This window comes from Diceros bicornis (assembly GCF_020826845.1).
Source record: "Diceros bicornis minor isolate mBicDic1 chromosome 22 unlocalized genomic scaffold, mDicBic1.mat.cur SUPER_22_unloc_1, whole genome shotgun sequence".
Classification (NCBI taxonomy): domain Eukaryota; kingdom Metazoa; phylum Chordata; class Mammalia; order Perissodactyla; family Rhinocerotidae; genus Diceros; species Diceros bicornis.
Genome location: NW_026690886.1, coordinates 442,139 through 512,937, shown reverse-complemented (window position 1 = coordinate 512,937; position 70,799 = coordinate 442,139). Strand labels below are relative to the sequence as shown.

The 70,799-nt window shown below is 47.3% G+C and overlaps 2 protein-coding genes across 11 annotated transcripts; both read left to right on the top strand.

Annotated features, from left to right (window-relative positions):
- Positions 1-27,664: 27,664 nt before the first annotated feature.
- LOC131401903 (ral guanine nucleotide dissociation stimulator-like) lies at positions 27,665-51,997 on the top strand. Of its 8 annotated transcripts, XR_009218105.1 has the most exons (6): positions 27,665-28,506; positions 43,438-43,557; positions 50,320-50,392; positions 50,508-50,821; positions 50,922-51,052; positions 51,591-51,997. XR_009218105.1 is itself a non-coding variant. In XM_058536969.1 (3 exons), exons 2-3 carry the CDS (start codon positions 50,810-50,812, stop codon positions 51,840-51,842), a joined length of 264 nt encoding a protein of 87 aa, XP_058392952.1. In that variant the 5' UTR covers positions 50,138-50,392; positions 50,508-50,809; the 3' UTR covers positions 51,843-51,997. The 8 variants fall into 8 exon arrangements, 3 of the variants coding, with proteins under 3 accessions (XP_058392951.1, XP_058392952.1, XP_058392953.1); XR_009218104.1 differs by lacking the exons at positions 50,922-51,052; positions 51,591-51,997 and having other exon boundaries at positions 50,508-50,915; XR_009218106.1 differs by lacking the exons at positions 27,665-28,506; positions 50,922-51,052; positions 51,591-51,997 and adding an exon at positions 43,071-43,189 and having other exon boundaries at positions 50,508-50,915.
- A 2,283-nt stretch (positions 51,998-54,280) lies between these two features.
- Positions 54,281-56,203, top strand: LOC131401908 (ral guanine nucleotide dissociation stimulator-like 3). Of its 3 annotated transcripts, none has more exons than XR_009218110.1 (3): positions 54,281-54,687; positions 55,096-55,170; positions 55,772-56,077. XR_009218110.1 is itself a non-coding variant. In XM_058536974.1 (3 exons), the coding sequence occupies exons 1-3, from the start codon at positions 55,087-55,089 to the stop codon at positions 56,176-56,178; spliced, it is 282 nt and encodes a 93-aa protein (XP_058392957.1). In that variant the 5' UTR covers positions 55,027-55,086; the 3' UTR covers positions 56,179-56,203. The 3 variants fall into 3 exon arrangements, 1 of the variants encoding a protein (XP_058392957.1); XM_058536974.1 differs by lacking the exon at positions 54,281-54,687 and adding an exon at positions 56,163-56,203 and having other exon boundaries at positions 55,027-55,170; positions 55,772-55,953; XR_009218109.1 differs by lacking the exon at positions 55,096-55,170 and having other exon boundaries at positions 55,772-56,156.
- Positions 56,204-70,799: the final 14,596 nt, after the last annotated feature.

Sequence of the window (70,799 nt, the reverse complement as noted above, 5' to 3'; positions counted from 1 at the left end):
GGAGACAGATCTGAGACAGACACATGCCCCCTGTCTCCTTGCAGATCAACCTCACAAAATAAAGCTACACTTCATTTCCCAAAAGCTGAAGCCAGAATACTTGGCTTTTTTAATGTGCATTGGGCAAGAGAACCCCAATATTGTGCAGTAACATCAATACATATATATACACTTACTGGTTGTTTTCTCTTTTTTATTTTCTTTGCTGAGGAGGATTCACCCTGAGCTAACATCTGTTGCCAATCTTCTTCTGTTTGTTGAGGAAGATTCACCCTGAGCTAACATCTGTGCCAGCCTTCCTCCATTTTGTATGTGGGTTGCCACCACAGCCTGGCCACTGATGAGTGGTGTAGGTCCACGCCCAGGAACTGCACCTGGACCACTGAAGTGGAGTTCTCTGAACTTAACCACTAAGCCATGGGACTGGCCCATCTCTAATTGTTTTGAAGATGTTACTAGATATGCAGTTGAAGTTTCACTATGATCTCTAGATTTCCTTGCTGCTCCTTTAGTCCCTCACTTCAGTGTATGTGTTTTTTGCTCCATCTTTCATGCTAGAGGAATTCCTCAAATATCAAGTGGTCCTTGGCTACCTGTTCATATGTCTGTGACAGGAAGAAAACAGCTGAGTAGGATCTCTGTGGGCCTGTGAATGTCCGGACTCAATGTTTCTTCAGAGGTGTTGAGTGTTGAACTAGTAACAGGCAAACAATGTTGGTGCCCACACTGATCTCTAACAACATACTTATTCCACACATTCCCACAATGACAGACATCCTCTAAACATGTGGAAATGCTGACAACACACACCCACACCCACATACACACTATTTGCAAATGACCAGCAGCATTCAGACTGTAAACTACACGATAATGCGCACTGATACTCAGAAGATACACACAAACACAGACACATACAGACCACTCACTGTCTCAGAGACTACAGTGACTTGAACTCTCTAAACACACACACATCAACAAAATACACCTTCACATAGATGCCATAATAGCCATGCAACCTGTGACCATACAGAATTGCTAAACACACACACATCCACAAAACAAGGAAGGTGGTGGTGCACGAGTGGGCTTGATCAAGAGGTTTTTCACACCTCAGCATCAACATGGACACCCCGGGGCAAGAGGGAGAGGCAGAGGGCACAGGGAAAAAATGTGGGGAGCAGTCACGAGGCACTTGCATAAAGCAAATATGATACCTGCAAAGCTGGTTGCTAAATGACATATGACTCAAGGGTATGAGGACCCAAGAGAATCTGAAATGGTACAAAGGAGGTGACTGATACAAACCCATCACAAGATATTTAAATGTAAAGAACAGTGATATTTTAAAAGGCACTGAAGAGAGTGCAGCAAAGCTTAGATATAATTCTAAACAATGAATGACATGGAATTCTGGCCAAAGAACAGCCATTATTGCTGTTAAAATTCCTATTTAAATGTTTCTTTTAAAATTATAGAAATGTTCCTTGAAAAATGACAAATATTCATTGGTTTAAAATATTTAAAACATTTCAGGATAAAATTACTGCAGGTTCCACTTTTATTGAGTAGCTTTTCTTGGGCAGCTATAAGAGCTGGACAAAGCACACAACAGCTGTTTGGAGGGTTGTAGAACATCCTTTGCAGGCAGGACTTGGGGGTCTACAATCTCTGAGACGAGGGAAGCACAAGATTGTGAGCACCAGCTCCATGCGGCTTCTCCCCTAAGGCATTTGCTATTTCAACAGTGAGAGAAGAGAGTCTGAGCAGAAAGAGGAGGAAAAATGAACTGAAATTTGGTTCCAGCCAAGTCCAGTAACTTCTGCTTCCAGTCAGATGTGGTAAAGGCAGAGCAACAGTTAAACATTGATTTAATAAATACTGTAAGTTTGAAAACACCAAAGGGATGTGGAAGCAAACAGGACTAGATGAAATAAAATTTCAAAAAGGAAAGTGCCTTTTTAGGTGAGATTGCCAGACATGCCCTCACCTGGGGGAATTTGCTGAATCTGGACTCTGATAATCAGACCTGTTTTACCAGAAGACAATTGTAAGTACAGTCTGTTATAACTGATCTATGTTAGCTTTTAAATAGCACAAGTTTTCTTTGACTGTTAAATTTTACTGCCTCCACTAGGAGACTCTATGAAGGGAAAGACATTGTATCATTTGCCACATGATCTCCAGAACATTCTTCAGTTTGGGCTGTATAACTTCTATAAATATTTGTTAATTGTTGGTTTCATGAATGCTATGGACTGAATGTCTATGTAATCCAATTTCATATGTTAAAATCCTAATCTCCGATGTGATGGTATTTGGAAGTGCGGCCTTTGGGAGTTAATTAGCTTAGATGAGGCCATGAGTGTGATGCCCCCATGATGGGATTAGTGCCCTTATAAGGAGATGGAGGGCCAGAGCTCTCTCTGCCAGATGAGGGTAGAGCAAGAAGCTGTCCTTCTGCAAAACAGGAAGAGAGCTCTCACCAAAAGCAAATCAGCTTGAACCTAGATCTTGAACATCCCAGTCTTCAGAACTGTGAAGAATGCACTTCTGTTGTTAAGAGTGCCCAGTCTAGGTATGTCCCAGTGGTGCAGTGGCTAAGTGTGGGTGTTCTGCTTCGTGCCCCCAGGGTTCATAGGTTCAGATCCCGGGCATGCACCAATGCACTGTTTCTCAAACCATGATGTGGCAGCGTCCCATATAAAAAGTAGAGGAAGATGGGCAAAGACGTTAGCCCAGGGCCAATCTTCCTCAGCAAAAAAGAGGAGGATTGGCATCAGATGTTAGCTCAGGGCTGATCTTCCTCACACACACACACACAAAACCCAAAGATGCCCAGTCTAGGGGTCTGCCCCATGGCGTACTGTTTAAGTTCAATGGGCTCCTCTTCGGTGGCCTGAGTTCGGTTCCTGGACACAGACCTCTACCACTCATCAGCAGCCATGCTGTAGGCGTGACCCACATACAAAATAGAGGAAGACTGGCATGGATGTTAGCTCATGGTGAATCTTCCTCAGAAAAATGTAAATAAATAAAGTGCTCAGTCTATGATTTTTGTTACAGCATCCCATACTAACTAGGACACTGGGTGTGTGAATAAGTTCATTTAGATTGACGATCCTTCTTCTACATGACACGTTATTGTCAATGATTCCTAAATTGGTGTGAGTCAAATTTCCCTTAAGGATCATAAAGATGTTAAGGCCCTTCTCCCTAGTTATGCACATATTGATACACATGACAACATGTTGCACCAAGTCCTTTATTGACACCTTAGTCTCACACTAGATCCTATTGGCCTTCAGCGAACCTCAGTGTTACAGTCAGTGTATTCCCCAAAAGGCAATAAAGGAAAGACCCTGGACTGAAGAGGGGCCGGTATCCATCGTGCAGCTCCTGCCGTCTGCCCAGCCAGCTCCAGGGCAGGGTCAGTTTACAAGATAGGCTTTTGTCCAGGCAGCTCTGTGTTTCTCCCAGCCTGTTCTCATTTAGGATGATCTCACCAGGAGGAATGAGTGGAAATTGGGAGGGAAGAGCTACAGCAGGCATCTCCCAGGGGAAATTCTTTGTGGTTACATGACCTAGAATATGGACACGTGACTGCTCTAAGGTGTCCTGAAAATGGAACCCTTCTCGTGTCTGCAATATCCTTCCATGTCCTCTTTCCCTTCCATCTCTCTGTTCTTGGTGGAAAAATTCCCTTGGCAACGACAATAAAAAAATGAAAGTAGGGAATGGCCCATTTCCAGTCTCAGAATTCTGTGAAATTTTACTGCCTATTGCCAGTCTCCCAGGACTGATACTCTTTTTATTCTTTTAAGATTAGATTACATTTTAATCTCCTTTAATCAGAGTTTTCTCTCATCCTTGTTATGTATATACAGGTTCTAATACATAATATTGAAAACATTATTTTTGGCCCTACAATTCCCAGATTCACTCATAGTTGTTTTCTGATGGATGCATGCCTTTGTACTTATGTTTATAACTCCATTAACTATAGAAATTGACTGAATGATGAGTAGTAATGTACTAATACAGGAAAATGGCCCATTTTTATTCAACATAAAGTTTCATGTTTTCATCAAGACAAATGCATGAATACTTAATTGTTCAGCAAAAACTCTTACTGTGTACAAGTAAGCAATTATAAATCTATTGGAGTTGGTTTACCTTGTCGATTATTCCTTGTTTCCGAATTGTGCATTCAGCATTTCCATGAACCCATTAGAAAGAATCCTGCATCTTTATCCTACCATTTTATTTTTTTGTTATAATTTTTATTTATTTTTTCCCCCAAAGCCCCAGTATATAGTTGTATGTCATAGCTGCACATCCTTCTAGTTGCTGTATGTGGGACTTGGCCTCAGCATAGTCGGAGAAGCGGTGTGTCGGTGCGCGCCTAGGATCCGAACCCGGGCCGTCAGCAACGTAGCTCACGCACTTAACCACTCAGCCACTGGGCCAGCCCTATCCTACCATTTTAAATACTAGGTCATGGACAAAAGTCCACATTACTCATTCAGTTGTGTGCTAGTGGATCCTTTGTAGGGTGTCTTCCCTGTTACGTTTTCAAATGGTCATCGACAAAAGTCCACATTACTTGTTCAGTTGTGTGCTAATGGGTCCTTCGTAGGGTGTTTTCCCGGGTACGTTTTCCAATGTGAACTCCAGCTGATGGCCTTGTGACACTGATATAAATACTGGTGTCTCCACAGATCATGGCGTCAATGATGTGTTTTCCTTTACATAGTCATATATAACCTAATACTTTTCATCCTATTAGTGTAAGGAATGCTATGGAAAGTAGATTGGTGACAACTAATGAAAGATGATTGACTATGAACATGCTGTTAGGGAGAAAAATTGAACCTCTGGGTATAAAAGTTTACTTTTTATGCAATTAATCAGCCACCCTAACAAACCCCCTTTATAGGCAGGTCTATATACATATATATATTAGATTAAGATTATATCATCTATTAGTTTGAATGTGCTTTTGTAAAGTATGCCTTGTTTCTCTTGCCCTTTCGTACTGGGAGAAATATGGAATAGATAGAAACTGACTGGATTACTCTGGTCTGAACTCAGATCACGTAGGGCTTGAATCGCTCAACAAATGAGCGATTAATGGCGGCTACACCACTGGGATCTCTTGATCCAACATCGCAGTCATACACCCTATTGTGGATATGGACTGTAGAATAGGACTGTGCTGTTATCACGAGGGTAACTTGTTCTGTTGATCAATATTTTGGATCGATAAGTGATAAAATATTTTGACTAGCTGGTCTAGATTTTAATCACTCAAAGTTTATTTTATTCTCTGAGGTCACCCCAACCAAAATTGTTAGTCCCTTTAAGTTTTGTTATCCCTTGATTTGGCTGACCTTTGATTTTTTTTTAATTAATTGAAGCTCCATAGGGTCTTCTCGTCTTACTTTGTCATTCCCGCCTCTTCAGGGAAAGGTTAATTTCACTGATTAAAAGTAAGAGAGAGTAAAACTCTCGAGTGGCCATTCATACAAATCCTCATTTAGACAACAAATGATGATGCTGCCTTTGCAGGGTCCAGTCACTGTGGCCTTTACACCGTGTCACTGGGCAAGCAGTGCCTGTAACACCAGAAATGCCAGAGGAGATGCTTTTGGTAAACAGGTGTGGGCTGTGTTTGCCGAGTTTCTCTTACTTTTTTAAATCTTTCCTTGAATGCCTATCTGTGTTCGGTTAACAGTTAATGTAATAAATAATTGTTGGGTTGAATTTATTTTATTGTTAACTTTCGGTGATTATCTGTTCTAAGATTATACAAGGAGAAATAATTCTTGTTCCTCATAATAACTGTAGTACTTTTATGAATTAATAGATTAATGCACTATTAGATTAGGAGTTAGTTTCTGTGATTAAAATTAAGATAAGTATATTGTTGAACCTGAAGGCTTTCTTAATTGGTGGCTGAATTTAGGCCAACTAGGGTATTGTTTGTACTCCCTCTCTAAGGAAGGTTGTATCCTGTATCTAAAAGGCTGTACCTCTTTAGGGCTGGGTCTGGGGGAGGCAGGAGGCTGGACAAGTGTGGAGCTGGCTCTGGCCCAGAGGGATGAGCAAGAGACACAGGGCACCTGCTGCTACACACAGCCACAGCAGACATCACCAATCAGTCACGACATGCTTGGCTGCAGAGCCCAGAGAGCCCCCCAGTCCTCAACAAGTTGCACACGGAAGCCACTCCTGGGCAGAGCAGGGGACTGTGATGAACCCATTTGCCGACCCAGCTCCCCTAAGACGTGCTCCAGACCTCCTCTCCCCACTTACTCCGCCAGCTCCTCACTGTCCTCGGGACTCAGGCCTTCAAGGCCCGCCAGCAGGCTGCTCCAGCACTTCTCCTTCCTTACCATCGCCTCCCCTCTCTGCTCCCACTCTAGTTCCAGGGCAAGTTACCTGTGGCCCCTGAGTGCTGCTCCTTGGCCTGGAAGGTCCTTCATTCACGCCATCCACCCTGTGCACTCCTACTTACCCTTCAAGACTCGACTCCAGTGATGACTCCTCGGGAAGCCCTCCCTGATGCTCCATCTCCCCAGGCCTGCTCTGGGCCACCACTCTGCCTTCTGTCCACATCCGTCACTGCCTGGAACCTTGCTGGGCTCCGTTCTCTGGTCTTCACGTGTACCCCAGCCCCTCAGGTGGGAAGGAAATTCTTAGGCTCAGGGCAATGGAGCAGATTCCTGGACTGTGGTGACACTGCCCACCCCAGGAGAGGTCATTCTTTAGGCCTCTTCCAGCTTTGGCCCATTGCAGCTCAGCTGGAGCCAGGACACAGGGAGGCTGGCTCTGGGCTCAGTAGATCACAGGGTCGGCCTAGGGAAAAGGCACCGGGGGCCACACACAGGGGATCGGGACAAAACTCCAAGTCGACGATACCCTTGCTAAGGGCATCAGGGGCCAAAGGCAGCGGCACAGGCCGCAGGAAGTGCTGGTGAGCCTTTCATCTGCTCAGAGAGTCCCAGGGCCGGATAGAAGGAACTCAGGAGGCCCATCTGAGGTGGAGGTCACCTCGGGGGCATGCAAGCAGAAGCTGAGGGTCCCACAGCAAGTGGAATCTGAAGAGATGACCCTCAAACTCCTTGCGCCTCTAATGTCTCTGAGTTGGAAGTCAGTCCCCTCAGTCACAGCCTCTAGCTGCCCCCTCACAGGGCTGTGCCTCTCAAACACTGCTCCCAAGGAGAGTGGAGGCTGAGGGTGAAGGCAAACTCCTACCCATGAGAACCGCTGTGATCACAGCCTCCCGCAAGGGGCTAAGGATGATGAGCAAGGGACAGAGGGACTGACCCACATGACTTCCCCTCGGATGCTGAACATGCTTGTGATTCACCAGGCCAATCAGTATCTGTCCTTCTCCTCCAATCCTGTCTCCCCAAAAGGACATGTCAGTGTTTACTGTGACATCCACAGACACATCAAGGGCATCTGGGAAGAATCATGTGTACATCTGGAGAGAAGGGAACTGTGAAAACCAGTAATAGCTGCATCCATGTGTGCAGATATCGACATTTACATACAACTGTCACCTTCCTCCAGCAGCCCTGGAATACTCCACAATCTTGCTGGCGGGTTTTGGCACATGGTAGCCAAACCAACTGGTGGTGTCCCCAAGTGCCACCACTGCTGGGGCCTACCTTGAGATTGGGCGGAGGCAGGGTGCCATGCCCCATCTCACAAAAGTCTGGCTGGTGTCCAGGAGGGTCTCACAGCCTTCAACAATCATGCCCTCCATGGCTATGTTTTCCTGGATGCTCTTTGTCTTGTTTACTTCATTGTATGTTATCCTGTAGGGACAGAAAATGTCAGAGACAGGCTGCCCCCACCTCTCAGGGAGAAGGGAATGCCGAACCTCTGGCCAGACCTAGGAAGAAGGCCTGGCACCCAGGATTCTTAGGTGGAGCCTGTGGTCACAAAGGGGAAGAAAGCATGCATATTGAATGACCACTCTGCTGGGCACTCTATGGGCATGATCTCACATCATCCTTCTGATAGCCCAAGGAGACAGGTGTTGGAAATGGAAATGGAGATTAATAGCTAGAAAGCACGTCTGATTTAAAAGTCTGAACCACGTGGAACAGAGATGGCAAAACTGGGAGTACAGGAAACAACCTTTCTTCATTACTCTGCCCCCCACACCACTACTGGCCTTATCTCCATCCATAGAACTCCACCCACCCATCCTTCCTCAGGGCCTTTGCACTTACTTTCTCCACCCCTCCCCCAATGCACGTTATACAGTTGCTTCCTTAATGTTCAGGTCCTGGAATGGCTTAGTTTTGGAGCACCTGGCAATCCAGCTGGCTCACAGAAAGTCTGACTCCAGCAGGCTCCAGCATGTCTGGGGGGAGCAAAACACACCTTGCCCCTTAATCTGAGAATAAGGACAACTCTCCTATTTGTCCTATTATGACTGCCGCAACACCCCTCCTCCAGGAAGTGGCGCCGTTTAACTGCTTTTTAAAAATAGCATTGGTGGTGGGGTCGGCCCCGTGTCTTAGCGGTTAAGTGTGCACGCTCCGCTACTGGTGGCCCTGGTTCGGATCCCGGGCGCGCACCGACACGCTGCTTCTCTGGCCATGCTGAGGCCACGTCCCACATACAGCAACTAGAAGGATGTGCAACTATGACATACAACTATCTACTGGGGCTTTGGGGAAAAAAAGGAGGAGGATTGGCAATAGATGTTAGCTCAGAGCCAGTCTTCCTCAGCAAAAACAAAAAAAAGGATTAGCGTGGATCTTAGCTCAGGGCTGATCTTCCTCACCAAAAAAAAAATAGCATTGGTGGGAAAAGAGGCCTGTGAGTTGCCAATTTTGCTAAGTGCCTTGGTGGGTTTTCAGGAGTCTTAGGAAGATAGTAATTTTGTGGGGAGGAGCATCTGGAGAAAGTACCCCACTTACTCCAAGAAAAGCACAAACCTCTTATTTGTCTGCTGATGCCTCACATTCTACAACCACGACCAGATCACCAAGAGGGCTGCTTAAGGTTCTCCAGTAGACACTGTCCAATTTAACTCTCCCAGCAATGAGAGATGACACTGGTCGAGCTGGATCGGTGATTAATGAACTCAGCGTGATGAGCAAATTACTGGGCCCCTCTGACCATCAGTTTGTTCCCCTGTAGAAGGTCGGAGTGAGGATGGAAGAGAATGCATTTCACGTGCTGACCTCAGCCCCAGCACACGGCAGGTGCTTGAGTAAAGGGCCGTCATCACTGTTGGTAATACCACTGGTTGCAAAGGTGTTATTATCCAACTATTATTACCCGTTGTTTTCTGGTTATCAGACTGTGGTATGGAGACGGGGTCTCTTCCTTAGGATCCTTAGTCCCTCCCTCCCAGCAATGCTCTTCTCAGCAGCCCAGGCCCTAGCCCTCTTCTGGAAGGGATGGGGCACAGGGAGGCACCATTCAAGGATATGCTAGTTCCCTGGATAGGGATTCATTTTTGGAAGTTAACAAAGGTAAGCAGAACCATTTCTTTTGACGAGGGTGGGGATTTTGCTGAGGAGGGCTGTATTTGCTACAAACAAGGGGGCGATCCCAGAGTAGCAACACGAGTTTCACTGTTAGACAAGTGCCAGCTGCAGCTGCTCAGGACTCCTGCCAGCCCCGGCTGGGGTTTGTGCTGAGAGCCACACCGTCCACGCAGCTGGCAAGGAGTTCCCAGGGCCGCAGTCTGCCGGGGAACCTGGGTTACAATGAGCCCAAGAGATGAGGTTCAGGAGAAAAATTGGGACAAAGGCCAGAGGTAGGAGAGAGTCAGCCCCAGGGGAGGAGTGTTTCTGAGCACAGCCAGGGAGGGATTGTTATCTGATGGCTTCCTGCCAGGCTGGGACCTTTCCTCAGTCCCCCAAGGGAGGGAGAGAGGAGGATGAAAGGGCTGCTGTCAGGGCTATAGGAAAACACTCTTCTGTGCCACTAGGGCTGTGTTCAGGCCAGATGCAGGTGATCAGGTGATCAGATGAGTAGGCTTTGGGAAAGGGGATCAGGATCTTAGGATAAATGCCTTGGCACCCATGTGCCTTCCTTGCTACGGCCCACACCGGGACAGGGCATCCCACAGGGATGAGGAGCCTCGTTGGAGTCCCAAGTCTTCTCCTTGGGGAAGGGTGCAGGATTTGGCTCCTTGGGGCATGAGAGGACTGGGGTCTCCACCCCACAATTGTTTTTGTTAGTCTGCAAACACACTCTGATTACATCTGCTCCCTGAATGAACCTCCACTCTGAGGCCTGTGCCCTGCCCTAGTCCAGCCTGGTCCTCCCTCTGCCCAGCTGGGAGATGTGGCCCAACTGCCTGCCTTTTGCTGGACTCAGGAAGCCATTTAGGGCACTGAGTGGTTGGCAGGGCTGGGGACTGGACCTCACCTGCTGCAGACTGAGACTCCTTTGCAGCTTCTGGCAGCCCACCATTGAGTATGAGGCTGCTCATCAACTCTTGGCCTCCATAAGGTGCAGACCCCAGGGCTCAGCTCTTGGTACACAACTCGTTCCTGCCTAAACCTACTCCTTTGGTGATCTCACCAGTCTTGTGACTTTAAATACCATCTCTGAGCTGATGGCTCCTGAATGGCTCACTCCCTTACACTTCAGACTCAAACGCCCTCCTCCATCTTGTCCCCTCCACCACTGTTGTCTATCTCAAGCTCAACATGCCCCCAGTCAAGCTCCAGTGAAGCAAGAATGACTCCCCCTCCACACCTGCCCATCCTGCCCGTTTTTCCATCTCGGTTAGCAGCAACTCCAACCTTCTGCTTGCTCAGCCAAAAACTCTTGAATCACTCTTGCCTCCCATCTTCTCTCTCCTCACATCTAATGAATCAGAAACTCCCGTTGGTTCCACCTTCAAAACACACCCCGATTCTGAACCTCCTCCTCACCTCCACTGCCACCACCGGGTTCAGGCCACCGTCAACTGCTGCCTGGGCTGTTGTAGGCCCCTCCTCCCTGGTCCCTCTGCTTCTACCCCGGCAGAGGAAGGATCCCCCTGGGCTTAGGAGACTGAATGAGGGGCAGTGGAGGGGCCTTGACCAGAGGGCTGGGGCCTCTTACACTGGAAAAGTCAGGTGTTTGTCCACCCATGACACTGCCTGTTGTTGACTGCAGCCTTGGGCACATGAAGGCCCATCAGCCAGGACCCCCTCTGGGGCTCCTATACCACAGGTTGTGACACACTGACACTAGAGAAGAGGGGAAGTTGGCAGAGTGCCTGCGAGTCCCTGGGCGGATCCCTGTTCTGGCAGGTGCACCCACGTGAGTGCCCAGGGCCCTTCCTCGAACCCCATCTGTGCCAGGGACAGCACACCACCCACACCATCCCACCAACTGCCCCCTAGCCTTGAGCTGTGATCTCCTCAGATTGCTCCGGTGAACCTGCTTCCAGGTGGGACAGGCTGGGGCACCCCTACACCCACCCCTTATGATCCTAACCTGAACATGAGATTTTAGCATCTGGGGCTCAGGAAATTCCTGCTGGGGAGCATCCTTAGCTCTGGCCTGTCAACTGGTAGGGGCACCCGGGAGCTGGGCTCACTCAGACAGCTCCCCCAGTTTAGCCCTGGCATGGTCCAGTCTGTTGGCTCTATGTGCTCATGAAAAGTGGGCCAGGAGCTCATGAAGTGTCAGAATGTGCCTGGGAATCTGCGGCAGGGAGAGGCAGGGGGATAGGGACAGAGGCAAGGATGGGGAAGGTCAGAGGGACAGGGAGACAGAGGCAAGGAGAGAGACAGTGATGAAGTAAGTCAGAGAGAAAACAGCAATGTAGAGAGGGAGAGAGAGTGATCAAGTGGAGGGAGAATGGTTCTCTCAGCTCCCAGCACTCCCACGAGCAGGGCTGAGGACAGACACCCACAGCACTTCTGATCTCAGACTCTAATGTGGAGGCTCTTCCAGGGTCTTGTCTGGGGCAGGAGCCCAGATCTTGAGGCTCCAAGCCAGCAGGAGAAAGGGCTTAGAGGTGGGCTCAGGACCAGGAGCTCCCCCTCACCTCCCCACACTGCCTGCTCTGTGGAGCTGGACAGCCCTGCGGTCCACTGGGTCAAGGGCTGGCTCTAACCCCATTCTCGAGGCAGCCCAGAGCTGGGTCCTGTTAGGGTCTGGGCTCTCCCGGCTATGGCCCCATGGTGCCCCCAGCTGTGGCTTCCTCCCAGCTGGGGCCCTCACTGCCATGACCCCCCTGAGGGCTCCCAAGGCATGTGCCCTCAAGGACAGGGCTAGATGCCAGCTGGAACATGGGGTCAGTGAGGAAGATCTCCAGAACTCTCTCCTTGCAGTCAGTTTGGCCTCATAGTGCTTCAGCAGCTTGTCCAAGTCACTGTTCTGCTTGCAGTGGGCCAGGATCTGCAGGCTGTACTTGTGGCTGGAGACCAACTCCTGATAGAAATTGACCATGGGCTGCAGGATGTCTAATGGGTCTGCACCAGGAGTGGCTCCACAAGCCCTTGGTCACCCAGTCTCACCCACAGAGGTCAAGACCAAGTTCAGAGCTCCCACCCAGAGACACCTTTGCCTTTGGGGATGACTCTGGCACCACTGCCCTATCCAGGGCCAGATAGGTGGCCCCAGGCATCAGGACAACATCAGAGTCACAGATCTTTATAGAGATGGGGCCCCATCTTGTCTGACACCTGTGTATCGGAAGGTCGGAGAGGGCTGTTGTGGGTGCTGTGGTGTGCCTCGCCACCTGAAGGGTCTGAAGGACTACCCAGCTCTGGAGTTTTGGGGGTTCAGCTGAGGCCTCTGTGGTCACTGAATTGCAGCTCCACATCCCCCTTGGCCCTGGCTCCCCCAAGAGGCCTCCCACCCAGAGTGCCCCACCAGTGACAGAAGTAACCCATCCGAGGTCATAAGGTGAGTCAGTAGCTGGCCTGGAACCAGGTCTCCTGAGTCCCCCATTCTGGGGCTTCCCTCCACAAGACATGCCCTCCCGAGTCACGTCCCTTCAGCTGTCTGTCCCTTTATCCATGTGTCCCTGTCCTTCCACACCTCCCCAGGTTTAGCAACTTGGGTCTGCTGCTGGCCTGCTCTGTCCCAACTTCTTGGAAACACAATACCCTGACTTCCAGCCCCCGAAAGCCCAGCCAATCTCCCCAAACCTGCCCTTCGGTACTTGATTGGCAGGGATGGGTCCACTGAAACCTCTGCTTATAAACTCCATTAAAGAAAAACATGCCTCCTTTGCGATAAACTCTAAGTGGGAGCTTACACAGGGCATTCCACTACCCAAGGGACGGCACCTTCAACCACGCAACTACAGGAAGTGCAGACCTCGTCTTTCTAGGGCCGCTTCCCATTGTGACCTTGGAGGAAAAGCAGGGCTCTCTGACTTAGAGAAGTGAACAACAAAATGTCACTCAGTGTGGGAGAGGTGTGATGCAGGGGTCCTGCTGTGCAGCCCTCGGGGCCGTCAGGGCGGTGCAGCCCGCTCGGAGAGCAGTGACGCAGGGTGGACGGAGTGGGAGCCTTGACCCTGCTTCTACCCGTTGTTTCAGTCATTCTACTTTTGGAAACCTGTCCCAAGGAGACGTTCTCTCATATGAACATTTCAGATGCAGAGATGAGTGTTTCTAGTAACAAAAATTTGCAACAACTTTAAGAGCCAATGATGGGAGATGGCTGCATGGATGATGGCATGCTCCCAGGTACTGGAGCATCATACAGCCACCAAAAAAGCATACTTTCAGCATGAGAAATCACTTGTGCTATAATGTTAAGTAAAAAAATAAACACATCAAGATTCAAATTCAACATTCATATATGTGACATTACGTAAATAAAGCCGAGGGAAAAAACCCAAGATCTGTGCATAGAAAAAAATTTCAAGAAACTACAACAGTGTTTACAGTGGTTATCTTTGGGAAGCAGAACTATGGTTGATATAGCTTTTAACATTTTCTGCTTCTCTAGATTGTCAAATTTTCTCAAATGGGTTCATATATATAATTTTTAAAAGGGAAAAGTAGATAACGAACTAAAAATATATCGCTTCCTCCTAGAAAAACAGCTTTTGCCGACTTGTCTTTCCTCTTCTGCTCCCTCTGAGGGATTCTGTGTGTTTTTAAGGGGCCGCTGTTACACCTCGGGAGGACGGAAGTGCCGCCAGCCTGGAGGAGTGGGCCCTGGAGAGGGACTTCTCAGGTGGATTTGGGTGCAGGTAGGGCTGAGGACCTCTGCCAGGGCTGCCTGCTCACCCAGATCCCAGAGGGCCAGCTGGAGATGCAGGTCTTCAGGCCTTGGTAAAGATCTGGTGCAAACACACGATGGCCTCACTGACAGAGGAGCCACAGGGTAAGCCCCGGCCACGGAGTTCCTGCCCTTCCAAGGCCTCGCCCAAGTCCAGCAGAGCTGAGGGGACCGGGGAGAGGGCAGGGGCTGCCACCACCGGTGGGACTCGAGCAGCCTTTCTCAAGTGACACCTTATGTGAAAACCCCATCAGCGGGATGGACTATGTAACTTGTGGGGCCCAGTGCAGAGAAAATATGCAGGACTCCTTCTTAAAAAATGACAAAATTTCAAGATGGTGACAGCAGAGCACTAAACCAAACATAGACTTTTCTAAACATGGGTTACATGCCCCAGAAGCTGGCAGAGGATGGGAGCTGCTCTTGCTGCCAGCCTTCCTGGCACCCTCAGTGCCCACCTGCTGCGGTGACCCTAAGGGATCTTAGAGGAACTCAGGGCTCTGGAGAATTCAGAGGAAATGCCACTGATGATGTGAAAAGAGATAGGGCTTGAGACCCACACAAAGCAGGCTCAAATCCACCTTATCCTGCTTCTCAGCTGTGTGACCTCCAGCAAGATGCCTAACATCTCTGATCCTCAGGTTGTTCCTGTAAAATATGAAGGTGAAATGAGGTCACCCTTGTAAGTAATGGGACCATTTGAGTGTCTGGTGCAGAGGAGGTGCTCAGTAAATGCTAGCTCTCCACCACCCCCTTTTGGGGGAGAACTTAGAAAAGCAAAAACACCCAGATTCTCCCAAGCACCTGCCCTGTCACCACCTAGAGAGCCCTGGGGATCATGCCTTCTCACTGGCAGCTTAGCACCAGGTTGGGTAATGGGCCTCTGAGCACCCCTGGCAGCCACATTTTCCGTGGCTCCCCTCCAAGCACCCTCTTTCCAGCCCATGCTCCCCAGCCAGCCAGCTCCAGAACACAGCCCGAGTCTCCTCTCCCAGGATGAGCTGTAAGGATGCCAGAGAGACCTCCTGCAGCCCCCTCCTCTCCCAACTGTTCCTCCTCTGTGCTTCTTCATCACCCTCAGCTCCTACCACCCTGGAGACCTGGGAACCACCCCAATGTGTCTGGGGTTTGAGCTGAACAGCAGAGGGGAAGCCAAAGGGACTCTGTCATGCACCCCATTTGTGGACAGGAAAACAGGCCCAGAGAGAAAGAATGAACCCCCCCAGGAGTCAGGGCAGCCCCAGCCTAGGATCCTGTCCTCATATCCCTGCAGTGGTCTCTGTCTTTCTCTGCCACATCAGATACCCCTCCCTAGTCCCATTCCCGACGTGTGCTCTCTGCTCCCTCCCTCTGTGATGACCCAGCACTTTGGCTGTTGGAGGCCCCTGGTGCTTTCCTCTTCTGTGAGCTGTCACAGGGGGCTGTCTCCTCTCCCAGGAGTTTGTGCCCTGAGGGCAAACCCCCACCCTGGGGTCTCACTCTCTCAGTACAAGAGCAGGGGGTGGAACGTGCTGAGTGGGCACAGAGACACCCTTGAACTGTGTGGCACATGTCCAAAGATAGTAGCTCAGGAAATCACAAACATGCCACAGAGCCAGCTCCTCTCCCTTTCCAGGGCATGTGGCTTTGTCCCTTCAAGGCCACTAGCTGAACCACAGGATGAATGGACTCTGACAATTGAATGAATGGAGCACTTTGAAAGCAAAATGAGACAGTTACCCACTCTCCACTTCCGGGTTGCTAAAACTACCCAAGCCTGTGCTTTAAGAGTGGCTGAAAATATGTAATGGAGAAATATTCAGTGCCAATGCAGACTTTTCTATTTTTTCGATTCTCTGAGAACCTTGGCACATGAAATAATGGCTGTTCTTGGATCTGAACTCTAAAGAGCTAAGGGACTCACACATAGGCTCATGGAGAGCTCAGAGACACGTGGATGCCCAGTCAGCACCCTCACTGCCCTGATGTCATCACCCCCATGCCAGTCTGTTCTCTTTGCCAGTTCTGAGATTTGCACGTGGTATCCTTTTCTCTTTAGGATTGTGTGGTGTGTGGGTGTGTGTGTGTGTGTGGGTAAATGTAGTCTGTATGTAAAATTGATGGTGCTCTTCTCAGCGGCATCTACAGGATATCTACTCCCCAGGGACCAGAGCAAAAACCAGATGCAGTCATGTCAGGCGCTCTACTCCCTGTACAGGCAACGTCGGCAGTCTGGGAGTCTGATTTAAGGATTGGGCTGGGTGGGCACAGCTCTGGAGAGCTGTGAGCCTGGGGACCCTGCAGAAGCCTTAGGCCACAGCCCATCCCTGCTAGGAGCCAATGTCAGGATGGCGGCAGGAGCCCCAGCCCCTCTGAGCTTGCAGAGACAGCCTTTCCCTTATCCTGCAGGTCCCTTCTGAGGATGCATTTGCTTTGGGTCCAGGTTGGCTTGGCTGACGTCCAAGGCCTGCTCAGTTGACCCTTGTCAACGATGATCATGGAGAGTTGGGACTTTGGCTTATTACCACAACTCGCCGGCTAGAGTCCAGCTCTGGCTACCCAACCTGGCTCAATGTCTGGCGTCTCAGCTGAGCCCTCCCCACTTGCCACTCCACAGTCTGGCCTTCTTGGCCCATCAGAGGCAAACCTTCATTTGCCACATTCCTTAGCGGCACTGCTCGTTGGCTCCTGCCCCACCACAGTCCCCTCTCTGGAGACAGTGTCTTTATTCCAGAATGCATTTAGTCAGTGCAGTCATTGATAGAGGAATTAGTCCATGGTTTTCTCTCTTTTGTTAGCAGTCAAGATTTTGCTAAAGATCTCTGTACTTCTTGCTTTTCAAACAGCTGCCACACAACTCAGTTCTCTCTCCTTCCTTCTCCATTCCCTCTGGCCTCTTCCAAGCCTAAGAGATGCCCATCTCTGTCTCCCTTTATGCCAATCTTGTCAGTATGTCCTGATGGAGTCCGTGTGGTGGGCACCATGCTGGGCATGGGTGAGACACCCCCAGAGTTGGATAAGTCAGATCCCTTCACTGGAGGAGCTTCCAGCCTAAGAAGGGGGTCAGAAACCCACAGAGGTAGCTTATACTCCAACAAGGCGAGGCCAGAAGAGAGGGGTGCCCCTACTGCAGTGGGAGGGTCTCATCATGGAATCCACAAGCACTACCCAGAGGTTTTGCAGGACAAAACAGGAGCCCAATTGGGCTGGCCCTGTGGTGTGGCAGTTAAGTGCATGAGCTCCGCTGCTGGCGGCCCAGGATCCGAACTGATGTACCGCTTGTCAGGCCATTCTGTGGTTGTGTCCCATATAAATCTGGAGGAAAATGGGCACAGATATTATCCCAGGGCCAGTCTTCCTCAGCAAAAATTGGAGGATTGGCATGGATGGTAGATCAGGGCTGATCTTCCTCACACACACACAAAAAGGAACCCAACAGGTGTGCTAGAGTATAGAAGGAATTGGAGCAGAGAGGATGATGTGAACAAAGATGCAGAGTACAACAGGGTGTTGAGTGCAGGGCAGCAGGGGTGGGGATGGCAGGAGGAACATGGGAAACAGGACTCAAGGCACAGAGTGGGCCCTGCAGAGGGGCTGCCTGGGGAGGGGTCAAGGTGGCCCTCTCCATGTCAAATTTGGTTTGTAAACCTGATCCCAAGGCTACAGTTTTACCTTAAACCCTGAACTAAAGATCTCTGCAGTTTCTTGCAGAGTCAGCCTTCCAGGATTCTGAGTGCTCCCAAGCCGGGAAAATACCACGACCATCTCTAAACTCCTACCCTGCCCTTTGGGCTGCCTGAGCCGTCCCAACTTACTTCCAATCATAAATGGGAGAAAAATAGCTATTAAAACAATGAAATGGTGCCAAACTGAGGATTCTAGAAGAGGGAAGGATTCTTCTCAGAAGAGGATGTTCCCTTTGTTTTAGATGGTCCTTGGAGCTTTTTAGTTGATGAAGATGAAGCCCAAGAGGGCTGTTTAGATGGGAGAGAAGAGACTGAGCAGAGCTGGACAGTTTTGCTTAATAACTTTGCTTTTGTTTGGGTGTGATCTCCCGTTACCTCTAGGGAGAGATGGCTGCTGGTGGGGGCTCTGAGTGTAGAGGGTATAGAGGGAGTAGAGACAGGGCCAGTGTCCTCGATGTCTGACCTGTGCACAGCCTGCTAAGAAGGGCCTAATGCCTGGTTTAAGGCTTTGCTGTTGTTGCCTTGGAATTCTTAAGAGCCCTGTATTTTCAATTTGCACTGGGCCCAGCAAAGTATTTAGCTGATCCTGAAAAAAGGTGTAGACAAGCGTATATTGGTAAAGGATTAATGACCAGCTCTCTGAAAGAAAAACTCTGACTGGTAGCACTGGCCAATTTCCATGCTGTAAACATTCCTACCTTGGCCCATTTTAAGCTACCAAAGAGTGAATAACAAGCTTGCAAGATTCTTGAAAATTTCACAACCGACTTGCAAGTTGGTGTGAGCCAGCTCCAGCACATCACTGGATGTAAGGCGAGGGTCTTGGCAGATAAAGGGATTATGAACACCCCCACCACCACCAAAATGGCAGCTGGGAGAGTGTGGAGAGAGGCCAGCGTGAGGAGAGGAGGTCAGCAAGAAATCCCTGTAGCAGGAAAGGCTGAGTGACAGAAGGGCAAGGATGTCTTCTATTCAGCTTTCAGCTGTTTTCTGTTTCAGTACTGGAAACCCCCTCGAGTGCATCTAAGCCTTTCAGAAAGTCTGGTCCATACTTGGCTCATGTTGGGGGCTTGGGGAGTGAAGGAAGAGCCAGCTGGGTGTCATTAGGGCTTTCCTGGATACTCTGGTTCTCCTCCTGGGTCAGGGCAGGACTGTACTGCCCAGGGCCCTGAAGTCGGGTGTGGTCATGTGACTCGCTGTGTCCAATAAAACGTGAGCAGAGTTGTCAGGCATCATTTGCCACGTTCCTTCCCCTGCCCTGGGACTGGTGAATTTCCTGATGGTGGAGCCCCATCAGCCTGTGTCCCTGACTCTGAGTGTGAATGTTGTGGAGCAGAACACACAATGGACACACAGTGTGAGAGAGAAAGCATTCTTTGTTGTTTTAAGCCTCTGAGACTTGGGGGCTGTTTGTAATTGCAGCAGAATCTAGTTCCATCTGACGGACACATGGAGCGACCACAAGGGGGTAAGGAGCAGTCAAGACTGAGTGGAGACTGGCACTGTGAAAGGTGATACAAGAAGCCAGGAGAGCAGAATTGGAAGCCAGATGTGGCCAGGAAAATGGAAGACCCTGAAAATCCTCAGGAATACGTGGGATGGGGCTTGAGGATGTTTTCTGGCTATCAGGTGACACAGTGTTTCCTGAATATGCACATTTTATATGGCCCGTCTCCCCAGCAAGGAAGGAATAACGTGTGTGGCAGGCACAGGCCATGGATCTACAGCCAGGAGACCCAAGGTTAAGCCTGGATTCCAGCACTGGAAGTGACCTTGGAGTGACCTTGGATAAGTCCTTTCCTCTTCTGTGGACCTCTCAGTTCTCAGATCCCTCCCAGCTCTGACGTTCTATGACCCTCTGTCTTTGTCACGGGCATCACTCATCACTTACTTGGCTCCTCAGCACCTCCTGCCTACCTGATGGCCTACTTCCTGGGAAATGGGCTCTGTTTCACCTTCCTGGAGCCCCTCCAGAACACATAAGTGCCCTCTGCTCTGCAGGGTGTGTGTGTGTGTGTGTGTGTGTGTGTGTGTGTGTGTGAGAGAGAGAGAGAGAGAGAGTGAGAGTGAGAGAGTGAGGGAGTGAGAGAGAGAGAGACAAAGACTACAGCCAGAAAGGTTTACCAAGCTGATATTGCGAAGTCTTACTTAGGGGCGGCTACATGGCTTAGTGGTTAAGTGCACCCGCTCCGCTACTGGTGGCCCGGGTTCGGATCCCGGGCGCGCACTGACGCACTGTTCGTCCAGCCATGATGAGGCGGCGTCCCACATACGACAACTAGATGGATGTGCAACTGTGATATACACTTATGTACTGGGGCTTTAGGGAGGAAAAGGAGGACTGGCAATATATGTTAGATCATGGCCGGTCTTCCTCAGCAAAAAGAGGAAGATTGGCATGAATGTTAGCTCAGGGCTTATCTTCCTCACACACACACACAAAAAAAGTCTTACTTAAAAATATCGTTTTCCCTGGAGAGTAATATACTCAGTTGGAAACGTTGCTCCTAATTCCCACCACAAAGGCCTCTGCTGCCACGCTGACACAAACACACACACACACACTTTCACCAAAACTGACCAGTTTTGTGCTCTCCAGCACCAGAGAGGGCCCTGCCCTTTGCACCCACCCCTTCTCTGGCCTACCAACCCCCGAAAACTTTCAAGGCCATATGCACTATGAACCCATACCTTCTTTGGCCATAAAATGACTCGTTTTCTACCTGGGTTCACACTGCAAACTCTATTATGGTTCCAATCACACTCTACCATAATCAGACCTTAAGGCTAGAAGCTTCCATCTCTTTACTGCCTCCCACAGAACCTGATGTCCATTCATTCATCAAGTCCTTACAGAGTACCTACTATGTGCGAGGCAGAAGGGACAGAGTGATAAAGGACACCCCTGCCTTCAAGGAAGTCCCACCAGACCAGGTGAGGGACAGACACCTGAGGAGCTGGGTCTGCCATGGCATTCTGAGGGTGGGAAAGCTGTGGCAGCAGGGGTCATGGAGCACATTCTGGGATGAGAGTCCCCAGGAGGAGACATTTGAGCTTGGTAGGATTCCACCAGGCAGGGAAGCGTGGGGGTGGAAGGGGCACTCCAAACAGAAGCCCCAGCATATGCAAAGGCCAAGGTGTGCACAGCTCATGACCAGGGACACTGGCTGGAGCCCCGAGTGATGGGGTAAGAGGAGCCTGGGGAAGAGGATGAGGCAGTGGTCAGCAGATTTTAGGCAGTTAGTGAACGAGTGAGTGAGTGAATGACACCCTTGATCATGAAGCCACTAACCTGGTACTGGTCCTTAGACCTATTCCTTCGTCCTTAGCAAGGACTCAGCTTGGTTTCAGGGATATGTGTAGGGCTGGGATAGATCTCAGAATGAATTAGATGGTTTAGACACGGGACAAGCCCCGATCCCAGGACCCACAAGTAGAGTGGCAAGACTGGCAAGTAGACACACAGACCTGGGTTCTAGTCCTGGCTCTGCCACCTCCCAGCTGTGTGAGCTTGGTCAGGTGCCTTGAGTTCTCTGAGCCTGCTTCCTCGTTCCAACCTATGAGGATGGTTATGGGGACTGACTAAGAAAGCATCTCTGACAGTGCCTCCTGCAGTGTAGAGGAGGTGTGTGGAATCTGAAACTTTTGTTCAAGCTCAAGTTTCAAGCTGATGTGATCATTAGTTCAGAGCTTGGCAGCGGCACCATAAGGTGGAATTAGCAACTTCAGAGCCTGGAACATTTCAGGCAGAGCTGGCTTCAAGGGCGTGTGATGGGGTCCTGTGCTCAGAAGGCCCCATGCTTGGGGCTTCAAGTTCTGCAGTTGCAACCTTGAAGTTATTATTTCTCTTTGAATTTGTTTTCATGAGAAACATCTGATGGAACAATGGAGCACACCCCAGGGGCTTGGAGCCTCAGCCCTCACGTGTTCCTGCCTCCTGTTGCCTCCCTGGGATGGTTTCTCAGCTGCTTGCTCCCCACATGCCGGCACCCCAGAACCCATGACCTCCTCTATCCTCTGGGAGCAAATGGGTGGAGTCAGCCAGGAAGTCTCACATTCCACAGTGAGTCACCCTCCACCTTCTGCAGGGGCCTTGGGGTAGGTGCAGAAATGGCGGGTGCAGTGAACACCCGATCCTGTCTCAGGACAAGGTAAGGAGACAATGCCAGGGCACTAGGTGGGTGACTCAGCAGGGGCATCTTGGCCACCCCTCATCTAGGTACCAAGTGTATCATGGCACAGAGTTTAGAGGAGGTTGAAGGTTGATATTGGGGGGTCTCCTGTCTGCCATGGGTGGGTTGGTGGGCTGTGAGAAGGGGAGGTCGACTTCCCCGACTCCACCCAGGGCCTTGCATTTTTCCCTTGCATCAGGCCCTAGAAATCATGCAGCCAACCCTGGTTAGAATCTGTTTCCATTTTCCCATCCTCAGCTCAGAGTCCACGGTCCTTATGTGATGTGGCCAAATTGCTCTGAGCATCTGATACGCACTGGTGAGATGAGGGGGGAGAGGCAATCACATCATTTGGCGCTGGGGTAGACAGCTGGTGAGGGGCGTCTAAGAGACAGAGAGCCAAGCTTTAATGTAAATGGCAATCAACTGGGATGTTGTGAAAGTGCAGATTCTGATTCTGGAGGTCTGGGCAGGGCCTGAGATTCTGCATTTCTAACATGCTCTTGCTTCATGGACCACATTTTGAGTAGTGAAGTTCTAGAAACCTTAACCTAGGAACAGCGTGGCCTCCAGACCGATGCCTGGCGAGCCCCTGTAGGAGCTCTTATGACAGGCAGAGGGAACGACTGCTTAGAACTTAGCCAGCAGCCCACACTATGATGACTCACCAGTAACCCTGTGTCCTCGGACACTTCAGCTGATAATGTGGGAATGCTTAGTCAATGTGGTCATCAGCAGAGTAATTAAAAACTCGCCCATAAATAACCTCCCTCAATCCTCACAACTTTGTAAGGCAAGTATAAAAAGGCTGTTTTATAGATAAAGGAATTGAGGCACAGATGATGGGGGGATGTACTCTAGGTTGCAACCGTCGAGTGGCAGAGGTAGGATCTGAACTCACATCTGGCTAAGGCCCTTCCCACTCTGCCAGCATCACTAAATTTAAGTTTCTAGGCTGGCATAGCTGTGGCTGGAAGCTGGTCCCCGTGCCGGTCATGTGCCCCCCCGATCCTGCAGGAGCCCAGAGTGTGAGTTGTTTGGCCTGTGCCCTGGGCCCCCTGGCCAGCCTCCTCTGCACCCCTAGCCAGCAGTCACCTCTGCCTTCAGCCGCTCGATATTGATCTCCCCATCCTCGATCTGCTGCCGTAGCTGCTTGGCTACTGTCTTCTCGTCTCCACGATCTGCAGCAGGTGCAGGTACTTCTGCATCAGTGCTTCACACTCCCTGGCCAGGGTCTGGTAGATGTGGACAGACAGACGTGGTAAGACACTGCCTTCTTGTCCCCCAAGAGATCCAACCAGAAATGGGGGTCCCCCACTGACTGTGATTAGGAGATGGTCCTGACTCCCAGATATGGTGTGCGGGGCATTGACCTGGCTGCTGTGCTGTTACTGACTGCTCTGGCTCCTTCTCCAAATCCTGTCTCACATTCTGATCTCTGGTCCTCTAACTGATCCTGTTCTCTCCCCTCTCCCTCCGATCCACATCCTAGGGCCTTTGTACAGGCTCACTCTCTTGTTAGACATAATGCATCTGCTGACTTTAAGTTAAAGTCAATGCTCAAATTGAACAACACAGCCTAGATGACAGCACATCTGTTTACAACATGGTTCACTGAATATTTTGAGTTCACTGTTGAGACCTACCACTCAGAGAAAGAGATTCCTTTCAAAATATGACTGCTCACTGGCAAGTGCTGTGGTTCCCATGGAGAGACTGATGCTGGTGTGTGCCCCCCTCCACACATGCACCAAAGTTAGGAAAAGTCTTATGACTCACATAATAGAGGTCTCTGAGGAGAGCAGGGCCAGAATCTGAAGTAGCTCTGAAATGGCTTGAGGGAGCAAGGAAAGGAGCCTGGTCTGGGTTTTTGTTGTGGTTGGAGGTTTTAAAGAAAAATTATTTAATGACACCTGTCAAAGATGGTAAGGCATATTTTATTCAGAACCACTGTGATACGTAGGGACCACCGTGATGGGATTCACAGCAGGGGAGAAATGAGATTGGACTCTACTCTAAATGCAGCATGGGCAAGTGGGAATTCATGGCCAGGCAGCATGGTGGGGGTCACAGGATGGAAAATTACTAAGAGAAAAAACAAGTGTTGGGGTTTCTGGCTAACCTGACCTAACAGGATTCTTACCAAAGAGAGGCCAGAGTGATCAGACACCACCTGAGGGATGGTGGAGGAGGAGGAGGAGCCTGAGCAGATCTCGATGGTGATCAGACATACGGGTGGGTGTTCTGGTTAAACTGACTTAGCAAGGTTCTTGCTAAAACTGGATTTTACAAGGAAGTGCACAGACAGGCCTACAAGAAGGTTCAGGAGCCTGACTAAAGTTTGGTCAAAGCAAGAAATCTTTGCCAGGGTTGAGACCAGGGCAAGAGTTCTGCACACAGACAGGGATTGTGTGGTTGGATCCGAAGCCAGTTCCAGAGAAGGGACTTCTTAATCCTGGCGGGGAAGGAAAAAGCCTCCCAAGAACCATTGCCCCAGCCCCGCCCAGCACGCCCCTCCCCTCCCTGACTCCCTGCTGCCCCTCCTGCCCCAGCAGCCATGGGCTTGTCAGGCCAGCGCCAGAGCACCGAGGGTGGATGGAAAGAGCGTCCAGACCCGCAGGTACCTGGTTCTCAGACGCACCGGTCTCACTATGGGAGCTGCCCCCACCCACTCCACCTGAGGAGCTGCTCCCCCTAACGGCCCCGCCCCAAACCACGCCAGCCAGTCCCAGCGGCTAAGAGTCCAGGCGAGCACAGTCTTCCATGCTGACCGGTGCAGGTGCCCCTACCCGCGTCCCTCTCCCCGCTGCCCAGGAGAATGAGCAGAATGTGATGCTCAACCACTGGGGCCAATCCAGGTGAGCAACGTGGGCAGGGCCAGAAGTGTGGGCGGAAGTGCATCGGTCACCATCTTGGCGTCCGGCGGGGCCCCTCTCGGAGGGCCGGCCACATTGTCCCTCCCCGCTCGGTCTGGGTCATTTGCTATGAACACCACAGCAGTGACCCATCAGGGCAGCGGAACAGACGCGTTTTGGCAGCGCTCCCCCAGGGTGGGTGCATCAGGCGTCAGTTTGCCTAGGCCCACAGATGTGGCCATCTTGCTTTACGGAGGACAGATGGGCACGCGCCGCCATCTTGCCATACTGCGGGGCGTGGGGACCAGCTCCCACTTGCTGCACATTGTCACTTCGAGCCTTACTCTTGTGGCAGTCCCACTGTGGGGTGGAGAGGAGGGGGCCGGAGCCTGGCAGCATGACAGCCTGAGGCCCGGGATGGTGATCACTGCACTGCCGCAAACTGCTCCCACCACTGGGCAACGAGGAGAAACAGCCATCTCCTTCCACAGGTAACCGGCCATTGCCGCCCAGTCAACCACCCTGGCGGTCCAGCCCGAGGCAGGCAGCACTCTGTGCTTGGGGCCTCGGGGCCGGTCCAGAAGGTGAGTGAGCGCCAGGCGCTATGTGGCCTTGGTCTGTGCCACTGTTTCTACTCTGGGCACCTCGGGCCACTGCGGCCATCCCATGGCCACTGGCACCCACCTTATGGCCTCCACCACACTGTCACCCCCACCCCCCAGCCACTCTGCTCTCCACTGATTCAGGCTGGGGCCAACAATGTCAAGAAACAGGGTATTCTGGAAACGTTCTTTCTTAGGTCACTATCTTCTTGCATTTGCCGTGACTTTTCTGCTCTTTTGATGGCAGGGAGCCTGCCTTGATCTCTGAGATCAGGAATGTGGCTGAGCAAATGCAGCTTCTACCTCCAAATTGACACTCCTCTCAGATGCTCTGTTGCTAGAAGGGTCCTGGCAGTGCAGGGAAAGGTGGCTCTGCACTGGAGGTGAGTCCTGGAGAGGCGTCTGACTCTGCAGACTCTGCATGTGACAGCATCCTGGGTGGAGGAGGTTGCAGCCCACTCCTCACTGGGAGGCTTACCCTGGGGACTCAGGGAAGGGGCTCCTCTCTTCACTTCTTCCTTGGGATCCCACAGCAGGATGAGGGGTTTGCCTTCCCCTTGGCCTGGCTCCCTTCATGAGGGCTTCTGGAATTCATCCAGTTGAGTGAGTCCTTTCTTGCGGACTCTGCAATGGAGGTCCCAGAACAGTGCACTGAAGACATTCTACTTTGAAAACCTCCTGGCAGATCCTTTTGTTTCATGTTGCAGGTTGTTATTGAATTTTTCAAGACCTGAATGCCACTTGTTGTCTTTAGTCTTATTCAAAGTTAACAGTGGTTTGTTTTAAGTCGGGAGTTGTTACAATCTATCCAAAGAACTAGTAATGTGAGCTTGTTTCAGAGATCAGACAACGTGCTTTCTTGACAGTTTCCTTCAGAGCCTGTGTCCCAAAAGTTTTGTTACTGTTTTTGAGAATGATGCAAAACACTGCAGAGAAGGTTGCTCTTGGCATGTGTCATTGTTTAACGTGGTATGGGGGCAAAGGAAGTGGGGGTCCTTTCGTAACTTGTCACAAAGCATTGAGAAATGTTAGAAGGTCATGTTGCTTGGAACTCCCTGAGGACCTAGTATCCACCCGGCCTCATGGGGGTTAGATGAACTCAGGAGGAGAAGAAAGCCTAGAGAGAGACCCCCTTCCTCCCCATGTGCATAGTTTTCTCTAAATAGAGATTTTACCTTAATGAGGAGAAAAGATTATGAAGTGTCTTGGTCAGTACATTTCAGGGGCTGGTTGCTTGGTACAGGAAGCAGCTTTCCTCCTGGTAGTGGAAGGACAGGAGGAACACGGAACTGCAGCTCTTGGGGCTGACCTCCTCTTGGCAGCAGTCCTGCATCCTCAGCTGCTTGAGTAGAGCTGGGGCCAGGCGCCCTGCTGAGTGCCTGGGAGGCTCTGCTGGCCGACACCTGGCCTGGCTTTGAAATAGGGGGACCAACCCTCCCCGTTTTAGCACCCAAAGTCCTGCATCCCAGGGACAGCAGGAGGGTTGGAGAGCCATGAGCTTCTAGGAACTATTTCTGAGGCTTCCTGAAGCCTTTCCTGTTGTCTTGGTGCCATCCTGTGCTCTCTGCCCGAGCATCTTTGTTCCTACAGGGCACTTACCACAGCCTGGGAGGTGGTCTTCACTTTCTTTCCTTCTCTGCCCTACAGATGGTCAGCTCCTTAAGGTAGACAGTGGGTCTTTCATCTTTCTATTCCAGTAATAAGTTGCAAGCAGAAGGTGTTCCTTAAATCTCTACTAAAAGTTTAAATGGGCAAAACTCCTAAGTGTGGGTGTTCCCAAAAACACTTGTTTTGCTTTTATAATTGATTATTTTAGGGGGAGACATTTAATTCTTTTTAATTACTTTTTCATGTATCCTTGCAGGCTCCACATAAAGGACTCAAAAACGTCTTGTCCAGTTGCTAAAAGCTGTTAACAGGGATGACTGGACCCTACTAAGTACTCTTTCGTCTGTAGTGACCATTTCACCAAAAAAAACTCTGGGACAGGCTGGAGAGTCAGTACTATGTGCTCAAGCCCATGGCCTTGCCCTCCATCTTCCACCTGATTGAGAAGGAGGGGCTGAAGGCCGTGGCTGCCCCAGGAGAAATGACACCAAGGTAGCCACCGGGGACAAGAGGAACATGCGAGTAAAGCAGACGGGAAAGGAGCTTCAGGTTCATCCTCATCCTCGAGGGAAAACCTGAGGGCCCAGCCAAGGTCCCACAAGTTGATGCGAGCCCCTCTGCAGGGTGAACCTGCACTCAGTGCCACCCAGGAAGCCACCAGTCAGGAGCGGGCACAGAGTCTCTGGAAGGAACTCCAGGAGACAGTGTGGCCTCCACAGTGTGAGGCAGCCAGGGAGATGCAAACAGGTCTGCTGTAGATGCTGCCGATGAGACCCCCTCTTCCTAGCCAAGGCCTGCTGGATAAGAGTGGCATTTCCGTGGGTGACTTTATCCCTCAGGATCTGAGGCGTGCAGATTTATTGGCTGGCTTCCTTCTTACAGTTTCTCCTCAGCACACACTCAAGAGATGCCATCTGTCCCTCGAGAGGCTGTTGACCGAAAGAGGCTGAAGAGAGATGTGGAGCCCACCTACAGTGGGACCAGCCTTGGGCCTGATGAGAGCTTGGCCCAGAGCCCCCAAGTTCATCATTCACAATGATGCCTCAGAAACCCTCCCAGAGCCCCACACCCTCCAACAGATGTCACCCTGGAGCCAGCCGTGGAAGATGTGCAGGGTGAACACAGCGACACCGGCCCCCGGTCCCTCAGCGGGGTCATCCTGTCAGCACTGGGGCCCAAGAACTCCTCGACTCGCTGCACTCCTACTGCTTCTGCTCCCCGGGGAACAGGAGCACAGGTGCCGCCTGCGGGAGCAGGTGGAGAAGGACAGCGAGCTGAAGAGGGGCAGCTGCCGACAGCCAGGTGCGCACTCTGCAGGAGGAGCTGGACGAGCTGAAGGGAGGGGGCTCCCTGCCTTAGCAGCCTGCTGCCCCCAGCCGAGGTCAGCCCTGGGGCTCGGGGCTCCCCCACTGCCTGCTCCTCATGAGGAGTTTCCTGCTCCACAGCAGAAGGCCTCTGAGCACTTCTGTGTGCAGCATGCCTGCTGCTGTCTTGGGAGAAGGCTCTGCTGGTAGCCGCCCCTCACAGACAGGGAGCCCAGGTTGCAGAGCTCACCCCGTTTGCTCTAGGGCCCTCGAGAGGCAGCGGTAGTTGTCAGAGTTAACCAGGTGGGAAAGGAGGCATTGCAGGTCAGCTGGGAAAGCCAGACCTACCCAATGAATGGTACCTGGATCGTTGGTTTTCCACTTGAACAGGAGAAAATCAGCTTCTGTTGCATCCCTCACACAAATGTAAATTCCAATGAATTTGAATCTAAATGTGAAATAAAATCGACGTAGTAAACTATTGGAAAAGTTATAGGAGACTCTTAAAGTCATGGCGAGGTGTTTTCCATACATGTTTTAATGAATATCCTTGAACTGAAGTCATTTTGAACATTTTAATAATTTCTTTAAAATTTGAAACATCTTTTTGAGTAGAATACATTCTCTTTTGTAAAAATTAAAACATTAGAGAAATACATAAGCTAAGAAGTGGTAAAAACTCCTATTTCTCACCTACCTCCCAACTTTTATTCCTTGTCGGAAGTAAAATTTGGTGTGCAATCTCCTCCACTGTTTCCTGTGCTTTACCTATATATTTCTCCACCTGTGCTAATAGGTTCGATATATTTTTGGTGTGTTTCTTGGCTATGTTTCTGATTTTCCTGCTCTCTTACAGTTTAGTAGTTGTAAACATTGGTTTCTCGATATTCCTTACATATTGAGGGTACCAACTTTTGCCTGTTATACATCCATGGAAAACATTTTCCTACCACATTGTTCATTTAATCTGGATCAGTGCTTGTCTTCCCAGATGTCAGTAACACTTCAAGAGGGAAACGGGTCTATGTGACAGGATGTTCAGGATCTCCGGGACCCCAGGGGCAACAACCAGTAGAACAACCCAAAACAAGAAACAAAACCCATCCCGCGTGTTTCCAGATGCATCCTAGGGGAAGGACAGCTCCAGTTGAGTACCACTGATGTCCTGGTCAGAGTTATCCACTATGTTCTCCTATCACGTTAAAGCTGTTTCTGTAGTTTCTCGTACCTGATGGTACAATTTGGTGCCTTTGTCTGTTCCTCTTGGTGCCTTTGTCTGTTCTTCTTGGTCAGACTGCCCAAGGTTTCTCACTGTTACAGGTCTTTCCAGACAGCCAGCCCTTGACTCCATTGTTCAGGTCTATGTTGTTATTCCTGCCTGGTGAATTCTCCCTTCATTCTGCTGTCATTGGTTTTATTGTGGTGTTGTTCTGGCTTTGGAGGGAAGTGCTCAGCTTCTTCGTGTAGAGTTGATATTCCCTGATACCTGCAGTGGAGGCTGTGTCCCTTCTTCTGTCCCCTTGTCCCCACGCCATGGATTTGCCTCATGCTGCTCTCATTGCTGTTCATTTCTAAAGAGTCTCTCCTGTCTGTCTGGATTCCCTCTTTAACCTGAGAGATTTAGAAGGGTGTGGACAGATTTTCAAGTGGATAGGTTGGGGGAGGGGAGCCAATATTTTGTGATTATTTTTTACTTTTATTGCTTTAAGTTCCAGTAATATGGTCACTTATAGATTTCTGCTTTTTGGACTCTTTAGAGATTTCATTGTGGCGACTGTTTCATTGTGGTTTGAGGAGAATGTTTGCTCTCCACTAGATGCTTACGTTGTCCCTGGGGCTGAGGCTAGATTTAGCTTTTTTGTGTTTGTCAGCAGATCTGTTTCCTAACTTACTGTATCACTTGACCTGTGGCTTTTTAAGAGAGGTAAGGTAGGTTTCCCTGTGGAAAGGGAAGTCACCTCCCTTGGGGTGCCTGTGTCTTCTTGTTTGTCCAGTTTTGCTTTATGTTTCAAGACCATATTGTTAGGTGCATAAGTGTCCCTGACAGTTATCAACACAGAAAACCCCTGTTTGTCCCATTTAAAGTCTTATTTCTTTATCTCCTTATTTTCAACCATATTATATCCTTTTATTTTTTAACAATATTTTAACTCAACTTGAGAGCCTTCATGTTTTTATAGAGCAATTTGATCTATTTACAATTGTGATTATTGATAAATTGGAATGTGAGTCTACCATTTAATTTAATTTTTAATTTGTTAGGTTTTCTCATGATTTTTCTCTTCTTTTAGTGGGTGTCTTTCAGCTTTTAGGAACAACCATTTCTGCCTCTCTTTCTGTAAATGCTTAGAGTTGATCAGTTCCTGTGTTCTACACTCCCAACTCATCACCTTCTGGTCCCCAGCTTGAGAATATCTGATCTTAGTTCTGTGTTCTTATTTTCCCCATCAAGCAACCATGATTGGATGTAAGTATACCTTTTATTGGTTACTTTCTTCACAACTGTTTATTGTATCAAAATTTTTCCTCCTTTGGAAAGATTTGATGCTATTTTGGAACTCATATGACAGTGAAATTTTGAGACGAATCGAGTCTGAGATAGTCCTTAGGTGCTGATGCTGGGGAGCTAGCACCTAACCTCTTAAAGTTGCATCAGTGTGTCAGCAGAGTTGGGATGAGGTCAGAGATATTTAAAACCGTGGAATTGAATGAGGTTTCCTGGAGACACTGTAGCTGTAGAAGGGACCAGGGCCCAGCCTAGGAGCAGGCAGTTTGCAGAGGTGCAGCTGAAGAGGGTCCAGGAAAGGGGCCTGAAATGGTGGAGCATGAAGTTGCAGGAACCATGAGGGGAAAGGGTATTGCAGAAAGGAGGGGTGCTCAGCTGGGTGGGATACAGCTCTGATCAGAATGGAGAGAAGATGGCTGGACTTGGCCACAGGGGATCACTGGTGACCTCAGTCTCCTTGAGAGGGTGGGAATGAAGCTGGGTCTAGATTGAGTGAAGGGGGTCCATGGGAGGGCAGTAGGTATGAGGCACTTTATTTAAGAGGTTTAGCCATGAAGGGGAGTTGGGAAAGTGGACAATAACCAAAAGGGAGCATGGGTCCAAGGGAGAGTTTTGTTTGTAAGGCGGAGATTAGCTACAAGGTGTCTGTGCTGCAGGTAGGACCAGATGGGGAGGAGGAGTCTGCTGGGCCCTGAGGAGGTGCCGGGCTGGGCTCCTGTTATGAGAGGTTTGGGGATTCGATTGGAGACGTAAAAGAAACTTTCCACTCCAAACAAATGGACTGAAGGTATATTTTATTATAGAGAGGATGGTAAAGGTGATAGTCCGCAAACAGATCTGAATAGGTCAAATAATAAGAGGGAAAAAACACCAGCTCGACTGGAAAGGGAAAACATCCACATCGGCTGAGATAGCAGCACATTTGAATAGGTCATATAATAAGAGGGAAAAACATCAGATCTATCGGATAAGGAAACACCAGATCGACTGAAGTGAAATGACACAAGTCAACCAGAAAGAGAAACACCAGGTTGACTGAAAAGAGAACACATCAGATCAATTACTTCACAATAAATCAATTACTCACAACATCCATGCCCCACTGCTGGGAGAGTCCTGTCAATTGACACTGCTGGGCGGGAATCACACGTCCTGGACAAGGCGTCCCTTCCACAGGTGGAACTCTCACCGGGTCTCAGTCTCCAGCAGTTTATATAAGCAGTTACAGAGTTTACAGAGAAAGCATTCAATGTTCCCCTGCACAAATGGTTATCAGTGGCGTACATGCACTGAGCCCCACCCTCTGGCTATCGTCCCAGCCCAGTAGTTGTGTACGTGCATTGTTTACCCTGCTTATCCTCCCAGCCTAGCTCAGATGGCCAGTGTGCCCCAGGCTGCGGCACCCGAAGGGCCTTGAATTTTTTACACATTGCAACTATCTCCATGGGAGAAGGGCCAGTTCCCACCATGCAGAAAGCAGCTTTTATATTTCTTTTTGTGCTGGTGGCTGTAGGTCAATGGAGCGGCCAAACATGGCTGTACTAATGTCAAGAGAGCTCCGCTGCCTGGCGACGGGCAGAGAGCAAGAGGACAGATGTGTTCGTGGAAAGGGCGCCCTGTGCCTCTGCTCCTGTATTGCTGGAGCGTGAGGTGGGCAGTGGTTGGGAGTGGAGGGGCGATGCAGAAGGTGTTAGGTGAACGGCAGGGGGATGAGGGAGAGGGAGAGAGGACACCGTGGCTTGGTCTTCATGGCTCACATGGAGCTCCCCACTGGGATCTCCGATCACCAACTGTTGACTCTCTTTGATGTTTTCATCAAAATGTCGGCTCTCTTGATTGTTCCCAAGGCTATTATGAATTTGTTGATCAATGAAGGAATCTTTGGGTCATTTTTAAGGGATTCTATGTCAAAGGGGCTCTACATGTGTTTATTCAGTCCATCATCTGTACCCAATCCCTTTGTTTTTGGACAGATTCCACACAACGGAGTAGCCGGGCGAGTGGCCTGCAGGTTCCAGGGTTCGAGAGATTTGCCCTCCAGAAAGCCGATGCTGATTGGCATTCTCACAGGACGTGGTGCTCTGTCCCTGAGCCCGCTCTAATTCTGGGTGTCATGACATTGTAAATCCTGGGGCAGTTCTGTCAGGGCCCATGGTTGGCATTTCTGTGATTAGTGAGGGCAAACATTTTTCTGTGATCATTATCTGTCACTTCCCTGACTGTGCTGTCACCTGCCTTGCTCACTGATCTCTGAACCTTCCTGGTAGAACCAGGACGTTCACTCTCTATCCAGTGTGATTGCATGTTCCCTCAGTGTACTTGCTTCAAAAATATCTGTTTTCTTCACATTCTTTGATTCCTTGTACATATAATCTAGATTTAATCTGGAGCTTTAAAAATGTTTTATTGTGGAAAACCTTGAACATACACAAATTAAATAGAAAAGTGTGATAGCCCCCCATGTCTCTATTACTCAGCTTCAACATTTATTAATATACTGATATTCCTGTTTCGTCCATATTTCTACGCACTCCCTACCTTCCATTGATTATTTTTTAATTAATAGATTGTTTTTTAGGAAAGTTTTAGATGGACAGAGAAATTCAGCAGAGAGTGCAGAGCATTTCTCCCTCCTCCCCCACAGTTTCCCCTACGGTTAACATCTTGCGTGACCACCTGTGTTAGTGCAGTCCATTCCTTACAAGTGAGGAGCTGAGGCTCATACAGCGTTCATAACCAAGTCCGTAGTTTACGTTAAGGTTCATTGTCTTGCTGTCATGTACTTGGATTTTGACAAATGCATAATCTCATGTATCCACCACGACAGTATCCTATGGAAGAGTTGGATTGCCCTAAAATCCCTGTGCTTTACCTCTTCGTCCCTTGCCCCCCAACTCCTGGCAACACTGATCTTTATACTGTTTCTATAGTTTTGCCTTTTCTGGAATGTCGTGTAATTGGAATATATGAAAACTATGGAACAGTGTATATAGCCTTTTCCGGTTGGCTTCTTTCACTTAGCAGTATGTATTTAAGTGTCCACTATGTCTTTTTGTGACTTGATAGCTCATTTCTTTTTTTTTCCTTTTTGTATATTGAGTCAAAATATACATAACAAAAAGTGTTTCATCTTAACCATTTTTAAGTGTATACTTCAATGGCATTAAATACATTTCCACAGTTGTACAGTCATCACCACTATTCATCCCCATAACTCTTGTAAATCTGAAACTCTATACCTATTAAACAATAACTCTCCCTTCTCCCCTTCCCCAGCCCTTGGCAGCCACCATTCTGCTTACTCTCTCTATGATTTGACTACTCTCAGTTCATACAGTATTTGTCTTTTTGTGACTGGCTTATTTCAGTTAGCATAATGTCTCCAAGGTTAATCCATGTATAGCGTATTGGAGAATTTGCTTCCTTTTTAAGACTGAATAATATTCCATTGTATGGATATACTACATTTTGTGTATCCACTCATGTGTCAATAAACACTTGGGTTGCTTCCACGTTTTAGCTATTGTAAATAATACTGCTATGAACATGGGTGTACAAATATCTCTTCAAGGCTCTGCTTTCAAATCTTTTGGGTGTATATGCAGAAGTGGAATTGCTGGATCACATGATAATTCTATGTTCAATTTTTTGGAGGAACATCTACACTGTTTTCCATAGCAGCTGCACCATTTTACGTTCCTATCAACAGTGTACAAGGGTTCCCATTTCACCGCATCTTGGCCAACACTTGCTGTTTTGTCTTTTCGATAGCACTCAACTTAGTGGGTGTGAGGTGGTTTTGTGGTTTTGATGTGCATTTCCCTAATGATTAGTGGTGTTGAGCATCTTTTCATGTGCTTATATGCCATTTCTAAGTCTTCTTTCGCAAAGGAGTCTTCAAATCCATGCCCATTTTTTAATTGGCTTGTTTTTTAGTTGTTTAATTTAGGACTTCTCTGTATAGTCTGGATACCAGTCTCTTGTCAGAAATATGATTTGCGAATAATTTCTCCCACTCTGTGGGTGCCTTTTGATGTACCAACTTATAAAATTTTCATGGAGTCCAATTTTTCCATTGTTTTTCTTTTGTTACCTGTGCCTTTGGTGTCATATCCAAGAAATCATTGCCAAGTCTGGTGTCATGAAGATTTAATCTCATGTTTTCTTCTAAGAATTTTCTTGTTTGAGGTCTTACATTTATGTCCTTGATCCATTTTGAGTTAATTTTTGTATCTAGTGTTGGATGGGGTCCAGCTTCAAGATTTTGCAAGGGGATATCCAGTTTTCCCAGCACCATTTGTTGAAAAGAAACCTTTCTCCATTCCATGGTCTTGGCACACTTGTCAAAAATCACTTGACCATATATGTGAGGGTTTGTTTCTGGGCTCGCTATTCTATGCTATTGGTCTCTATGTTTGTCTTTATGACAATACCATACTATTGATTACTGTAGCTTTGTAGTAAGTTTTGAAATCAGGAAGTGTGAGTCCTCCAGTTTTGTTCTTCTTTTGCAAGATTGTTGTTGGCTATTCTGAGTCCCTTGAGATTCCATGTGAATTTTAGGACGGGTTTTTCTATTTCTGCAAAAAATATCATTAGGATTTGGATAGGGAATACATTGAATCTGTAGACTGCTTTGGGTAATACTGACACTTTAACAATAGTAAGCCTTCCAATCCATGAACATGGGATGTGTGTCCATTTATGAATGTCTTCTTTAATTTCTTTCTGAAATGTTTTGTAGTTTTTATGGTGTAAGTCTTTCACCTCCTTGGTTAAGTTAATTCCTAAGCATGTTATTCTTTCTGATACTATTATAAATGAATTGTTTTTGTAATTTCCTTTCCAGAGAGCTCATGGTTCGTGTATGGAAATGCTGCCGATTTTTGTGTGTTGACTTTGTATCCTGCTACTTTTCTGAATTCATTTGTTAGATCAAATGGCTTTTTTGTGGAGTCTTTTGGATTTTCTACATACGACATGATATCATCTTCAAACAGAGACCATTTTACTTATTTCTTTCCAATTTAGATGCCTTTTATTTATTTATTTATTTTTATTGCCTCATGGTTCTGGCTTGAACTTTCAATACTGTGTTGAATAGAAGTGGTGAAAGTGGGCATCCTTGCCTTGTTCCTGATCTTAGAGGAAAAGCTTTCAGTCTTCCATCATTCAGTAATATGTTTGCTGTGTGTTTTTCATATATGGTTTATGTTATGTTGAGGCACTTTCCTTCTATTCCTAGTTTGGTGAGTGTTTTATCATGAAAGGGCGTTGAATTTTGTCAAATGGTTTTTCTGCATCAATTGAGTTGGTCATTTTTTTCCCCTTCATTTTCTGGATGTGGCTTATTACATTGATCGATTTTTGTATATTGAACTCCCCTTGTATACCAGGAATAAATTTCACTTGGTGGTAGTGTATAATTCTTTTAATATGCTATCGAATTCATTTTTAATTTGCTAGTATTTTGTTGAGGATTTTTGCATCTATGTTCATCAGGGATAATGGTCTGTAATTTTATTTTCTTTTAGTGTCCTTGTCTAGTGTTGGTATCAGGGTAATGCTGGCCTCGTAAAGTGAGCTTGGAAGTGTTCCCTCTTTTTCAATATTTGACAGAGTGTAAGAAGTCTTGTTTTTAATACTTCTTTAAATGTTTGGTAGAATTCACCAGTGCAGTCATCTGGTCCTGGGTTTTACTTTGTTGAGAGATTTTTTTTTTAAATTTCTTTAAATATTAGTGACATATAACATATGTAAGTTTTAGGTGTTCAAGATGGTGATTTGTGAAAGGATTACCACAATACCGTGAGTTAACACCTCCATTCCCTCACATAATTAACTTGGTTTTTCTAGTGATCACTTTCAAGATTTACTCTCTTAACAACTTTCAAGTCTATAAGAATATAGTATTGTTAATTATGGTCACCATGCTGTACATTAGATCCCCAAAACTTGTTCATTTTACAGGTAGAAATTTGTGCACTTTGACTCACATCTCCCCATTTACCCTAACCCCGGGACCCTGGAAAACCCATTCTTGTCTCTATTCCTTTGAGTTGGGTTTTTTTCGATTTCACGTATGAGTGAGAATATATAGTATTTGTCTTTCTCCATCTGACTTATATCACTTAGCGCAATGCCTCAAGGTCCATCCATGGTATCTCAAAATGCAGGATTTCATTCTCCTGCATGGCTGAATAATATCCCATTATATATTACATGTATACATAGATCTCACATTTTCTTTATCTATTTATCCATTGATGGACACCTGGATTGTGTCCATGTTCTCTGCGAATAATGTTGAAATGAACATGGGGATGCAGATATCTCTTCAGAATAGTGACTTCATTTCCTTTGGATATACAAGCAGAAGTGGAATTGCTCATTTATATATATTTCTATTTTTATTTTTTTGGAAAAATTCCATATTTTTTCCATAGTGACTGTAGCAATTTACATTCATACCATCAGTGCACAGGGTTCTCTCTTCTATACAGCTTCGCCAATACTTGTTTTCTGTTGTCTCTTTGAGAATAACCATTCTAGCAGGTGTGAGGTGATATCTCATTGTAGTTTTGATTTCATTTCCCTGATGATGAGTGATTACGAGCATCTTTTCATGTACCTGTTGACCATTTTTATGTCTTCTTTGGAAAAGTATCTATTCAGGTCCTTTGACCATTTTCATATTGTTTTGTTGGTTTCTTTGCTGTTGAGTTGTAAGAGTTTCTTATATACTGTGGATATTAACCCCTTTAGTTTGCCGATTGTTTCATTTGCTATGCAGAAGCTTTTTAGATTGATGTCATCCCACTTGTTAAGTTTTGCATTTGTTGCTTGCACTTTTGATATTATATCCAAAAAACTCGTTGTCAAGACCAGTTTCATGGGGCTTTTTTCTCTATATTTTCTTCTAGTTGTTTTATATTTGGTGTCTTACATTTGTCTTTAATTCAATTTGGGATCATTTTTAGAGTGGTGTAAAATAGGGGTCCAATTTCAGTTTTCTGCATGTGGTTATTCAGTTTTCCCAACAGCATTTGTTGTAGAAACTATCCATTCCCCATGGAGTCTTCTTAGCTGACTTGTCAACTGTTAGCAAACTGTATGTGTGTGGTTTTATTTCTGGGTCCTTGATTCTGTTCTATTGGTCTAGGTGTCTCATTTTATACCTGTATCATACTGTTTTTATTACTATAGATTTGTAATAAAGTTTGAAATCAGAAATTGTGATGCCTTCAGCTTTTTCTTTCTCGGGGTTCCTTTGGTTATTGGAGGTCTTTTGTGGATCCACATGAATATTAGGATTATTTGTTCTATTTCTCTGAAAAATGCCATGGGAATTTTAATAGGAATTGCATTGAATCTTGAGATGGCATTGAGTAGCATGAACATTTTAACAATACTAATTCTTCTGATCCATGAGCATAAGATATCTTTTCATTTCTTTGTGTCTTTGATTTCTTTCATCTGTGTCTTATAGTTGTTAGTTTCTAGATCTTTCACCTTCTTGGTTAAATTTATTCATGAGTATTTTACTGTTTTTGATGGCATTGTAAATAGGATTTTTTTCTTTATATCATTTTTTTTTATAATTTTTATTTATTTATTTTTTGCCCCAAAGCCCCAGTAGATAGTTGTATGTCATAGCTCCACGTCCTTCTAGTTGCTGTATGTGGGACTCGGCCTCAGCATGGCCGGAGAAGCGGTGCGTCAGTGCGTGCCCGGGATCCGAACCCCTGCCGCCAGCAGCGGAGCTCGCACACTTAACCGCTAAGCCACGGGGCCGGCCCTTTATATCATTTTTAAATAGTTCATTGTTAGTGTAGAGAAAGGCAAGAGATTTCTATATGTTGATTTTGTCTCCTGCAGCTTGAGTGAATTTGTTTATTAGTCCTAACAGTTTGGGGAGGAGTCTTTAAGTATTTCTCTACATAAAATCATATCTGCAAACAGAGACCACTTTGTTTCTTCATTTCCAATTTAGATGCTTTATATTTCTCTCTCTGGCCAAATGTCTCTGGTTAAGACTTGCAGCAGTATGTTGAAGAGTGGTGTTGAGACTGGGCTCCCTTGTCTTGTTCTTTGTCTTAGCAAGAAAGCTTTCAACCTTTCACTGTTCAATATGATGTTAGCTGTGGGTTTGTCATGTAAACCTTTTATTATGTTCAGGTATGTTCCTTCTGTAACCCTTTCTTGAGAGTTTTTATCAGGAAGGGGCATTGAATTTGTCAAACTGCTTTTTCTGCATTGAGAGATTATTTTAGGATTTTTATCTTTCATTCTATCAATGCAGTGTATCACATTCATTGATTTGCATCATGTTGAACTTGATCATGTTGTTTGATCCTTTTTTTGAGTTTAGATAGTTTTGTTACAATGTCTTGGAGAAGAATGTTTTACTTTGAAATTTTAGGGTGACTGATCAGCTTCAGGACCTTGGATGTCTACATCTCTCCCCAGATTTGGGAAAGTGTCAGCTGCTACTTTTTTAAGTCAACTTTCTTTTTCTTTCTCCCTGTCTTCTCCTCTGGTACTTTAATAATGCTTATCTATTTCTTTTCATGGTATCCCATAATTCACACTGCCTTTCCCCAATCCTATCTGTTCCTTTTTTTCTTTTTGCTCCTTTGACTCGATGATTTCAGATGACACATCTTCTAGTGCACTAATTATTTCTTGTACATGGTTGAATCTGATTTAGAAGGTCTCTATTGAATTCTTCAGTTCAGTCATTGTGTTCTTCAACTCTAGGATTTCTGTTTGTTTTTCCTTAATGATTTCTGTTTCTATGTTGAACTTCTCACTTGTTCATGCACTATTTCCTTATTTCATTTAGTAGTCTATCTGTGTTTCCTTAGAGTTTTATGAATTTCTCAAAGAGCATTGTTCTGAAGTCTTTGTCACATAGTTCCTATATCTCCATTTCTTGGTCGGTCATTGGAGTTTTATTCTTTTTCTTTGGTGGTGTCGTGGATCTTTGATTATTCATGATCCTTGTGACCTTCCATTGGTGTCTGCAAATTTGGGGAAGTAGGCATTTCTTCCACTTATTACAGACTGGCTTTAGTAAACCAAAGCTTTCACATTCAGCCCATCTAGGGGTCCTGGGTAGGCCATCTGGTGGTGTCCAGGGGCAGGCTTGCTGCTGGAGTCCTTGAGCAGCCTGGTACTGGGATGAGTGGAAAGCTTGGGTCCATGGTATTGTGTCTGGCCCTGGGCAAATCTGGGACCCTGAGTTCATGAGTAGCCCCACTGGACCCTGGTTTGGCAGGTCCTCATTGAGAGCCTGTGACCACAGGAGTCATCCAGGGCCATGAGAGTTGGCCAGAGCTGGGATGATCTGAGAGTCTTGGCTCACGGGAGCCTGCCAGAAGCCTGTGCCATGAGACAGTTTGTGCTGTGGTAGGCCAGAAGTCTGGATTCCTGGAAGCCTGGGGCCACAGGAGCTACCTGAGATTGCAGGAGCTAGCAGGCGCTGGGTCAAGATGGAAGACTGGGTTCATGGGAACCTGCCGGTGCCTGGTGCCATGGGAGCTGCCTGGGGCCGCCTGAGTCAGCAAGCACCTGGGTGGGCTGGGGGCTTGGTTCTGTAGAAGCCTGTCGGAAGCCTGGTTCCATGAGAGCTGTCTATGGCTGCTGGAACTGGCAGGTGGTGTGGTGAGTCATGGGCCTGAGTTCCTAGTAGCCCCCGGGGAGCCTGGAGCCATGGAATCTACCTGGGGTAGATCTCTTAGAACTCAATTATAAAAAACAAAGAAGTTTGAAATGAAACTTCATTCAAAGAAATTTGAAATGAAACCATTTTCATTGGTTACCCAATGAAAATGGGTAACTAGCTGCAATGGACATGTCTCCAGGTGAAACACAGATGGCCAATAAGCACTAGATAGATGCTCAGTATCATAAATCATTAGGAAAATGCAAATTCAAAGCATAGTGTGATACTATTTCACACTCAAAATGAAGGCTATACTCCACATAATGGAAAGTATCAAGTGTTAGTAAAGATATGGAGAATGGGAAACCCACATACATTACTGGTGGGAAAGTAATTTGATGCATCCACTGCAGAAAACAGTTTGCCATTTTTAATAATCTTAAACCTAGAATTACCATGGACCAGGAGAGTCACAAGGTTGGTATGTCCAAAAGACCATTGGAAACATATGTTCAAAGAAAAACTTTTCCATGATATTCAAAGCAACATTATTCACAGTGGTCCAAAAGTGGAACAAACCCAAATTTCTATCCAGTTATGACTGCATAAACCAAATGTGCCCTATTCATAATATAGGACATTATGGAGCCATACAAAGGGATAAGCTACTGCTACATGCTCGGCCATGGATGAACCTTGAAACATGTGTGCTCACTGAAGTCGTCCACAAAAGCCACAGATAGCATGATGCCATTTGAATGAACTGTCCAGAATAGGCAAATCAATAGGGGGAGAAAACAAATGAGTTGTTTTCATTGGCTTGGGTTAGGAGAAAATACTCATTGTATGGGTTTGTTCGGGGGTGTTGAAAATGTTCTGGAATTAGTTAGTGGTGATAACCACACGACATAATCATTGTACTAAATGGCACTGAACTGTATACTTCAAATGCTTACAACAGTGTATTCTGTGTTAAGTAGCTTCTCCATAAAAATTTTGAATTTTTTAAATTAATCAGGGTATTGATTAATTTTAATTTAGTTAATTTAAAGTTGGTTGGGATAGTTAATAAGGGTAATTAATAGAGTTATTAGGGATAGGGCACATTGTAGCCAAGAGAGTAAATATCCGATGATGGCTATAGTAACAGATCCTATAATTGTACAAGCAACAGTCTAAAATCCAGTCTGTTTCCATTGTCCCCAACTTGGAAAGACCAACCACGAAAATAGGTCAGTGATCTCGGGGGCCTTGGGTATCTTTTAAAAGATTTAAGTAACATTACGCAATATTTTAACCTCTTGGGCCATCTGGTGGAGGTAGGTTTGAACTTGTGTGTTGATGTACATTCAGCAAGTGGTTCTAAGAAAGGCAAAAACCCCTCCTTCGTTGGTTGGTATAGACAGTCTAGGGCCAGGCCATTCTCTAAAACCATTTAGGCAAGAGACTCATGAGACTGTTCCACAAGGGCTAGGATAGGGTCTTATGGAGTTGTTGTCGATGTTGGGTTAAGGTTTTCGATACTTCTTGGTTGCCTCAGTTACCTGATTTTGCGTGGGTAGGGCCACCGCACCTGTGTCCAGTCCAGTCAGTCAGTCCTAGTAGAACTGAACACCCAGTCCTATAGGACTGACAGTGTCTCTATGGGTTGGTGGTAGCCTGTCAGAGCAGGAATCTCAGGGGACCTGCAACCTGAGGGAAGCAGGCTGAGATAGAGACAATGATGTATTGCAGAATATAGCTTGGAGAAATCTGCTCAGAGGGCTGGGGAAGAGAGAACCTCACTGGGTGAGAGCCTTGTGATATCAGCCTACAGTAAAACCCAAAAGTGGATGTTCCTGGTGTGAAATATTCATTACAGCCTTTGGCAGTAAAACCAGTAATTTGCACCCATTCACTAGTTACCTATGCTATATGATTTCAGGGGGTATGGTTAAAGTGTTTGTGGGCCAAGAGCTGTTTGGGCCTGAGCACAAAATCACCATGGTGGCCTCGAAGGCTACCCCAAAATGACTCCTCAAGGAGCAGTTGGGGCAGAAAGTGGGTGGAGCATTTTGAAGGAAGCCTGGGGCAAAGATGTTGTTGTGCGATTGAGTTGGGTACAACTGAGTGTCTCCGCAGGGTAAGCCCTTCAGCTGGGGTACAATAGGTGATTGGAGGCCAAGTGACAGACCCTGCGACTCCTGATTCCCAGTGCACGGGCCGGCCTCTCAGCCCATTGGACATAAATGGTGGTGGTGTTTGTGAAGCATCTTGATGGCAGTGTGGAATGTATAGGCGACGTGTGGTGGGAGACGTCATGATAGTGTCGGGAGGAGCTGTGTGTGAGATTACGATGTTGAAGGGAAAGGACTGGAGGCAGGTGCAGTGGGTGTGTGACCAACAATGGTCAGTGAAGGGACAGCTGGGGTGTAACTGGGGAAAGCAGGGACCAGCAGAAGTCATGTGTTTAAAACAAGACACCAGGCCCAAATGGAGCCTCTTAGGCTATGCCTCACATAAACAAGTCGAGACTTAATTAGACTTTTGGCCCTCCCAGGAATAGAATCTTAAACCAGTCAATCAGGAATCACCTCATGCGCAGCAGGTAGGTCATCTTCCTGATAGAGCCCTGTCATCCTCTAAAGGAAAGTAACCTTGCAGTAACCAACCCGCTTTTTTATCTAGTGTAACTTCCTTGTTCTTGCTCCCTTCTGCCTATAAAATCCTTCATTTTGTAGAACTCCTTGGAGATCCTTTCTCTCTGCTAGACTGGATGCTGCCTGATTCATGAACTGTTGAATAAAGCCAATAAGATGTTTAAAATTTACTGAATTTTATTTTGTTTTGTACCAGTTTGGTGGCAGCAGTGGGATCCAAAGGAGACGCCTGATGGCTTCGAGGATGAGAAACAGTCATTGGTACCCGCAAAACCTTTGAGTTCTCCATCTTTTTCGCTGTTTCTGAGGGCTGTGGGTAAATTCTTCTTGGATCTGAGATCCACTCTGTTTGCCTTGAGCTCCTGATCTAAGTGGCTTTCCAGTCCAGGGTCAGTGGGTCAGTCTAGACTGACAGGATGCTCTAAGAGAGCATCAGTCTTAGCACTTGGTTAGTCAGCAGTGCCAGGCAAAAGCTTAGTGGTTCAGCTTGAGCTGCCAGATGGTTCTGCCAGGAACCCGAGTCCCTGGCCCTTAGTTAGTCCACAGTCCCCATTTGTTGGGGTCTGCTGAGTGAGTCTGCAGTCTCCATGTGTTAGGGACTGCTGCTTCAGTCCATGGTTCTTGCTAATGGAGAGGAGTGGAAGAAATGTGTGCTCCATGCACATCCAATCTTTGAAAACTTCCTGCGTGCATTTTACATGCATTTTGCCCTCTGTTGACTGTCGATGGGTTCTAAGGAAATGGTGAAGTCTCAGTGAGGAGGAACTGTGGGTTTCTGCACGACTACCTCGAGGAGTGCCGCCCCCTCAACCTGAACAGCCATCCGGCACTATTAGAAATGAAAGACATCCGATCACCGTGGATTGGAAGACTCCTTATTGTGACGGTGTCAACATTATCCTAAGAGATCAACAAATGCAGTGCAGTCCTTATCAAAATCCCAAGGGCGTTTTGTGCTGAAATAGAAAAAAAACCATCCTAAGATTCTTATGGAATCTCAAATAAGCCCAGATACCAAAAATAATCTTGAAAGGAGATACTAAGTTGGAGGACTGATTCTTCCTGATTGAAAACTTACTATAAATCTACAGTATCAAAACAGCATTGTCATGGCATAAAGACAGACATATTGAGCAATGGAAAAAGAATTGAGAGCCCAGAAATTAACCCTCACCCATGTGATCAAATGATGTTTGACAAGGGTGCCAAGATTATTAAATGGGGAAAAGTCTTTTCAACAAGTTGTGCTGGAAATAGTGGATATCTACATGCAAAGGAATCAACTTGGACATTTACCTAACACTGTATACATAACTTGATTCCCAGTGAATCAAATACCTAAGTGTAAGAGCTAATACTATAATACCCTTAGAAGGAAACATAAGGCAAAACTTGACAAGATAGGATTTGGTAATGATTTCATGGTTCTGACACCCAAGAGCAGCCAATAAAATAGGAAAATACATATGCTGGACTTCATGGATATTAAAAAGTTTTGTGCCTCAAAAGTCATTATCAACAGAGTAGAAGCACAACCCATAGGATGGGCGACCATATTTGCAAACCATGTATTTGACAAAGGCTCAATATCCAGAATAGATAGAGAACTCCTAAATTCAACAACAAAAAACAAACAACTCAAATCAAAATTGAACAATGTATATAAGTAGACATTTGCTTAAAGAAGATCTGCAAATAACCAATAAGCATATGAAAAGATGCTCATCATCAGTAATCATTAGGGACATGCAAATCAGAAACACAGTGAGAGACCACTTCACATTCATTAGGATGGCATCTATCAAAAAAAAAAAAAAAAGAAGAAAAAGAATAGAACAACTGTTGGCCAAGATGTGGAGAAGTTGGAACCCTTGTGTACTGTGGTGGGAATATATTGTTGCTGTATAAATCAGTATAACAATTCTTAAAAAAAATTAAAAATATAATTATATAGGACCCAGCAATTCCTTTTCTGGGTGTATACCCCACCAAGGAGTTGAAAGCATGTTCTCAAAGACATATTTCAACACCCATGTTCATGGCATCATTATTCATAATAGCTAAAACATAGAAGCCACCCAAGTATTGTAATCAAGGAAGGGCTCACAGCCCAATGCACCCATTAGCCAAACAGGATACCCGCTCTTGTAGAAGGGGAAAAAGCTTCATTACGAGCTTGGCCAGCAAAGAGACGAAGGTTAAATCTTTCTCCCCAATGGGCTGTTGAAAAGGGCTTGAAAAGGGCAAAGGAGCGGGTACAGTAAGTTTGGGAACAGTCCTAGGCATTTTGTGCAAGCACAGATTTTCATGTTCTGTCACACATCCCACGTTCAAAAGACGGTGTCTTAACATGATTGGCAGGGGAGTTCTTGGTCCCCCAGTTCATCCTCCAGTCACTTATGCAGTTGCAGTTTGAGTCTTGCAAGCCGTCTTGTTGTCACATTGGTTCAAAGTAGTTGAAACTTGCTTAAGGAAGAGAAATGGAGTTTCTGAAAAGCAACTCTCGGCCCAAGATTAGATCCTTAGTAAATATCATATGGGATATGGCTTAAAAAAGTAGTCTCCAGGGTACTGTTGAGAAAAATCTGGCTGGGGCCCCATTTTATTTTGGGCTTGGTTGTGGGCCTTGCTATGGTATCTGTCCAGGGATGTATGGATGAGCAAAATGTGCTATATACATACAATGGCATATTATTCATCCTTGAAAAAGGAAGGAAAGTCTAATATACGGCACACCATGGATGAACCTTCAAGATATTACTCTAAATGAAATAAGCTAGTCACAAAAATACAACCTTGTGTGATTTCCCTTCTAGAGCTTCCTGAAATCACCAGATTCAGAGAGACAGAAAGTAGAATGGTGTTTGCCAGTGGGTGGGAGGAGGGGGAATGGGGGATTATTCATGAATGGGTATAGAGTTTCAGTTTTGTAAGATGAGAAGTGTTCTGAAGATGGATCGTGGTGATGATTGCACAGCAATATTAATGTCTTCAATACACTTAAAACATACTTAATGTATCTATGGGGCCTGATGACTTGTCCTGGCCGAGCACAAGCTTGTGCTGTTGCACGTCTTACCCCTCACTGTACAGTTGGGAAACTGGCCTAGAAAGAGGCAGGTACTGTCCCAGACCACAGGAGGTCGTCAGAGTCCTGAAGACTAGAGAGAGCTCCAGCTTACTTGGCTAAGGCTCCACCGCTTCCCTCAGGTTTCCTTTGGCAATGAGTGGCGTTAAGATCCTAGAGGATTGCTGCCCACCCCTCTCCATATGGGGTCATTTTCCTCTCCTCATCATCACATCTGCACAGGCACACTCCCTCACACTTGACTTCTCATATGGAGAACACTGAGGTGCAGTCAAGAAAGAGCTGACACCGGGGAAGTGACAAGAGGCAGGAGGGAGAGAGGTTGGAGGCAGCTCTCCCACAGGGCAGTAGCATCCGTTCTCCTAGATTCGTGCACAGGGGCCCAGAGATGGGAAGAGGAATCCCTAAGGTTCCTAGGTGTCTACCTGTTCCAGATCCATCCCTGGCCCAGCCTGGGGATCACAGGACTGGGGTCCTGCAGTCCACCTCTGTGGGCACCCAGAACTGTGATGAGCCCATCCTCCCTTTGTGTAGGCATTGGGAACAGGAGAGAAGATCTCAGTGAGGGTCCTCCTGTATAAAGTGGAGTGCATCCAGCGAGTGACTCCAAGTGTTCCATGCACTCACAACATGTCTGTTGGACTAGGTTCTCTGTTGATGACCTACTGTGCTCTGAAACCCTGAGAAAATGATTTCCAGCCCCTGGAGATCCTTTAGAACTGAGGAGGCTAGGGGGCTTGGGTGGATGAGAACTGAGGATAAGGAAGAAGATGGCAGAGCACTGGACACCAAGTCCAGAGTCCAGGGAGAAGACTAATCCTTGTTGGACCCTTGCGGTCCTCATCTGGAAGTAGGGGCAATCATTGTCATGGCTGCAGTTAGGATGCCTTAGGAGTGAAGAGGACACCTGGTGGGGAACAGCAAGAGAGGGGCACGGTAGGCTCCCGAGATTCCTCCCACTCCCTCGAAGCTGACAGGTCCTGCTGCTTTACCCTTGGGACCCTGGAGAGCCTCTGCCTTGAGGACACCTAAAGAAAGATTCCTTTCTGTTTGGAGTTCCTGCCTGGGCAGCAGTGCTAGTTCTGGCCATGAGGGGGCGGGCAGCCTCTTGTGTCAGTGGTGGCCAGTGAGTTTTTGCTTTTATTTTTTTTCAGTTGTATTGAGATATACTTGATATACAGCACTAAGTTAACATTGCTGTGTGGTATATTTGAAACTTGCTAAGAGAGTAGATCCTAAAACGTCTCATCATCAGGAAACAATCTTTTTTTTCTGTTTGGTGATTGATGTTAACTAAACTTATTTTGGTAACCATTACATAATATATATATATCAAGTCATTCTGCTGTAATCCTGGAATTTACTTGGTGTCCACTGAACTTTTCTTGAGCTCCTGGTGCAGCGAAGATTCAACCAGAGGTCTTTCTGGCTGTCCCCCTGCCTCAGAAACAACTTGTACCTCCTATTACTAGTGTTCATCTCCACAATGAAAGTTGGTCAAAAGCAGGGGGCGGGGTGCAAGATCTACCCATGTACTCATTCAGCAGCTGTGCCCTGAGCACTCACCTTGTGCCAGGTGCCCTGGTGGGCTGAAGTGCAGGATGAAAATGACCAAGTGGTTCCTGCCTGCCAGGAGATCACAGTCCAGAGGGGAAATGGACAAAAGCAAAGACATGAGAAAGAAAAGAGCAAGTGCTGTAGAGAAACACATCAGGGGGCTGTGAGGGAGGGCTGAGCGTCACTGGGTAGGAGGGTCTGAAAGAACTCTCTAGGGTGACATTTTCTGGGACCAGAACGACAAGAGGGAGTCAGCCTTGCACAAGTCTGGGAGCAGTGTGTCAGGGAGATGGCACCACTGGTCCTGAGTCTCACAGGCAGAAGTGAGTTTGGCCACAGGAGGTTAGAAAGGTGGCCAATGCAACTGGAGGGAGGCTGGGAGAAGAGAACAGGAGCTAGGGTGGAAGGTAGGGCCAGGGCCTGGTAGGATGTGTTCGTTACCTTTCCCTCTCTGACTTCATTGCCCCTAACCTTGCATTTCAAAACAACAAATGTTGACAATCTCACAATTTTTGTGGATCAGCAATCAGGCATGTTTTAGCTGGGTGCCTCTGTCTCAGTGAGTTTAACAGACTGGGGCTGTGGCTTCAACTGAGGCTCGACTAGGGGAGGACTGGCCCACAAGTTCACTCTCAGCCTTCAGGATTCATTTTGGATTGAGAGCCTGAGTTCCTTTCTGTCTGTTGGCCTAGGCACTCTCTTGCTTCTCTCCTCAATGTGCCTCCACATTGGGCAGCCCCAATACACTGGTATTTGATTCCTCACTTCCAGGGATTTGACAGAGTGAGAGAGAGATGGCACATGAGAGAGGGAGTAAGAGAAAGTGAGAGACCTTTTTAGTTGAAGTTTAGAAAAGACATCCCATCACTTTGGCTCTTATTCTGTTCAGAAGCCAGTTACTAACCACTTTGTGGTTCCACGGGGATGTGTATAACATGGGTGGGGCTTACTGGGTACCACTGTGGAGGCTGCCCACCTCATAGGCCAAGATGAGGCACTTCGGTCTCATTCTCCATAAAACAGGAAACAATTGAATGGTTTTATGCCACAGGATGGCAATATCTGAATTTCCATTAGTTGCAACCCCCTCATGGTGTTGACCTGAAAATGAGGCCAAGTTGGAAATGACTGTCCCAATATCACATTCTTGGAGCCCAGGCCTGTTTTGAGTGGTGTTCTGTACTACATCCCACCCCTCCTTGTTATTCTTCCATCTCTAAGTTTGTGCCTTAGGTACATGTGACACCAGCCCACAGGGGTAATAGATATTATCTCATATACACCGGGTGATGTCCCTAGGAAGTAGATTCTAGCCTGATTCCCATGGTACAGGGTTAGAGACTTTGGAGGACCTGAGAGGCACAGGGACTATCCCAGGGTGAAGAAATAGTAAGGAAAAGGAGGTCTGCATTCATCTCTGTCTCCTCAAAGCTAGGTCCCTAGTTAGGTTTCCAGGGAGCTGTGGGTAGGGCTATGTGGGCTCATTGTGTACAGTTCAAGAGATGACGTGGGGTCATAGACCTCAACAGATCTTAGAACTCTGGTAACCAGGCACCCACAGCCCCCCATCCAGCTCACTTGATTGGAGACAGTCAACAGGCAAAGATGTTTTGTTGTTGTTTCCCAACTTTTGGAGGATCTGGGCTCAAAAAATCCCAGAAAGAGAATCTTTTTGGTAGTTGGCGATGTTGGCTCAGCCTTAATTCTTGACGCCTCTGGGCATCTGGCAGGAGGCAGTGAAAGGTAACACGGGGCAGCCCAGGAGAGGCTAGTGCAGGCCAGGGCACAGCTGTGATCCCACCTGATCAGCCCCACACCCCTTGCCCCTCTTTGTGTGTGTGTGTGTGTGTGTGTGCATGTGTCTGTGAGGAGGGAAGAAGGCAGGACATAAGGGGCGGGTCATTCCTGAGCAGGAGCTGGTTGTTAGGTGTCGGAAACCTAACACCTAGGTCATGTTCATACCTCAGGCCATGCCTGGAAGCATGAGAATGTGAGCTCCTCTACTCATATTGTTACCGAGCACTAGAGGATTCATCTCCTTCCCTCCCTGACCAGAGTTCTTTGCAGGGATGCCCCTCTGTGCCTGAACTGAGGAACAGATATTCTCTTGGCGATTGGCCCCAGTGGCAGTGTGCAGGCAGCCCCTGATTCCTTCTGGCCCAGTTCCCAGGCAGTCTTTGCAGAACTCCACTCAAGAGGTTGTCGAGTAGCTGCCCAATGGTTTCAAATCCACCAACTCACTAGACAAGGGGCAGGTACATGAGGCCATCCACACTTTCCAGTGCTGCTCTGAGATGAGAGCAGGAGCAGAGGGTCTCCACACTCAGGAGCTTGAGATGACGGGGTTGGACTAGAACTAGGGAGAGACCAGACTCGGGCTGTCCCTTTTTTAAGCTAAAGGGGATGTACATGAATGTCACCTTGCCTGGTTAGGAGATGAGCTGCCGTGACCCTCTTACCCTTGTCCGGTGTGAGCTTCTGGAGGCCACTGAGGCAGAGCCAGATGGTAAGGGGGACTGCAGGCTGGGTATTCCTAGAAGGGAGTGGGGTCTTTCCTGTGTTTAGAAGGACACATGGAAAGTCAGCTATGTGGGTGAATCTTTCTTTTTATCCCACTCCAGCGTCAGCTGCAGAGCTCCAGCCAGCGGCAGAAGAAGAGTAGTGGGCAGTGGTGGAGGTAGAGCTGGCTCCAGCTCTGTTGACACCACCCCCTCTAGCACTGGAGCCAGTGTCCCCTCCACCAGCAGTGTTGGAGGTGGAGCAAGGGCCAACATGGGCTCCAGCAGGAGTGGGAGCTGCTTAGCTGGAGTCACCTGGACCATCATTTCTAGTGAGAAGTCCATCTCCACCTGTGGCTCTTAAGGAGCGTGAGAAGCTTAATCTCACGGCCTTCCTTCCTAAGCTGGTGGTGGAGCAGTTGACCATGATGGATGCGGTGAGCAGCTGGGCTTTCAGGGTGGTGTGGGGCAGGCCTTCCCTCTGCTATCGTTGCCCCAGACCTGATCCAGACTCCTATGATCTGGGCCCAAATCCAGGCTCCACCCTTTACCAACCATAAGACCTGGGCAACTTTCTGAACACCCAAGACTTTGCTGTCCACCTGCAGACCGTGGAGGTGGACATTAAGAGGATCTGCTACACAGAGTGACTGTGCCAACTCCATGAGGTAAAAGAGATGGAAAGCTGGGTGGGCCCTGGCCCATCTGTGCAGGGAAGGGCTCACTGTGTACAGCCTGGACCCTGGTGGCCCAACCGTCTGCTCAGGAGGCTCAACAGCCTCAGGACTTATTAGACGCCTGATGTGTACTCCACTACAAGGGAGACAGACAAGTCCTGTGGGTGTAGTTGCCACGCGGGGATTTGCATCAGAATGTGGAGTGGGACCAGACGGGGGATCAGGGTATTGGAAGATGCCCCCTTGGGATGAGCCAAGTTGAGCCACCATCTGGAGCTTGGAGTTAGCCAGGACAGGCTGGGTTCAAATGCCCCTCTCCCTTCCCTGCCAGTATTGGGTCCTGGGTCATCCTGTGCTGGGTGTCCTCGGGGGACAGAGAAGAAAAGCCAGGGACTCTCACAAGGCTCAGGCCACATCCTGAGCTTTCTGAGCTCCAGCTCTAAACTGTGACTCCTGTGTGGGACTTTGGGGGCTGTAGACACAGACCTGGGGTGTGGCAGGGCTCGGTGACACTCCCCCTGTTCTCCAGGAGCTCTTCCAGAAGGTGGTGCCCTCTCCTTGCCTGGGCTCCACCTGGGGCAAGAGGAACAAGCCGGGCAATGAGCACCAGACACCCAACATCCAGGCCACCGTCGACCAAGTCAGAAGGGTGGCCAGCTTCGTCATCACGCCCTGCCTCGGGGACCCGAGCATGACAGCCCAGGACAGGGTGAGGGTGGTGGAGCGCTGGATCCAGGTGGCCCAGGTGTGCTGTGGGAGGCCCAGTGGAGCCCCTCTCTGAAGTCTTGGGAACTGCCTCTCCACCTTTATCAGCTCCCAGGATTGCAGTGTGTGGTCTAAGCCCCTGCACAGTCCCTAGGCCCTTCCTGCCAGGGGCCCGCTGACTTTAACTCCAGGTCCCAGTGAGAGGATGCTCACTTCCTACCTGGCTCCTTCCCTGGGTTGAGCTAAAATCCTGCTCCCTGTGAGTGTTACTCTTTGGGTCCTAAATGTGCCCTTCTGCGACTCCCTGAGCATCTGTCTCATCCAGGAGGGGAGATTTAAATAGAAGGGTACTGAAGCTAGAGCAAGCTGGGCTACAGTGCCCCACCTCACAGCTCATTCTCTTCCCTTCCCCAGGAGTGCAAGATCCTGAAGAACTTCTCCTCGCCCTGCACTGTAATCTCTGCTCTGCAGAAAACCTCCACAAGCCACCTGAAGAACACACGGGGGAAGTTTCCCGGTGGGTAGGCCTCTCTCCATAGGAGGACCAGGGTGGATGGGGGATCTCTTGTATGTCTGCCATTGGCCCCTCAGTCAGCTGGGAACTCCTGGGAGGCAGCAAATGCTGGGGACAGGGCCTGGGCCTCGGCAGGGGGTCTCTAAGCCTCCCGGGGTCCTTAGTGCACCAGTTCTGCTTCAGAACTTGGTTTCCTTGAGTGTCAGGTAGTAAGTTGAGCCAAATTGGAGATTTTCAAGTGTTTATAGCAACAGAACTCTATGCCCAGTTGAAACTCAAAGCAGTCAAAACAGAGCTGCTCTGTAGAGCTGGGGAGTGGAGACTCCAGTGACCAACAGGAGAGCCCCCTCCCAGTACCATGAGACCTTAGCGCTCAGAGGAGCCCAGTGAGAACATTCCTTCAGGCCTTTTGAATCTCTTGGGTTTGCAAAGAAAAGGGATTTGCATTCAGACCCCTCACATTATTCCTAAATTTATCCCTCGTTCTTTCCCCTCCCCTGAGAGACAGCCCTGAAAATCTTAAGGAACTCAATAGTCAGGACAAGTCCTTGAGCAGAGACCTGATGATCAAGGTAGAGTGGAGGCTGGGGGTCTGGAAAGAGAGGAGGGGTGCGGAGGAGGGACACTGGGCAGGCTGTGGTTTTGATAGTTTCTCCCTTGAACTTTCTCTGAAACATTCCCGTCTATCTCATCCAGATTAACAAGCAGAGGGATCTGTTCTGCCCATGGGCAGGTGGGGTGCCATTTGTGGGCGGGAGGCCCTGGTCATGGGACACAATGGTGTTGGCTGGCCTGTTCCAGGAGGAGTTGCCGAGCTGGCGCCATCAACAGGTCTCTGGCTTCCATGTATGTCCATCCTGCTGGATGTAGCTTCTTCCAGGTTGTTGGGTGGTTGGGGTGGGTTTAGCCCTCAGCCTAAACCTATCCTCAGGAAGCCAGGACCCTGCTGCTCCTTCTATCTTCACCACATCTCCAAGGGGCTGCACCCTGCCTGCCCCAGGGATGTGCGTGGCAGAGGATTCCGATGGCCCAGGTGGAAAAACAGGCTGCTCATTTTCAGGTGAGAGATGTGTGTGCATTCTGGGACTCCCCACTGGACCCCTAGAGCAGTCACTTCACTTGAGTCAACCACAGGAGTCTAACCTGAGTGCCTGGTTGGCAATGACATATGCCCCCGGTGGCTTATGAGAAGCGTCTAGGCAACTGATGGATTCTTAGTGGATCCTGCTGAAAGGACCTTAGGAGCTTCATGTAAACGGGGAATCAAAATGTCCTGTCATCCCCTTCTCTGTTGATCAGAGGTGGCACCTTGGGGGTCCAGTTCCTGAGTGGATAAAGAAAGAGTTCAGGGGCCGTCCCTGTGGCTCAAGCGGTTAAGTGCGCGCACTCCGCTGCGGCAGCTCAGGGTTTCCCGGTTCGGATCCCGGGTGCGCACCGACGCACCGCTTGTCGACCTATGATGTGGCAACGTCCCATATAAAGTGGAGGAAGATGGGCATGGATGTTAGCCCAGGGTCAGTCTTCCTCAGCAAAAAAAGAGGAGGATTGGCAGATGTTAGCACAAGGCTGATCTCCTCACAAAAAAAAAAAAATTCAGTGCAGGGGAATGTCCTGAGGGGTTCCTTGGGGAGGAGAAGGCTTTGGCATGTTCTCTGGCCCAGCCTGGGAGCCAGACACTCCACATGACTGGGCCAGGCAGGAGGCACTCAACCAGACTCCCAAGACACCCCTTCCTCTCCATCCATGACTCAGCCCAGGACCAAGCTTTGAGAGCTCAGGGGACAGGACTCTTGTCAGTGGTGGGGCTGGGGTTTAGGTGAGGATGTTGGAACAGGGCCTCTGGCTGAGAGGGGCAAGCGGCCTCTCCTCTGTGGGCTCCTGAGCAACACACTGCCCGTGTTTGGGCCTCTGTCTCCTCATCAGGGAAATGGAGGGATGGTGATTGTGTGGAGCAGGCCTCACAGGGTGCTGTAGAGGTAAGAGGGAGGAAAGGAATGTGGGAGATTTCTGCCTACTCCACCTGGAGGGGTGAGGGCCAGAACAATGATGACAGTCTTGTGACACTGAGTCCTCATGAGAACCTGTGTGGTAGCCGGAGTTCTCACACTTTCCAGATGAGGAAACAGGCTCAAGGAGGCCAGGCCACAAGCCCAAGCTCACACCCAGAGTGAGAGTTGGAGCTGGTCTTGTTCTGGAATCACAAGACCTTAGAGGATGGAATGGCATTGGTACCAGTTGACTCAAGTCAGATGTCCAGTGTCGGAGGCCAGTGGTGCTGGAGAGAAATGGGGTGAGGGGAGTATGGCCTCACTGACACTGTCCTCGACCCTGACAAGAGGGGCCCTCCACGTTTGCTCCCCCAGAGAGCAACCCCCAGAGAGTGCAGGAGAAACAGCAGCAGCAGCAGGTAAGTGTGCCTGTGGGGGAGGGTCTCTGTGCTCCCAGCTGGAGGTCTCAAATCAAGAGAGGAGGGCCCTTCCTCTTGGTGCCACAGTGTCTGAATCCCCCAGTAGAAGTGACCAAGAGGAGGGCCTGGAAGAGCTGGTGCAGGATGAGTTTGTTGTGGGGAGGGCAAGGGACTGCACACCCTGTGATTTGCCAGAAGCCGGCCCTGGGAGGTGAGGAGGAGGAGTGTGGTGTTCTTGGGGTGTGAAGGGAATAGGAATTGAGGGGAGGCTGCTGAGGGTCCTAGGCTGCTCCTCGTAGGAACCCTGGGGTGGGCCAGGTAGCTGAGGGTGGGGACTTTTCAGGAGAGGGTCTACATGGGGTCGACTTGAGAGCAAACGTTCATCCCACCCACACCCCGATGTCACAGGGTGTTGTCCCCTATCTTGGCACTCTGCTCAGTGACCTGCTGATGCTGCACCTGGCGATGGGTGACTATTTCGAGGTGGGTACACCTGAGGACTAGGCAGGAAGGACCAGGATTCTGAGCCTTGGGATGCGGGAGCCCCCGAACTGAGCTCTGAGTTCTCAGTACTTGGCACATCTCCTCTCATGAGAGCCTCGCAGCCACCCCTGGGAGCTGGGGCATCAGGCCTATCTTAGTGATGAGTGAACAGAGTTTCTGCCAGAGAAACCCATTCCGGTTCCTCAGGCTGGGGAAGCTCAGAGTTGCCTGATGGCAGAGCTGCGTGAGGTTTTATCTGAGCTGGACTCAGCCTGTAACTCCCATGTTGCCCATGAAGGGAGAAAGAAGTCGGGCCCCCCCAAGTCAGGCAGCACATAAGTGCCTGAGCAGTCCCCTCTGCCTGAGGCCTCAGCCTCCAAGTCTGTCATCAGAGAGAGTTGTGCTGCCAGGTCCCTCAGTTACATCCCCATGTCCTCCTCCTCTGGAGCCCAGAGGCAAGCCTAGGTCCAAGTCCTCTTTTCTCTGCATGCCCGGCCCCCTCTGGGGACCTGGCAGTAGTGCAACATGAGAAGGGGTGGGCATAGGGGGCTAGTCAGGCTAGGGGTCTTTGTCTGATGGACTCTGGCTGTCTACCTTCCAGGGGAATGGGATCAACCTTGAGAAGAGGACTGAGGAGCAGCAGTGGCACTCCCTGCAGGGGAGAAGAAAGAGGTGGAAATCAGAGACCTTCTGGGCAGAACAGTCCTTGGCTCCACCCGCTGTATCTTACATTGAATGGAAGAGTTTGATACCAGAGAAGTGGGAGACCCATCCAATTGGCGGGTGGGTTGAGGGGAGGATGGCATCAAGGAAATCTTCCTGGAGGAGGGGCTGATTATTCCCATTCTGAGAACTGGTAGATCCTGGATGGAACTGGAGGGAAAGAGGGTTTCCAGGACTGGTCCCCGGCCCCGCTCCTCACCTCCAACAAGACCCCTGCAGCATCCCCCACCCAGGCCCTGTCTGCATCTTCTCCTTCCCTCTGGTCCCAGGAATACCGAGTCATGAATAAGATCTTGCTGCTCCAAGAGGCTGCAAAGAATTACAACCTAGAGCCCGAGGGAGCGATTTGGGGCCTCGTTCCAGGACATGGAGTTGCTCAACGAGAATGAGAGGTGAGGCTGGGCAGGAGTTGGGTGAGGGCAGGGGTGGACTCTCCCTGTTGGCCAGTCCAGAGAGCCTGTCTCCATGGTCCCCCACTCATCCCCCGGCCTTATTACATGGCGACCTCTGGGACACCCAGACTCCAGCTGCTGGGCAGGCAGTGGGGGGACACCTGAGGTGTGGTTCCTGGTAGGCTCACAGGTGCATCTCTGTCCTGTAGCTACAACCTGTCCTGCCAGCCAGATCCCTAGACCTAGTTGGCCTGCAGAATATGCAAGGCCAAGAAGAACCGGCCATCATCAAGGTCAGGGGTGAGTGAGTATCTGGGCCAGAGTGACTGACTCCTGGGGGTTCAGTAAGGCTTCGGGCTAAGCGTGGCTTTGGCGAGTCGGATAGCTGGCACTGGGATCCCAGCTCCACTATTGACCAGTCCTGCGACTGGAGTGACTCTCTTCAGCTTCCTGAGACTCTGTTTCCTGCTCTGTGAAATAGGTGATACTAAATGATCGCTCACGTGGCAGGGAAAAATGGGGTACTGGTGACTGACAGCACTGAGCACAGGGTCTGAAGCACCCAGTGCAGTGGGGACAGGGTGGGGGGCCATGATTCTGAGGGAGGCCATGCAAGATAACCCGACTCTTCTACTCAGCCCCCAGGCCCCAACCCCAAACCCCGTACCAGTGGCCGATCACAGCGCCATCCTCAGCAGCGGGGACACAGCTGGGATGCTTGCGATGCACAGGGCCAGCTCCTCCCACTTGATGGGAAGGGGAGCATTGTAAGCTGATTCCTGGGGTCCCCTGAAGCCCAAGAGAGAAGGGACGACCCCATCCCAGCTCCCTGACATCTCTACCTCAGCACCTACTCACCCATTGGGGAGGGTCAGTGGTTATTTGTTGTAAATAATAAATGACATATTTGAATATTATATTCAAGTCCTGTTCCCTTTACAGCTTGGGAGTTGTGGTGTGGTTCTGTCGCTTTCTGTAGGCATGTGAGTGAGACACAGAATCTCACATTTCTCCTTGAATCAAGAACTCTTCTGAGTCATCAACTTATTGCATGTTGGAGAAGGGAGAAGGGCCAGCACCTTTTTTGGCTAGTGACGTCACTCTCAATTCCCCCTAACTCCGAGGACAAGTTCATTTCAGTATCATTCAGGTGCTCCAGGGGCGGACACGCTCCCTGGCCCGTTCTCTTGGGATTTAAAAGTTGATGGTGCTTTCACAGGCAAAGCAACAACCACTGAAATGTGGGTGTCTTTAAAACAGCACTACCCAGGACCAGGTCGTGCCATAGGCTGGGGCTGCCTTCCTAATTCTGGAGGAAGAGGGAATGTTTTCTGCTTCTCTTGTTGAGGTTTCTTTTGACCAAATTTTAGGAACTTGTAGTTTTCTAGTTCAATCTCTGGAATTGCATCAGCTTTAAGTGGGGAAAACAATGTAAAAAGATCAAAACATGCAAGTGGAGAGGACAAGGCCCGAAAAGGTGATTTGCAAATGGACTAAAGGCAGACAGGACTTTCCCTCCTGAGACCTCTCTAGTGCCTCCATGTTCACTACTGACCTAGAATTGAATCCTGCTGGGATCCTTGTCCAGGACTCTGAATTCTGTTTCCTGCTGTTTTGTATCCAATGGGAAAGATTTGTGATGCAGCTTTAAGGCTACCACTGGGCCTCATTCCATAAACACGACCGCTCTCTGTGAACCAGGATTTCCAGCACCTCTGCCTTCCTTATGCCATTCACTTTAGGGCAGAAATTCCCTAGAAGGCCCCCAGCCTCCTCCCTGGCTTGGCCTGATGGATCCCGGGTGAGCTCTACTTTCCCAGGAAAAGGGACCATAATCCTGACCAGTGAGTGACCCCACACTGTCCCTTGCTGTCCAGGTGACATCTGAGGCCGTGTCATTCTGAGGTCCATGGTCTTGGACAGTCCTCCAGTTTACACACTCAGTGTTGATGTTGCCAACTTGTCCAAATGGGGAAATTGGGCCCAAGACATTAAAGTGTGTCACCCCTGGGTGGTTGTGTTTTTTTCCCCAGTCTTGTGCTGTGGTTACATTACAACCACCTGATGGGGTGTGAACCTTGTTTGGAGCTTTGAAAGATGAGGCATGACAGGGGTGTGGGGTCGTCCAGCAGGAAATGCCACGGAACTGATGATCCATGGTCGTGCATGAACACAGCCTTAGCAATTAAAATACTGAAATGCTTCCCATCTGGTGGTGAATAGACACTGCTCTGAGCTCACACCGAGAACCCACCCCACGACCAGGAGCTTTCAAAGGGTTACCAAGTGGCGTTTTGAATCTCATCCCTTGGAAACACCCTGTAAGACAAGGGCCAGATAAATCACTTGGCACTTGTGAGTTATCGCCTTCTATCTGATGGCTGCAAGTGTCACCCAGACACACAGGCTGGACTCTGCCAGGGAAGCCTTCTCAGGACAGCTAGAAAGCTGAGGATGAATCCTGGTTCCCAGCATCCCAGGCCCTTCCTGACATGGCACAGCCACCCAGGAAACTGGTTTGGTAATGGAAAGACTGGGAAGGCGATACTTTGCCTCCAAAGAGAAAGAGAAGTGCCAATAGCGAAAGCTTGATCCTTCAAATACTCAATTAAATCTCAACAAGCAGTGAGTTCTTGTCAGATTACTGATGCCGAAATGGTCTCTTTTGATAGTAGTATGATCCCCCAGCTGCCATGTCCATCTTCATGAATCAAATTTCCAACACATATGGATCTAAAAAACTGAGTGAAATCTGGTATTTCCTTAGATGCAACTCTGAAGTAGCATGCAAGAAGGAACACAAAAATGGAGACCAAAAGTAAATATCTAATTTGAGAACATAGACATCGAGGTGCTTTTGAAATAATACTTTGGAATCTATTGGAATATTACACAAAAAGAATAATCCACTTTAAGTAGGTTTTACTGTGACTGTGAGGGGAATAACTGAATCATCTCGTGACGTTGATAACTCGCTGCTGACTTGAAAGTACAAATAAATAACATACATAGTAAAGGAAAATGAGAGAACAGCATGAAAAAGGAAGATCTTTCACTCCTCACCTGAAACTCAACCTCTCACCTCAGAAAGAAACCACTGTCTATATTTTCTGTCACGCAGCAGAGTTTAATAAAAGAAACGTATTGTTATATTTCAAAGTTTCAAGAGCTCAAAGCACAAAAACATTAGGGACGCTGCCAAGAGACCTCACTGAGGTGCCTGCTCCATTTCATCTGCAGTCAAGACGGCCTTCTTGGCCCCTCACTTTCTCTGCCTCACTAGCAAGTCTGTCCACCATCAGTGCTATCACCAGTCTCTCTCCTGTGCTCTTCACTGCCCTTTCCTCCTTCCTGATACCTTCCTCAGTTGCCAGAAATTGTTGGCAGTGGAACTGTGGAATGCCCAGATCAGCTCCTGGAATCATCTCTGCCAAATCTGAAGACCGGCAGGAGTGGGCATGGGACCTGAAGTGCAGACCACCTGCGAGCACACCTGGCAGGGATTCACCTGTGTGACTAGGTGCAAGTTTTTCCAACGCTTTGGCAAACTTGAAAGGATTTACTAATTGTCCTGCACTGCTGCAGGCCTGGAGTCCTTGTGGTCTCTCGGGCCAGCAGACCTGGTGGGGCTGGTCCAACGTGTCCTCCCAGAGACCCTTCATTGCCAGGATGGGTTGGAATTCTAGTAACCGGCCTCTTGAATATGTCACTAGACATCCTCAAAGGGATGGAGATGTTTAAACCAGGCTTTGGTTTGGACTGGTTCCCCCAGTTATGCTGCTTCCTCTGTGAAGACGTGGCTATCATCCTTCTTTTCCTCTTACCCTACAAAAATAAATTATGAAATTGGGTCAAATGATAAAGGAAGCCTGCCTTTTTAGGACAATTATCCTGGCTGTTTTGTACTTCCACCCTCCCTCTATCCTCTGGGGATCTGACCTGTGTCCTGGGATGTCATCAGGCAAATTTGCATCAAGAACAGAAAGCTCAAGGTCAAAACTCAAGGCTACTCCAGATCATTTCTCCCCCTCCATCCTGTTAACACACCCTCCTTATTTAAGTGTTTTCTATTCTTTTCTTGTCCTTGTCACTCTCAACCTCATAAGTCCTGGCATTCCCTCTCAGGACAGTCGGTCCCCAGTCCTTTACTAGTTCCCAAATCCTAACATTTCTGTGTTTTCTGACTACTCATTTGCTTAGTCCATTGACCACTTGGTGTTCATAGAAGTTAAATCAATAGTGACATTATCAACCACCCCTTTGTTAATGACTTACTCCCATATCCCAGATGTTCACATAATCCAAATGCTTATGTTCAAAAGTAAATAATTCAGAAAACATATTCACCCACGACAAATTCCTGATCTCTAATATCTTTTTTTATTGATGTTTTAATGGTTTATAACATTGTGAAATTTTTGGGTTGTACATTTTTGTTTGTCCATCACCATATATATGACTCCCTTCACCCCTTGTGCCCACTCCCCACCCCCACTGCCCCTGATAACCACAGTCCAGTTTTCTCTGTCCATGTGTTGGTTTATATTCCACATATGAGTGAGATCACACAGTGTTTGTCTTTCTCTTTCTGGTTTATTTCACTTAACATAATGCGCTCCAGGCCCATCCATGTTGTTGCAAATGGGACGATTTTCTCTTTTTTTATGGCTGAGTGGTATTCCATTGTATATATATACCACATTTTCCTAATCCATTCGTCAGTCGAGGGACACTTAGGTTGCTTCCACTTCTTGGCTATGGTGAATAATGCTGCAATGAACATAGGGGTGCATAAGCCTCTTGGGATTGTTGATTTCAGGTTCGTTGGATAGATTCCCAGTAGTGGGATGGCTGGATCATAGGGCATCTCTATTTTTAATTCTTTGAGGAATCTCCATACCGTGTTCCATAGAGGCTGCACCAATTTGCATTCCCACCAGCTGTGTGTGAGGGTTCCTCCACATCCTCTCCAACATTTGTTGTTTTTTGTCTTGGTGATTATAGCCATTCTAACAGGTGTGAGGTGGTATCTTAGTGTTGTTTTGATTTGCATTTCCCTGATGATTAGTGATGTTGAACATCTTTTCATGTGCCTATTGGCCATCTGTATATCTTCCTTGGAGAAGTGTCTCTTCATTTCCTCTGCCCATTTTTTGATCGGGTTGTTTTTTTGTTGTTCAGTTGTGTGAGTTCTTTATATATTATGGAGATCAACCCCTTGTCAGATGTATGTTTTGCAAATATTCTCTCCCAGCTGGTTGGTTGTCTGTTCATCTTGATTCTGGTTTCATTAGTCTTATAAAACCTCTTTAATCTGATAAAGTCCCACTTGTTTATTTTTTCTTTAGTTTCCCTAGTCTGGGTAGGCATGTCATCCGAAAAGATTCCTTTAAAACCAATGTCAAATAGTGTGTTGCCTATATTTTCTTCTATGAGTTTTATAGTTTCAGGTCTCACCTTCAGGTCTTTGATCCATTTTGAGTTAATTTTTGTGAATGGCGATAGCACATGGTCCACTTTCATTCTTTTGCATGTGGCTGTCCAATTTTCCCAACACCATTTATTGAAGAGACTTTCCTTTCTCCATTGCATGTTCTTAGCACCTTTGTCGAAAATTAGCTGTCCGTATATGTGTGGTTTTATTTCTGGGCTTTCAATTCTGTTCCATTGCTGATCTCTAATATTTTTATTCAAACACTCATACAGTAGATACCTGTGCCTCATGATCAGAAGTAATGCTAGATCACCGATCCTCACCTTAATTTCCTCCTACATCTATCAATCCTGAATTCCATGGACTATGATCTCAATAATTTCCTTGGAATAATAAAAAATTCATTACCACTCATTTATGTTGTAAACCTCCAAACCCAGACGATCCCGATTATCTGCCATGCCGCAGCTACTGCTGGTCTTATAACAAGCTGAAGAAAAAGCATGAAACATGATCTTTTGGTACCACTGTAAATACAAAACCATCTGCATCAACTGGGAAGCATCCATAATGCCTGGAAATTTTGTTCTCTTGTTTTGTGTTGGCTCAATAAAAAGAAGACAAATCAATTTGAAAAATGGGTAAGGGACCAGAGTAGACTTTTTCTAATGAAGACATACAAGTGGCCAACAGGTGTATGAAAAGGTGTTCAGCATCACTAATCATCAGGGAATGCAAATCAAAACCACAATGAGCTATCACTTCACACCTGTTAAGATGGCCATTATCAAAAAAACTAAAGATGGCAAATGTTGGTGAGGATGTGGAGAAAAGGAACCCTTGTGGGAATGTAAACTAGTACAACCATTATGGAAAACAGTATGGAGCTTACTCCAAAAATGAAAACTAGCATATGATCCAGCAATCCCACTTCTGGTATATGCCCACAGGATTGAACTCAGGGTCTCAAAGAAATACCTGCACTCTAATGTTCATTGTAGCTAATTCACGATAGCCAAGATATGGAAGTAACCTAAATGTCACTGATGGATGAATGGATAAAGAAATGCAATATTAGTCAACCTTGAAAAAAGAAGGAGTTCCTGCCATTTTTGACAACATGGATGGACCTAGAAGACATTATGCTAAGCGAAATAAGGCAGACAGAGAAAGGCAAATACTCACTTATATGTGGAATCTTAAATAGTCAAACTCATACAAGCAGAGGTTAGAATGGTGGTTACCAGGGGTTGAGGGGATGGAGAAATGGGGAGCTGATGGTCAAAGGATACAGAGTTTCAGTAATCAAGATAAATAAGTTCTGGAGATCTAGGATATGGCATAGTGCTTACAGCTAACAAGACTGTCTTGCATTCATCACATTTGCTAATAGTGTAGATATTAAGAGTTCTTACCACAGAATAATAGTAATAAAGGAGGTGAGAGAAAACTTTGGGAGGTGATGGATATGTTTGTGGCCTTGATGGTGGTGACAGTCTCAAGGGTGTACGCTTATGTTCAAATTCATCAAGCTGTGTATGGAAAAGTATGACATCATCATTGATTCTTCTGCACCTTGAAATATGCCATGTCCTCATCATAAGAGAAAAAAATTTGTAACTATGTATGGGGACAGATGTTAACTGGACTTATTGTGGTGATCATTTCAACATTTATACAAACATTGAATCATTATGTTGTACCGCTGAAACTAATTTAATGTTGTATGTTAACATTACCTCAATAAAAAGAAAAGCACACAACAGAAAAAACCATTTGAATATTGTAAATGAGTTCAGTGAATCCATGAAACTGCCCCATTCCCATATGAGAGTTACAGGAAGCAGTGAGGATGAAGTAAGATGGAAGAAAGTTGTACAAAACAGTATTCAAATTAAAATCATTTAAGTTGATATCAGCTCCTTGTCGCAAAGTTCTGTGAGCACCGATCTTCTTTCACATTTTTCCTGGAAAAGCATACCTTCAGATCCAACCCATAATAGTTTCCTCATTTGCTCTAATAAGAAAATTTTAACTTAATAAATAAAACCAAAAGCATCCCTTATGTATGAATAAAGTTAGTGAACTTTACAGAGAAAAGAGCATATTTGCACAGTCTCAATAAAGGAAACAGAAGAGCGGAATGATGATGAAGTCTCATTCAAGCTTATCTTTGAAAGCCAGTAAAACCAGGTTATCTTTTCAAGAATGTGTGTAAAGCTGTCAACCTTGGAAAATAGAAATAGTGGCCGCCTCTGCAGCAAAGGGCAGGCTTGCTTACTGCCCAGTATAATAAAAATAACACCCCTCCCCAGGCAAAGGTCAGCAGGCTTCCTGCCTGTTATCAAAGATTTGAGTTCCTTAAGCTCTGAGTTCTTGCAACCCTCTGCATGTCTCCTGGCCCACTGTGTATCATCCTGTAGGAAGTGGGATTTAGTGAACCAGTGCAAATGTTGATACTCTGGCCACTGCCATTGCTGTGTCATTAAGTCCTGTGTCTCTGACCCATGGGTCTCCTGTCTTTTGCCAGCATCTGTAAGACCATTGTAGGCTAACTTATTGGCTTGCAGGTAAGGTAAAATATCAGACCATTCACAGTTCCTGACAAGCCCTTAAAGTAACTAGTAGTCCTAGGAACAGAGAGTTACCCAGAAAAATATGCATGGATGGTCTTCATAGAAGACTTCATGCAACCAAAACTTTAATATGTCTCTCTGACCTCTTTTATTTCTACCTCAATTAGAAGGAGAGGCACCAAGCTTTATAGACCTAGGGTTTGTGCAAGCCACCTGGAGACCCAGTGACCAGAAACTTCCCATGGGGAGCAAAGACAGATGGGTATATTTCCAAAATAGACCCATATGCCTCCCGATCATCCAAAAGACAGTACATTATCTTAGTTTATGATGATTTGATTCATTAAAATCTTGTGATGGGCCAAAGATACACTTCTAAGAGAAATGAGGCACATGGCAGTTGTAAGCAGATTAACACATTTGGTGAATATCAAACTCTGAACTAACTTTAGTGTTCTAATCAATCAAAAGGTACAACAAATTTAATTAGGTAGATTAAGTGATATTTAATGGTATGCCTGATTATTACTCTGCAATAATGAACAAGCAGCTTATGTAAATAACTACAATTGGTCTTTAAAATATGATAGTCAAGACTGTTTGAGATAAGCTGGAGAGAAGGAAGGGGAGAAATAGATAAAAGCTAGCTGCTCTGACGCCACTCTCAAGACCCCTGGATCTACATGTAACCCAGGAGATCGAGGCAGATGGCTGTGTGCCTAGATCCTCCTGCACTGTGGTTCTCAGGGATGTCACAGGGCTGAAGCAGCTTCCTGAATCGTGTTTACATGTCCATGTGTACAATACCTTTGACCATGGGGATGAACCACCATTCAATCATCCCTTATACCCCTCTAATTAAAAATTAGATTTCAGAATCATTGTACCATTACATGATAATTTAATCCTCAAACCTGTAGGATGGCGAGCTAAAAGAAAATCAAATTTCAATGGCTTCTTTTCTTTGAAGGACCAAGATGTTCTTTCACACTTAGAATCTGGATTAGAGGATAAATCCATTAAGTCAATAGAAAGAAGAAATGGACAGAGGGATATTTCATTCATATATACACAGTTTGCACTGTGGCAAAAATAGAGTTATATTTTAAAAAATTAGAATTTTTTGAAATTTTATAGATATTACAGACTTTGTTCTGCTTATACTCCCTTTGGTTTACCAAATCAAACTCACTCTTTAATGGGCATTTCTAGCATTGAGTGCTAATAACAGCAGCTTTTTTAAATTCTTATTTTTCCCAGGTCAAAGACCAAGGGAAGAGGTCGTCAAGAGGTCAAATCTAATCTACCTATGGATGTGGCAGCCTTAACTATGGATGTTCAAACCAAACATTGCCAGCAGAACCACATCTCTTCACCCATAGGTGAGTTTTTACTAGTAATCACAGAGACTTGAGGATATCAAAGGAAATTCTTTATTAAGAACCAAAGTTATAGATTCCTATCTTGGGTTCATTACTTTGAATTTTTGACCCAAATCATATGCATTTATTGGACCATGTTTAATTCTATGATCTTTAGAAGATGCAGCCTACAGCTGAAGAGAGACAGATACGACACCAATATCTTACCCTCTCTGAAGACCAACTGAGAGCCCCTGGAGTCAGAAGTTTTCAAGACAAGAAAAAGTCATTCTTCTTCTGAACAGAGAGAGTAGAGGCTATTCAAACATTCAACTTTAAATTGTTAACATGACTTGTTAGATTGTGATGGAGCAAGCCTCATACCTTCTAAGTTTCATGATTTTTCTCCAGAATACTGAGAGGGATGACCTTAAAGTCCAGTTTCCCCATAAACGTCTTTATTCAGTGATAAAATTAAATTCCCTATAAAATAATTCCCATAGGGCTGGCCCCGTGGCTTAGTGGTTAAGTGTTCTGCTACTGGTGGCCCGGGTTCAGATCCGACATGCACTAACACGCCGCTTCTCCGGCCATGCTGAGGCCACATCCCACATACAGCAACTAGAAGGATGTGCACCTATGATGTACAACTATTTACTGGGGCTTTGGGGGAAAAAAAGAAGAAGGATTGGCAACAGATGTTAACTCAGAGCCGGTCTGCCTAGGCAAAAAGAGGAGTATTGGCATGGATGTTATCTCAGGGCTGATCTTCCTCACACACACACAAAAATAATAATAATAATAATAATAATAATAATAATACCCATAAAATTGTTAAAAATATAGTCTCTGACCAAGAGGAAACAAGGAAAATTGAGCAGTTGAATAGCAGTGTAATAAACTCCATACAAGGATCTTACTGCAGCATTATGTATAATTGTGAAACTGGACATAATCCCATCTCTATCAAAGAAGAGATAAACAGATCATGGTATTCCTGTTCTTTGGAGTACCTCTAAAACTTCTAAAAAGCTAAGTTAGTGTGGCAAGCACTGATAAGGAGAGACAGCTATGATATATGGTTTGGGAAACAGCAAATTGCAAAATGATGTAGTTATGTCATTTATGTTAAAAAAAACTTTATGTGTATTTATAAATTCATAGGAAATGTCCAGAACAATAAGCTGCAACCTCTTAACTATAGTTCCTTCTGAGTAGGGGAGTGAGTTTGCAGGGAAAGGGATGGATGGGGGAGGTTTCACTTTACTCTACATAGATCTGGGTAATTTGACTTTTTTTATAGTATGTAATTCTTTCATAATTAGAAAAATGAGTGATGTGACCATTTGGTGCAGGACAACAGTATTATGTTCTCCAGTCTCTGTACTGTATGTTACTGCACAGCGCAGAATGCAGAAGAAAGCCCAGAGGAGCAATGAAGACAAAGAAGACATGACACCTGCAAAAAGTCAGTGAAGTATTTCTACATAACCAACCTTCCAGGTGAGTGTCGGTCAGTATCTTCTACTGCTCCAGCTCTCGCAATAAACCTAGAACCTGCCCAGGGTAAGCTGGAGGACCACACCTGACTAGTCCACTCCCTGCATGGGGCCGGTTTGTGCAGGGTGACTGCCATCAAGCAGGAAAATGGACTCAGGATGGGGCATGTGCCTTTGGAGGGGATGGCAGAGAGGCACAAATTGGAACGCCAGCTAAGTGCACACACCTGAGAGGCGGAGTTCCAAGTGGAGACTCAAAATGTACCAAGAAACTGTGTGAAGTGAAGGAAGCTACTCGACCTCTCTGAGCCTCAGTGTCCCCCCCTGTAAAATGGGGATCACAGGCCTACTTCACAGAGCTGTTGAGGAAGATACATAAAAGTGCCTGTGACAGTCAGTGTCACATTATTAACAAAGTCGTCTCCGACTTCAGAAAATCAATGAAAAGAATAATGTTGATGAGACCAAAGACGAGATGCCCAGCTTCGTTAGCAGCCCCAGCAGCATGAGAATGAGAGGAGCTCCGAGTAAGCAGGGTTCTTCACAGCTCCACTGGAGACGATGAACATGGGTTACACCACGATAAGGGGCTGTTGTACAGTGACACGTGTAGTGAGAGTGGGTCCCTAAAGACACTGTGAAATAGAGTTACACACAGTGGCTCCTAGGAAACAACTACAAAGCAATGAACGCAGCAGATAGGAGTGAGAATGGGGCAAGCAGAGGAGGGTCAGAGCTACAAAATCTGACGGAAGACACTGAACCAAGACGAGTGCCCAGCTCTGTCAACAGCTGCTGTGGTTGCACCAGGAGATCAAACATTTGAGACAGCTATTGTGGGGACTGCTGGGAGCACAGTTGTCACTGCGGCCACACTTCAACAGCAGTGCATCGGAGCACACACACCCGGAGACTTTCCTCTCCATTAATCCTTGTTTTAAGATGATGAATATCCTCATGTTACAATGTTTCCTTCCAACACTTGTGGACAAGTGTCATCAGAACCCCCTGAAGAGGGCACAGGCCAGAGTAGGATGGAACACTGGGGGCTGGGGGAGCGGCGCTGCACCTGACTACATGGACTATCACCTGGGCCTATTGAACACAAGAGAAGAACCCGAGGATGTGGTCTAATGAGACTTCCCTGTCTTGCCACATTCAGGGACACTACACACTTTCTCATCCTTTCTTTACAAAAATGTTAAAGAATTCTTGTGTCATTAATTTATACAGAGGCAAATTCTTGACAAAGTGACAGGGTCCAGTTTCCATGACCAGGTTTTTCAGTTGTTTTGATAATATCCCACATTCAGGAATCGGAAATGTAACCTATTGGGACATGTAATATAAACAGGGACTTTTTTTCCTGTAGGTCAACGCCCAGGTTTTTAGGGACGACATAAATCATGAAAGCTGCACAGGTTTTAATAAGACTTTTAAGTTAATTTACCAATCTCAGGAAAAGAGAATTTGGCAATTCAAGTTTTTTGTTTCTGCATTCAAACGTACAGTACAGCCAAGAGAATGAGCAGAAAAAAATTAACAGGAAGGTCTTGCTTGCATTTTATCTTTTGCAAATAAGCAGGATATTTTATGTTCTATTCCTTTCACCACTCTAATCAATTTTTAAAGAATATGGTACCTCTGACTATCCCTAGGCATGTTTATCCGGGAACCTTGTCAGAATCCAAAGCAGAGATGTTAAAGCTGACGGGTTTCAAGTGCTGTCTACCTTGAACGTCCCTCTCCCAAAGCTGGACGACTGGTCTCTTACTGAATGATCAGAGTCACCACCTGTGTCCCTGAGAGACTGGCCACTCATGCCTGAGCTGAGATTAGGTGATCAATCTAAAGGGCAAAATGCTTAAGCTATTCTCGTCTTAAGGTTGCTGTTTTGGAGGCCACTGCACTGGAATGCGTTGGTGAAAACGGCCTACTAGATACTTGCCTGGGAATTGGGTTGTTCTCCTCTGCTCTTAGCGGATCCTGGGGAAACCAATGATTAACCTCACAGATGCCTCAACTTCCACATCTGCAAAAAAAGCAAGCAACAGCCAATGTTACCACTCTGCAAAGCTCTTAAGTTGTACTTGCAAGAGCGGCCACAAGAGCGAATCTCTCTCAAAAGCTGATGAAAGGATGGCACTTTGGCTGGAGAAGGCAGAGGGCATCAGGCAAAGTGGAAAGTTTCTGGGATGTCAAACCAGTTCCCATAAGCAGTTTAGAGAAGCACCTGGCCCTGGACTTGGTAGGAGGCAGTGGAAAGACCCACAGGCACGCAGGTGGGAGGAGGAATCAAGCAATGGAGGGAGGCGGTGTGGAAGAGGCACAAGTCCGACTTCTATTTTGGACAAAACCAGTTGCACGCTGCAGGCCCTGGGCTGCCCATGCAGCTGCCACATCCTCCTAACTCCCTGGTCCCACTCCTCCCGTCACATCCCTCCGGGACTCAGCCTACATGCAGCAGGTGCAGGACCAGAGTCCTGAGTCAAGGGCGGTTTGGCCCTCGGCCAAGCGCACACCGCCCTGCTCCTCCCTCCAGGGTTAGGCACAGCCCCATGCCCACAGCCTCCTGGGATTTGTAGTCCTGCGGTCCTGCAAGCTCCCAGCTGGGAGCGGTTAAGAGACAAAAGTTCCCAGCATACACAGCTAGGGGCCCCAACTCCCACCTTGTCCCCCCGCCCCTGGTCCCCATCCCTCTGCTTCTCCACCCCACCCTCTACCCCGCCTCTTCTCTATACCATGACCACTCTCTATGCCCTGCCCACCCCCCAGAGTATGCGCAGTGTGGTTGGGCTGCATCCCTTGAGGCCGGCACTCAGGTAGGGGTGGGGCTCACCAGCCTGGCTATTGCTGAGGATGCTTGCAGCCCTCGTGGAAGCTCCCTGGCTAGTATTTGAAGGGTAAATTCTATATCTAAAATGGAAATACTGGGTGCCTGGGATTCTGGAATTTGCCTTTTCAAAGCCACCTGTCCTACCATCCCCTCCATCCCTCCAGGTTGCCATGATCCTCCCTCTGGCTCCCGTGGTCAATGTCGCTGCAGAGATCCTTCCCTTGGACCTCGCCCACCTGAAGGGCCCATACCCATCATAAAAACTCAAAGCCATGCCACTTGCCAAATTGAGCCAAAAATGGAAAGATCCAGGGGGCCACGCAAGGGCGAGGGCATTAATAGATACTTGGAAGTATTAAAATCCATCTGATGATGCCATGAGTGAACGTGTTCCACTTTAAAATAAAACACTGCTGTTATTCTGAGATATTGAGTTAGGATCTTTGTGCAAATATGCAGGATTTAAAATGTTTATTGATGTATAACATGCGTACAGAAACATATACAGAAGTCATCCATGTAAACCTCAAAGAATTTTTACAAAGTGAACACACTTGTGTGACCAAGAACTAGCACCAGCTTAAGTCAGGCGCTGACAATCCCTTTCTCCCTCCTTCCTCCCAAAAGGTAACCGATATCTTACCAGCAAACACTGTATATCGAGTTTGTCTTCTTATACGAGCGTTTTATTACAGAACAATTTAAACAATATACAAAATAAACAAAATAGCATAGTAGGCCCATCACCCAGGTTCAACAACTGCTAATTGTCTGCCAATTTTGTTTCATCCACATTCCATCCCATTCC

Coding starts and splice junctions, on each gene's coding strand:
- LOC131401903 (XM_058536968.1), top strand. CDS start 28,082: ATGTGGAGCCCACCTACAGTGGGACCAGCCTTGGGCCTGATGAGAGCT. Junction 28,507..50,507: donor GCCTGCTGCCCCCAGCCGAG/GTCAGCCCTGGG, acceptor ATCCCACTCCAG/CGTCAGCTGCAGAGCTCCAG.
- LOC131401908 (XM_058536974.1), top strand. CDS start 55,087: ATGTCACAGGGTGTTGTCCCCTATCTTGGCACTCTGCTCAGTGACCTG. Junction 55,171..55,771: donor CGATGGGTGACTATTTCGAG/GTGGGTACACCT, acceptor TCTACCTTCCAG/GGGAATGGGATCAACCTTGA.